The following is a 72,089-nucleotide window of genomic DNA, read 5'->3' on the forward strand; positions in this document are numbered from 1 at the left end:
GATGACATGCATCCTTTGACCTCAATCTTCTATATAGATTACGGGAAAAAGGCTCAAATGCCCTCATCTTCAACTTCTAGTCAAAAATCAAGATTTTTCTTCTCAAAATCATTCATCTTTATCTCTTTTTTTTTTTTTTTTTCTGATAAGTTACACAACTTTATCTTCAATTTATTGTTTTCAACCTAAAACTGACTATTTACTTAAAACCCTAGATTTTTTTAAAATCCAAAATCCAATCATTTTTTAATTTTTTCAAAAATCTTGTGTTTCTTCAAGCTTTTCAACCTCTAAGATAACTTTAATCCATTTAACCTTATTTTCTTCCATTATTTTCTGTAGGACTTCCTTTGTAGAAAATCCTAGATTTTTCTATCCAAAATTTTTATCATATGATACTTCCTCAAAAATTGTATCTTGCCTTAAGATTTGAAGGTTGAAGACTTGAAGTAACTAAAATCTTAAGAGAGATGATGGGGATTAAAATTTTGTATCAAAAGATGTTGGAGATGAATGATTTTGAGAAGAAAAATCTGAATTTTAAACTAGAGATAGAAGATAAGGGCATTTGAATATTTTCTCCTTAGTCTATTTTGAAGACTGAGATCAGGGGATGCATGTCATCAATTTCAAATTATAGGGGTGTATCTCTAATATTCAACAAAATATAAGGGCCATGTCTTAATCACTCTAATATTTATTAAGCGATTCTATCAAGGACCTCACTGCCTCGTTGATCTCATTCAAAGTGGCCTCACTGCCCTCGTCGTTGTCAACATCATTATCATCATGATCACCATCACCATCGAAAAATGACATCAATACCTCATCATCATCAAAAAGTGACCTCAATGCCCTCGTCACCATCATTTTCATTATCATCACCGTACCCTCATTTTCATCTTCATCCTTGCCATTATCATCTTATCAAAGTGATTGAAGAGGACTGGTTTTGAGAAGGAAAAAACATAGTTTAGGTTATTGATTTATTTAGTTTAGCTATAGAAGCTGAGTGTGGTCAAGGGGTATGACATCAGTGTGAAGAAATGGGGAAAGAAAAAAAATGAATATTTTTAGATCATTACCCGTTAACCCATACGAGAAGACCAAGGTCATGGTGTATGTCATTAGTTTGAAACCAGAGGATAATAAATTAAATCGAAGATGTTTAATTAGGTCATTTTTCATTATTCTATAAGAGAAGACTAAGGTCCAGGGGTATGTTATCAGTTTGAAACAGCAAGGAGGTTATCTCAAAAGACAATGGTTGTGTGGCCTTAAGTAAGGGCAAGCATTCTAAAGGCCACACGGCCATTGTCTCCTCACGTGGATGTGCATAAAACCATAGATTTTTCTTCAGAAACACAACTGCAATTCCATAAATATGTGCAGTTGTATATCCTGAGAAAAATTTATGATTCTATGCACAGTTATATGAGAGGAGTTTGTCAGAGGTGGGAGCCAATTTATCATTATTATTATTATTATTATTATTTTATTCTCTACAAAGACTTTAAATATAACCTCATAACTCTCTCAAATAACTCTCTCAAATTTATGGTTTGACTTAGGTAATTTTCGAGCTACTCAACTGAGCTGATGAGTTGAATCGGTGATTTTTCAAGGTGACTTGGTGAATTAGTTCCACTGTGTTTGAAAGCTTGGTCACTTCAAAATCCAATCGAGTGACTCATATTTCTTATGTCTTGAGACTCTATTTCTTGATTGTTTTGCACTTTGAACGATTGTTTTTGGCAAAATAGTTTGTCTGGTAATTAAAGAAGCAAGATCAACGAAATAAGATACTATTTCTAGATTTTAAAATCAAATTTAAGAAATATAATAATACTTTAAAAACTATTAAAATGGGTTCAAAAAGTGATTGTAAAGACTTGGAAAGATGGCTAAATACTTGTCTTATTCTCTAAATGAAAAATTCGATTTCATAAGCAAGGACCACTTAGCTCAGTGGTAAGATTTTGTGGAGGTTGTTCCCAAGGTCTTAGGTAAAAATCCCTTGAACCCCTTCATATGTTAGTCTGAGTCTTCTTTTATCCTGTCAACCTCTCCAAAAAAAATTGATTTCATCTAAAATGCATATACGTATATATATAGATCCCGTTTGTAAGTCAGTGTTAAGGAGCTAACATAGAGTCAATGCTTTTGTCCTATATGGATTAGAAATTTTGGAATGGGCTATTATTTGTGAGGATGATCTCTATAGTGAGGAGATCATTCTCACAAAAAATCAGTCCAATCTAAAATTTTTAACCGCATCAAAGTCGATTTAGAATTGTGGATCATTAATTTTTTTATTATTAATTTGTAAATCATTTTTAATGGAGTTAGAATTTTCAGATTGGATTAATTTTTGGTGAAAACGATCTCCTCACCACATAGATCATTCTTACAAAAAACAGTCTAATTTAAAACTTTTAAATCATATAAGACAATTTTTAATTCTTGAATGTTAACTCTCGAACGCCACCCTATACTTATCATGGGTATCCCCACTCTTCAAGTGAGACTAATCCCAATGTCACATGCACCATCCCCTCGAAAAGTCCTACGTGCAACTGATTGAGTCGAGGGTCAATTAGATCTTGGAGGGTGGCTAAAGAAATTCATTGTTTCGTGGGGTTTCAAATTCTTGGCGAACTCTTTCTAAGAAACTTATCAAGAGTCGATTTGCCACTTGGCGAATCCCTTGGGATTCATCCAAAATGCATATACTTTCCTAAGAAATTAGTAAATGACGATCAAAAGAAGTTTAGATTTTGCCACATCATATAACACTCACTTGCAGTAAAGATGGGGGAATCAAAAGCTAAAAAAACGAAAAAAAAAATAAAAAAATACCCTTAACAAACAAGGCCTTAAAAAGACAAACAACACCGCCAAACAAATAGTGAAAATAGGGATGTGTACTGTCTGTCTGTCTTGAAATCTCAACACGTGTGAATCTGTTGTCACTCACTTAAAAATTAAATTATTAATGATGACGTTTTTTAGTCTTTCTCCTTATTTCTTAGCTGTAGATGCTCTGTCAAATGTCATCATGCTATGATGACTAAATCATAACTTGCGGCTTGAACAGGATCCACGTGGCATCTTATTTATTCAGATAATTTTCATAAAATAATTACAAACCCTCTCAAATGGTCAAAATATACCTTTTAAGAAGTAATACATTTTTTTTAAAGGTTGAGACTAGAGAGTGCTCATCCTTTAAAGAAGTCGTTATAATCAAGAGTGTTGATTTGGATTTTTTTTTTAATATAAGGGACTGTTTGAATACACATGAAAAATGATTAGAAATTAAAATTTTATTAAAAAATATATTTATATTTTTCATGAAAAATAACTTTTCTCTAACATTTTTTCCTCCTCATGATTCTTCTTTTATATATATATATATATATATATATATATATATATATATATGGGAAGGGATCACCAGACAAATATTGGGACAAAGATCCATACAAATGATTGTGTCGGTCGGATCAGCACATATCCAACGGTAGAGATCTGTTAAAAACTATGAGGAATAATTTCATTTATAACTTTTAGATATTCGCAATTACATCCCCATGTCTTAAAAATCTCAAATCGCTCACTCATCTTCTTCACTCTTAATAGAACTTGTCTTCCTCACTAACCCTAACCTGTGATTTGCAGCTCCACTCACCAGAGTCTCTGTCCTAGTTGACGATAAGAACTCAAGCCACGACGACGACTATGACGACCTAAAACCCCACATCTATCTTTGTCATAGTCTTCTCCTAATCCTTTTTCTCTCTATTGAGACGAAGACGATGACTCATTACCGTTCCAATCTCTTCTCCATTTTCTCTCTCTCTCTCTGAGAAAAAACGTTATCCATTCGCCATTAATAACGAACAATACTAGTTCTGTTCTTCGTCATTGGTACGGCCTTTCGTTTTACAAACCCTCTCTATTTTATCTTCTTCATATCCTTCTTTATATATCGTAATTTATTTAGCTTAATTTATTCATTTTGATTGGGCCTTCTTTTGTGTTTATGGTGTCATTTCTACGGGTTTTACGTTATTTTTTTTAGTATTTATTTGTGCGGTTTCATGAAATTTTTATTTTCGAGTATGCTTTTTTTTTTTGTTATGGCTTCTAGGGTGATTTTATTTGTTCTCCTTTTGTTTGAAATAGATGGTTTTTGATTGTAGGAATTATGTGAATTTGATTTCTGATTATGCGTTTTCTGATGCAAAATGGATTTTTGTTATTAGGATTGGAATGAAGGTGGTTCACTTTGGTTCTGATTTAATTGATTCATTTGGAGGATTTTCAAAAATCTGATTTTTAATCTGGTGAAAGATTGGGGGTGAAGAAAAATTATTGGTGGAGTTAAAAATGTGACTAGGAGTGTGAGTGGAGATTATGGAGTTGAGAGCTCATCAGAGGTGATTTCAAGTGGACAGAGTTGCCAATTCGGAGAAGCTCTAGTGGAGTCACGGTCGAGCAAACAATTGGAGAATGATACCCCATCGACTTCACCTCCTTACTGGGACACTGACGATGATGATTGTGGCAAGCTATTCTCCTTAGTTTTTGTTTTTTATTTGCTTTTAGTTTAATCCATATTCCTGCTCATTTGTTGTTCACATTCATCACAAAAACAAAGTAATAAAAGAAGATAAGAAAAGAAGAACTAATGGGGAAAAAGGTGAGAGTAGTGATAGATGTGTTAGTTTTTTCTTGTTCAATGAATTGGTGGGTGTTTAGTAGTTTTTTAGCTTATTGAATATTTAGAAGGATTTTTACATGATGAAAATTGATTCATTAATTTTTCTTGAAAGAGACAAATTTAAAAATAATAATTTATACTACAATCGTTTTTTATTATAATGTGCTTGATAGTGGATATAGAAGGCTGTCAGATGGTTTATGTAATTGTTGAAAAGATGACTGCAACTATCTCAAATTTATCTGCTATTTTATCTTTTGAATTGCTTCTTTGCGCATAATGAGATGCATATCTCCTTGAAAAGAGTTATTAGTTAAGAAGTTTTTTATTTTTATTTTTATTATTGTTGGTTTTAAAAGAGAAAGGCAATGTGTGATCCACAAAAGGAGGAAGTAATATGTCTTACAAAATTAAATAAAATCTTAGTTGCCTAGGCCTACGATGCAAATAACGTCAGAGTTCATAGAGGTGGTTTGTAGGAAGAAGTAGTAGTGGATTGACAAGGAACATGAAAAGTTGTTGTAAAATAAAAGTTGGGACTAGGAAACTTTTACATTTTGCTTTAGAAGGAGTCATTCTGGTGGTTATTTTTTACTGAGTTTTTGTGAGGGATTATTTTTCATCTTTAAACGCAAGTAAGGGTTTGATTTTATAATGATGTAAACTCTAACTACAATCTACATAAAACCACACAATTAAATACTAAAAAAATAACGTAAAACCCACAGAAACGACACCATAAACCCAAGAGAAGGTCCAATTGAAACGAATAAATTACGCTAAATAAATTACGATATATAAAGAAGGATATGAAGAAGATAAAAGAGAGAGGGTTTGTAGAACGAAGGGCCATACCAATGATGAAGAACATAACTAATATTGTTCGTTATTAATGGCGAATGGATGACGTTTTTCCTCAAAGAGAGAGATAGAGAGAGAGAAGAGAGAACTGGAGAAGAGATTGGAACGGTAGTGAGTCGTCATCTTCGTAGCAATAGAGAGGAAGAGGGTTAGGAGAAGAATATGATGAAGATAGATGTGGGGTTTTAGGTCGCTACAAGCGTCGTCGTAGCTTGAGTTCTTATCGTCGACTGGGACAGAGACTACAATGAGTGGAGCTACAAATCACAAGTTAAGGTTAGTGAGGAAGATAAGTTCTGTTAAGAGTGAAGAAGATGAGCTGAGTGATTTGGGATTTTTAAGATGTGGGGAGGTAATTGCAAATATCGAAAAGTTATAAGTGAAATTATTCCTCGTGTTTTTTTAACAAATCTCTACCGTTGGATATGTGCTGATCCGACAGACACAGTCATTTGTATGGATCTTTGTCTGCTGATCCCTTCCCATATATATAGGAAAGAGTTCAGAAGCCTTAAAGAGAGCGAAACATTGTGCCAAATATTTTTGAAAACATGGTTTAAAATCTTCGGAATGGACTGATTTTTTGTGAGGATGATCTCTATGGTGAGGAAATCATTCTCACAAAAAATTAGTCGAATCTAAAACTTCTAAATCCATCAAAAGTGATTTACAAATTTTCGATAAAAAAACGACGGTTCACAATTTTAAAATAATGGGGTTAGAAATTTTAAATTAGGCTAATTTTTGGTGAGGATGATCTCCTCACAATAGAGATCATCCTAAAAAAAAACTAGCTCAATCTGAAAATTCTAACCCACATAGGATAAACGTTTTGGCAAAGTTTTGGCATCCTAAGATTGTCAACCGAATGTCACCCTATATATATTAAAATAAATTGTCTAGGCTATGATTCAAAAAGATAAGCTAATTACATATGCAAACAAATAAATGATGGCCTTCCTTTGTGTGGATTGCTCTAAGCATCTTATTGCCTTTTGTTGTGTAGGAGCATAATAAGAGTAATAGAGATGAAACATAAACAAAGAAAGAGCATATGATTTACGTGATTCGGCAAATTGCCTACATCCATAGAGAATAGGAAGATAAATCATTTATCAACAATAAAGATTATAAGCTCTCAAACCTATGCAACTCTCTAAAAAACAATAGATACCTCACAGAGCAATCAAAAGGGCAAAAACATGAAAAACTTAATCCTTCAGGCCAATCTTCTATGCAAGGAAAGACCCTTTACTTCTGATTTACCTCTTGAAACCCAAAGATGAGTACTATACATATCAAAAATCTCTTGGTAGTTATGGGAAGTGTTATTTTCTCATTAATTATAGCATTAGGCAAGTGTAATTAATTTTTTTTTTTTTTTTTAAACTTTTGTAGGATACAAAGAAAAAGACCAAGGTTCAGTTTGGTACACTAAAATTCATTTGTAACATATTATGATACATAAGATACATTGTATCATATCAATGTATCTCATCTTAAAAGGAAGGGAATGTTGGAGAATAATATACGTAGCAATATCAATTATGATATTTTACATTAAGAAGTTTTAATAAATTAGAATATATATGTTAGGCAAGTTTATTTATCTTGGTTGATATAATCCCTATAAAAATCATATTAGGATTTCATTTAAGAATTCTCAATAAATTCAAATTTCTACATGGTATTAGAGTTCAAGTTCCATTGAGCACATCGATTTTGGTACGTCGTTCTTTGGCGATGGTGCCACTGCCATCGCCGGACCTAAATCCATTTTTTTTAACTATTATTATTATTATTATTATTATTATTATTATTATTATTATTATTATAATTTTCTTCAATAAAATCACATTTCCTTCTATTTCTCTACAAATCTTCCATGTCTATACATTCATTTTTTACGAACTCATTTTTTTTCTTTATAAAAAAAATCTCTCCAACGAGAGTTCTTTCATTTAAATCACACAATTCTAATTTCTTTGTTCTTAGGAGAGATCATGACAGACCTAGTCTCGTAAACCACCGGTTCTGACAAATAAAATAAAAATAACAATGGGATGCATCAATGATGGATTTCACAGATAGATGGTGACCACAAAAAAGTAGAATTAGATTTTTGACGATCTAATAACGTGCCACTTCAAGAGCAATTATTCGGAGAAGTCAATTGCATATTCCTTTTTTAAAAAAACCTTGCAATTACGGGAGGATGTTAGAGAACCAGATGCAACATATTATGATACATAAGACACATTGTATCATATCAATATATCTCATCTCAAAAGGAAGGGAATGTTGGAGAATAATATATGTAGCAATATAATTAGGAAATTCTACACTAGGAAGTTTTAATAAATTAGAATATTTATGTTAGGCTAGTTTACTTATTTTGGTTGATGTAATCCCCTATAAATATCCTATAAGGATTTATGTAATATTCATCTAAGAATTCTCAATAAATTCATATTTCTATAATTCAATGATGCTTTGTTGATGCTTTGCATTGCAAAATTTTGTATGGATCATCAAAAATCAAAATAATGTGAAGTCTCTGATAAATCAAAATAATCAGAAGAGCAATTCAAATGATTTGAACAACCCAGATTTATTGATCTTCGGCGAGATTCATTTAAATAGGGAATATGGTTACACGTAAGTGACATAACTATATAAACTTGATACAGTGCATTTGATGTACCTTAATAAAAATACAACTTAACCACCCTAACTACATTATTCTATGCATATCGATACATCATAATAAATTGTAACATAACTATTACTCAAATAGCTCCTAATCTGATTTTATTAGTAGTCATGATTGGGGCTATAATACTGACAATGCACAGGACTATGAAGGTGAAATAACAAGATGTATCTCGAGGAAATGCTATTGATTCTTGGAGGACTATAATGAGGGAACATCATCATTTTTCAAATGTGGTTACATATGTGAACTTAAATTGAAAATATCACACTTGATATTTCTAAGACAACATGTTAGTTCTTGAATCTTCTTAAGGTTAGAGGTCTATGGAGACAATTCTTAGATCATGGATTGTGACTATATCTGAAGAAAATTTGTGTGTAAGAGATGTATTAATAAACCTTTAACTAGGGTTTCTTAAAAGTTTATACTTAGGACTAATATATATTTTCCAAGAAAATTTAAAAAAAAAAAAGTGGGGGCATGTGGTAAACTCCATGTTTTGCACTTGCTTGATTTGTCAACTTATCATTTTATTAGTAATTTTCAGCGTTACCCGAAGCTTTCACTAGTATTGCTCTAACACCCTTTAGTTTTCCTAAAAATGAGGTTGGATACCATGGTAGGCTTTTTTACTATGTGTTTGGTGCTAGAAATGGTTATGATCTTTCACACCATTTTAGGGCCCACAACCTAGGCTCAACTGTACTTGAGTATGTAAGTTATAAGAGAAATTTGAGGGAACCAAAAAAAGAAAAAAAAAACTCTTAAGTGTCCTAATTTTACTAATAATAGCAAAATCATTCGATTGAAATAAAGACAAGGCATGGTTTCTATTAGAGATCAAGATCAAATAATTTATGGTTTAGGAAGGTTTTATTAGGCACCAACATCTCTAAGATCAAATAATTTTTCTTGTTTTAGGGGTGATGGTGGGTTGGATAAGGGCTTTGATCAAGTTTGGTTAGGTGAGATTATAAAATAATCTCAGTGAGAGACGTGCTTGAGATCCGATTTGTCAAAGTAAGGATTTTAGTTGAAAAAACATTGGTCATTAAATTACTTTGACTGGTGCATACTAAACAAGGGCGGAGCCAGGATTTTCTTGTAGTGAGGGTGGGGTCAAACCGTAGTTAATTTTAAGGGGTTTTGTTAACGTGTACCCTTAGGGCACGCATTAAAGTGCAATAAATAAACTTTGGGAATAAGCATCTGAGGGCATTTTGGTAAAAAAATATAAAGGGCATTTTGGTACAAAATACAATTTCCCAAGTGTATTTATGCACTTTAACGAGGGCACACGTTAACAAGACCCAATTTTAAGGTTGAACAGCGGAAGATGAATGAGTTTGGGGAGAAAATGTTAGAGGTTGAAGAAACATTCATCTAGGTCATTTTTCATTAGTTTGTGAGAGAAGACTCAAGTCAAGGGGTAATACCAATAATTCAAAAACATAAGATATATCAAATATTCACCAAAACACCTACACGTACATGTTCCCCTCAACCTCGATCTGATCTAATAAACAAATGTAAATGACCTCATTAGAACTAAAAACATATTGAATTTGATTTCTTCCCAAAACCAATCATCTTCAATCTCTTGGATAAAATTTTAATCTACTTTGACTTTTAAATCTAGAGAATAAGATAGGATTTTGAAGTAGAAGATGATGAGATTTTGATAGAAAATTTTAGGATTTTATATAAGGGGCAATATTGAAAACAATGGATTAAAAATGAAATTAAATAGAATAAAACTAATTTTATATAGAAGTTGAAATGCTTGAAAATGACTGATTTTAAGAAGAAAAAAAAAGATCTTTTGGTTACAAATTGAAATTGAGGGTATTTAAGTCATTTTTTATTACTCTAGAAAAGAAGAAAAGGTCAAGGAGGATATGTCATCTATCTGAAAACAAAAGTTGTGGTATCTCAAATGGTAAGGTCGAATCATAGTTGAAGTAAGGGTGGGGCACAAACCATAGTTAATGGTAAGGTAAGAGCTTGAATATGAATGACTGATTTCAGGGAGAAAATGTTAGAGGTTGAAGAAATGGGCATTAGGTCATTTCTCCTTTGTTTATGAGAGAAGACTTGAGTCAAGGGACAATACCATCAATTCAAAAACATAGATTATCGCAAATATTCACCAAAACGCCTACATGCCCCCTCAACCTCGGTCTTATCTAATAGAAAAAATGTAAGTGACCTAATTAAAATAAAAAACCTGTCGTGTTTGATCTCTTCCCCAAATCAATCATCTTCAATCTTTTGGGTAAAATTTTAATCTACTTTGATTTTCAATTTTAGAGTACAAGATAAGATTTTGAAGTAGAAGATGATGAGATTTTTTATAGAAAATTCTAGAATTTTATATAAGGGATTAAGGAAATATTGAAAACAATAGATTAAAAATGATAAAGAAGTTGAAGTATTTGAAGATGACTGATTTGTTTTTATTTAGCCTAGAAAAGAAGTAGCTTTGGCACTGATAGTAAGTAAAGCCACAAGTGTAAGAGACATATACTTTTACTCAGACACAATTTTGATTAATGTCCATGAATCCATTCGTGATGGGAATTAATATTTCTTATTTGAAACAATTGTGAGATTGCTGGATTTTATGTTAAATATAGTGATTGTTGTTTGTATTCTTACATTTTTTTTTTTTTGAGTTATTATTAAGAACCATCATCGGAAAAATAGTTCATTTTCTTCTTTCCTAGAAAAGATATTGTGAGTAATCGAAAGAAGATATTGACTGTTGATTGAGTTATAACCTTTGAACAAATCAAGATCTTATTAAGAGATGAACTTGATTATAGATCTTATCTCCATGTATTATTAGATGTAATCTATGAGGAATTTTTTAGATCTCCAACTCCTCGAGATGCGTGTTACAATAAATGATCAAATCTTCATCAAGATAAGTGTTACAAAGAATGATTAACTCTTCAATGAGATGCATATTATAATAGATGAATAATTCCAATCATCTTTTTTCGATGAAGCTTCTAACCTCCGATCGTAGTATGGTGTCGTCTTAACCTGAAAAGGCATAGGTGGGATATTGGCTAAGGTGCCTCCGATGATCAAGTTAGTGCTCGATATGAATTATAGAGAAAAAATAAAAGAATAATTATAGGAGAATTATGTGTGGCTTGTGCCTCATCGTTTGAGTGAGATAAGTTTCCTTATATATGGGTTAGACTCATTGAAGGAGTTAGTAAACTCAGTTTAAACATCTCTCCCATGTTGTCCTACATTTATGGTTGTTAATGCCCATGATTTATTGATGATAATGAAGACCCACTCCTTATGGTTCTTGTAACCTATATGAAGAGTGACCTTAAACATGTAATCGACTTGACTCGATGGCTATTAAGTTCTCGAGTTAACTTAGTCAAAATATGTAGCTATGGTTCCTTCAGGCACTTCATATAGTTTGTGCAACTTGGGTAGCTTGTTGAGGGATTATCTCCCTTATTTCTTCATGAGTTTTTCCTTAGTTCCGTGGCCGAAACACCTAGTGAGTACACTCGAAAGAAGGGTCAGTTAAGGGGGCCGTAGTCATATTTGACTTAGTGGGTATGTTTGAATGTGGGGTTGGCCTAGGGGGCGAACCACCTAGTGATCATGTTTGGACGGGGGGTCGGCCAAGGAGACCGAACCACCTAGTGAGCATGTTTAGATGAGGGGTCGGCCAAATAGGTCGAACCACCTGGTGAAGCAAGTTTGGTTGAGGGGTCGGCCAAGGAGGCTAAATCTCTTAGTAAACACATTTGGATGAAGGTTTGGAAAATTTCATCAAAAGTTAGAATATCACTTTTGATGAGTACCATATGACCTTAGTAAGTTATCTCTCAAGGATGTTCTTGATGATTTTTATCAAAACTTAATTTTGCACATAAAATATATGAGACATTTGCAATTTTGAAATTTCTTTTCATGTCATTCCTTGTGTTTTAAATCTTATTTCAATGTGAGATAAATAAAAAGTCATTATTATATGTAGAACTATGTACATCACAATATTTTTAAAGATGATAAATGATTAATTGGATTCTGAAATTTCAAGCTCTAGTTGAAGTAGTTTTGAGACTAATGACTTTAGTTTCAATGAAAGTTAAGTCCTTTCATATTAGAATTTACACTATTAAAGAATTAGAAAATTTATATTCCAATACCAACTTTTTTTTTACGAGTCTTGGCATTGCAACTCAAAATAACTCCAGGAGTAATTTATTTAAAAAAAACACTCAAAGTAGCATTGTGTGTGCAAAAAACCATTGATTTACATGCATCGTATAGAACTTATGTCTCGAGAAAAATTATTTATAAAAAATTACGTAATAGACCTTGTGGGAGGGGTTCTTTTTCGAATAGTTCCTAACTTTTGGGCCATAGCTTGATGGTCCATTTGGTAAAAAAGAATTATAACTAAGCTCTTGCTATAATGTTTTTGAAATATTCAAACTACTATTTTTCTCATCCTCTTCACATATAATTTCGAACAAGGATGCGATTATTTCTAATGAATTTTTTTTTTATATCAGGAATGATAAACTCATAGTTTTTAACATTTAGATGTATTTTTTCAATTTATTTTGACGATTTTGAATATTAAAAATAAACAACTAAATTTAAACTTTATTTTTTTTAAAATCATCATCATTTGCATTAAGTATTAACATAAATCATGGTTTTAAGGATTAGATGACGGTTTTTAAAAAACTATCATTATTATGAGACAGTTTCTTGAAAAACTGTCATTGTTTATACAATGGATGGTGATTTAATTAAAAACCATCATTTTTTGTATTCTTGTTATCTTTTATAAATTTGATGATTTGTTTTACAAAAACCATCATGATATTAGTTTAAATCTATGACAATTTCAAATAAAATCAGACATATTTAGTATTAAATTATATAGATAATTGTTCAAAAAATCGTCATCTTATTCTTGGAAAACGATGTTGCCCTTATAGATGTTAGTTTTTTGGGCAACAATAAACATCATCAAAGACAAAAGATGGCGGTTAAAATCGTTGGATTTTGTGTTAAATAAAGTGATTGTAGTTTGTATTCTTACTTTATTTTTTGTTAAGTTATTATCGAGAACCATCCTCGGGAAAATAGTTCATTTTCTCGTTTCCTAGAAAAGGTTGTAAGTTATTGAAAGAAGATATTGACCGTTGATTGAGTTATGATCTTGAACAAATCAAGATCTTATTAAATGATGAACTTGATCGTAGATCTTATCTACATGTATTATCGGATGTAATCTACTGAGTGATCAAAAGAGTTAATTATACATGATCAAAGGTTGAAGGTTGAGAATTGAAACCTATAATGGTTGATTTTGAAGATCAAGAATGGATGGTGGACATTAAATTAAAACGTACGGTTCTTAAATGACATATTTCTAGTAAAACTTTTTGAATTATTATTATTTTTTTCTTTTATTCAATAATTATAATTTTATTCATTGGTACATGCATTTTGAGAAAAGTATCAAAACCTTTTATGAAAAGATATCATTTTTCTATAATAAAAAGACATTGATCTTACCCACATTTTTTCATTGTGATCAAAACCTTTTGATTACTATTTTCAAAATACTCAAGTTTTTTATATTTTATTTTTTTATTTTTTTATTATAGATTTTATTATTTCTTTGTGTGAAAATTCATACCAGTTGAATCTTGGGGTTGATATAAGATTTCATCGACAATTTTTTTTTTGTTTTTTGCTAATCGAGGGTTGATATAAGATTTCATCGACAATTTTTTTTTGTTTTTTGCTAACCGAGTGTCTGGGCTAGTTTGTGCGCACCACGACTAATCTCGGGGAGGACTACCACATCAACTTACCGTCATGGTCCCCCAATTAAATCATAAGAAAAATCCAAGTGGGAAGTCGAACCTGTGATGTATGCCTAACCCACACTTCACGTGCTCGCCCTTACCACTTAAGCAATCCATGGGTGGGTTTCGTTGACTATTTTCAAAAAGTAATATTTATAATATACGTCCGAGCTACTAAAATTTTCCTAAATATTTAGCTCCGCGATTGAATTTCATGAAAAGTTAGAAAATCACTTTTGATGAGTACCATATGAATTCACTGTGTCATCTCGCAAGGATATTTTTTATGATTTTTACCAAAACTTAATCTTTGACGAGACTTGTACAATTTAGAAATGTCTTTTCATGTCGTTCCTGGTGTTTTAAATCTGATTTCAATGTGAGATAAAAACAAATCATTATCATATGTGGAACAATGTACATCACAATATTTTTAAAGTGAAAAATGATTAATTGGATTTTTGAAATTTCAAGCTCTAGTTGAAGTAGTTTGAGACTAATGACTTTAGTTTCAATGAAAGTTAAGTCCTTTCATATCAAAACTTACATTATTAAAGAATTAGAAAATTTATATTCCAATACCAACTACTTTTATGAGTTTTGCTATAGCAACTCGAAATAACACTAGAATAATTTATTTATAAAAACAAAAAAAAACACTCGAAGTAGCATTGTGTGTGCAAAAAACCATTGATTTTCATTCATCATATAAACTTGTATCTCGAGAAAAATTATTTATGAAAATTTTCTTAATAGATCTTGTGGGAGGGGTTTTTTCCTAAATAATTCCTAACTTTTGGGCCATAACTTGATAATCCATTTGGTATAAAAAAAAAAATTCTTAACTAAGCTCTTGTTATAATGTTTTTGAAATATCCAAACTACTATTTTTCTTATCATCTTCGCAAATAATTTACAACAAGGATGGGATTATTTCTAACGAATATTTTTTACCGTGAATGATAAATGGAGAATGATATACCCTTAATTTGGAATATTTTGATGATTTAGAACAAAAAAATGAAGAGCAAAATTCTAATTCTAATATTTTAAAAAATTGCACCATAACTTTTGATTCTAGTGTCTATTCGCAACTTTGATGTATACATTTTTAGTATTTCGAGAAGATTTATCCAGTGTTGTAGTAAAAAAAAAAAAATGAAAAAAATCTGGATCAAATTAAAGTGTTGAATTCACCACTTTTTATTGTCGAATTTAACATTGTATTGTCAAGCTTAATATTTTCTAAAAATTTCGAATTCAAGCAATTGCGGCAGATATACTTCAAAATGAAGCACTTAGTAGCTATAACAACAATTCGATTGTATCCAAATTTTATATTCTTCCTCGATCTCTCTCATAATTACAATGAGTCCTTCAATCCAATAGTGGTTCTCATGCTAAAAAGTGTTTCAGGGAGATAAATGACCATTTGTTAACTTGTTGAAATAGTGTTTTTTTTTATTAGAAACATAAGTGCATGAATTTGATATTTGGTATTGTACTTATTCACTAGACTTTCAGTAAAACAATGACTATTGCTGCCCGGGTTATAAGGAAAAGACTCTATCAACAGATGACAGAGCTAACTTGGACAGCTTGAAGGACAGGTTTTGATCCGTGTGCCGAGTCTGATCTTTTCTTTCGTGTGATGGATGAAACTAAGTTTCCCATTGAAAATGAGTGTGACAAGTGCGCCGATCCAGCCGGTATCGAGAGCTCTAATGATCATGGCGATGAAGCAAACTAGGTAACCTTAAGAGACCTTGAGAAACTTGAAGTCGTCAAGGGTCAATGCAATATGAGGATCGGTGTAATTGAGGCCCTTCTAGTCCCTATCTTGATAGGCATGACCTTGGCTGATCCCTGAATGAGAATGGCTTGTCAGTTTACGTCCTTCATGCAATTGGAATTCTTCTCTAGCTTTTAAGTCGAGGCGTTCGCTTCCTTTTGAGTTATGAACCGGTGGCTCCTGTGTCCAGCCTAGCTCGAGTAACTTGACAAACTCAATAATTCGAAACGCCATGTTTCAAATTTATAATCTTACCCTCATAAATTTTAATAATTATAATTATTCACTTCAAAATTAAGTTTTAATTTTGTTAATATTTATTTTTAATATTATTTTATCTATAAAACTCCTAAAAAAATAGTTTAGATTTATTATTTGCCTTACAAGATCTAAAAGAGTCGTGCTGGGGTGACATTGGATTTATTATAATTTTTACATTTCTGACGTGAAGGTGCACACATAACTGTAAATGTTGTTTTCTTGCGATACGTGTAAATACATTTACGATTATGTGTGCACCTTCACGTTAGAAATGTAAAAAATCGTAGTATATCCGATGTCACTCCAGCATTAATGGATCTAAAAAATATCAAATAATATTTCATTTTGATAAAATCCACCAATATAAACTATTTTAACAAATAATAATCCTAATTTCAGTGAGTAACATAAAATTTCTCCAACTCGATCATCGAATGATGTTTTAGCAAATTACACCTTTTTTTTTTACATTTAATTTCTAGCTTCTCAATTATAGATTTTTTTAGTCGTACAAACTAACAACATTATCAAATAGGCCCCCAAAAAGATGGAACATCTACATGAACAAAAAATAATTGTTTGATGTTATTTAAATATTTGTTGTGGCAATTATTGTGTACCAATATTTTTTTGGGGAATGAGCACACATAATAGTGTGTGGGACCCACGTGTGATTGCTGTCCCTTAACGAGCCAACATGACACGCTCGCCCTTCGCACGCCTTACGAAGCTCTCCCTTCTCTGTACATCAATGATGCGTGAGCTTTCACATAGCTATTAGTAGAATTAGCATCACCTAGGAACTGTGCTATGGTACTTAAGTTGGTGCCTTAGTTTATTTATTATTTTTTAAACCATCAGCATTTTTAAAGTAAGATATAAAATTATTAAAAGCAATGAATCTATAGAATTATATAATATTTGTTAATATGCATCAAAGCTTTAGATGTTTAAAAAAAAAAGAAAAAAAAACTAATTTCTAGAGATTTTCAACATTTTTCCAAATTGCTAATACATGTCACCTTGAGATACATGATGTATTCAATAAAATGGACTAACTATAGGTCCGAGATCATTGAATTAAAAAAAAATATAATTTCAAGTCCAAAACCCAAAATTAAAGTTAAATACAATGTCAGAGCTAGAATCGAAAGTTATGTATGTATGTCTCGATGTTAGACTTGGTGAGTACCAAACCTGGCACCAAGGTAGAATTCGACATGGGTTGAAGCTATCATTGGTTTCAAGTTGACTCTGCTCACTTGTGCTGCAGTCACGTAATGTGGACAATCGATGTTTGAGTAGAGTTGAAATCATGAATCTAACCCATGATCTCAATATGAGAGCATTTTTGAGAATTTTGGAAATCCTATGACTCAATTTGATTTGAGAAATGGTTGTATGGTATTTTGGAATTATCGAAGAAAATCTCGAAATACCCACTCTTATAAAGATGATTATCTAAATCCTTCAGAATGTCAGACTTTAGCTTCCGTATGTAAACATCCCAATTTCTCACCACAATAAGACCTTACAAGCCCTTCATCTCCTCAATTTCTCACCACTCCAATTCCAAATTCAGAAACGTCCTAAGACCCACCAATCTTCAAACAACCATTTTAGCCTCACCACTAGCCAATGTCTTAACCTAACCTAACCCTAATCCCATGCAACTCAACTCCCCTAGACTCAAACACTCATCAAAACACAAGCCCAACCCAATTAATCCTAAAGCCTATACCCTTACTTATATCCATACACATGATCAACACCAATCAAGATTTATGCAACCCTTGATTATCAAGGGGGAACACTTGTCACTACCACCTTTCACCTTTCACAATTTTCTAACCAACCCCATCATCACCCTCAAAAAGTAAACCAACCCACACCCATGTCATAGTTTACCCCCATCATTTCATCAAAAAGTAACCAACCCACACCCTTGCTCTCTAATCAACTCACCTAACACACGTACTCATACCTTTGGGATACTTATCACCACATCCTTCACCCTGTCAAAACCTAACCATCTAATCCTTTACACAACTCATTATCTTAACTAAACACCACACCCCTTAACCCCACCTAATACTCAACCCATATGGGTTGAAGAATCCAACACATTTGGGTTAATAGTGACTCATTCCCACCACCTTACACAAATACCCTTCTCTAACCTCCAAATAACACCTCTCTCATACCTATACCTCATGTTATTATCTTCTTTGACTTCTAACCCTAAAAATAATCCAAAAATCTTATAAATACCCTTTCTTACCTTTCAAAAGGTGACTAATGCTATCAAGTCCTAAAAGATTTAAAATTCTAAACTCCTCTCTATTCAACTCTCTTCTTCCCTCATTACATCTTTTCTTCTAAAATAAAGGCATATAACTCTACTAAGGACTTAAGAAGAAAAAAAAAGAAGTAGAAGGAAGACTCAAGCCTTAAGGTGGATTGGACATAATGTTGCACCACCCTTTCTTTCCTCTCCATCCCTTTCTTTTACCTTTCCTCTTCACTCTTCTTTTTTTTATTTTTAAAAAGCCCTTAAGATGTAGTACTCCCCATCCCCTACCTCCAGTGGATAGGACTTTGGTTCGATCAAAAGTATAAGGATTGTAATCATTTTAGAAAAGAAAACTATTTTAAACCCTTAAACATAATATGTTTTAAGGTAATCGATCCATGGACCCTTCTCAACCCATGATAATTGCCCCACAACCATTAGTTGATACTTTCCCAAAATTAGGTTCTTAAGGCAAGGTATTGAGGAAGATCATCTCTGTCAATGAGATGATCCTTATGATCCAAACCAATATCAAATCCCTTTTTAGGATAAAAGTTGTTGATTATTCGACTCTTTTCTTTATTTATTTATTTCGCTTTATCCAAAAATGACCAAACCTTTCAAGGTTACCATCATTTGATGGAGAGATAGAGAGAGGTGCTTAACACCTTTCCATCTCTCTAATCGAACCACTTACTTAGATCTTAGATAGACCAACACGTCGAATCTGTACGAGAGTCACTACGATGTTAAAGCAATACTTTTTTTTTTTTTTTTTCTAAAAATACTTTTCGGATGACCATTCATACCTTTTTACAAAAAAGAAATGATGGCCACTCCAGATCCTTATAGAGTTGATATTCGGATTTAAAAATCACGTATCTACACCATAGATTCCAATAAATCACGTAAAACAATATCACATTGTTCAAGTGTATTTGGTCTCTTTCTCTACAAGGATGGTATAAATTAAACATGGATTGAGCTTGCTCTCAAGAACAAGTGCTGTTCATAGAAGACTTATTAAAGATCATCTTGGAGGTCCATGCTGGGCATTTTCAATTTTTACCAAAATATTCAAATCAAGGGCATAATAGTAAATTCATCAAATTATTTAATCATGCATTAGATAACTATTTTCATAATAAAAAAAAATTATAATAAAATACAATGGTTGTTTTCTCCCAATGTTTATCTCTCATAAAGAATGGGTCAGATTCAATCTTGCATGCATCTCAAAAGAAATTCAATTTTATTCTCTTCTATCCTCTCAGTCCAAGAATATCCATCAATTTTATTGCCTTTTTTTCTTTCACCCATTTTTAATTATATCCCTTTTTAATTTATTATATTTACTCTTATACCCTTTTCTAACAATACCCCTAACCATATAATTACGAAATTGGGTATACCATTCATTTTTCGGATTAAAAGAAAGCATAGTTAATTAAATAATTTCCACAAAATAAATTACTATTTCAGTAATTTCCCATTTCTAATATTAAAGTAGGGAGAACGTCTCCCTGAGGCTGACGAGTTTAGTTTCCTTTTAAAAGGGGAGATTAATTAACTAAATAATAGGTAGCTAACCATTAAGATGGTCATTTTATATTAATCAGAATTTTAGTCCGACAGTCTACAATCTTATTTAATATAAAATTAATTTTTTTAAATAGTCATAATTATTATAATTTTTTTTTTAAAGAAAAAGAAATCTAAGTAAATACAGTACCGTACACATTCTTTCTTAGTGTGGTCCTGCCACCTATTTCTGTCGTCCCCCTCCATCACTCGAGCTTAAATTTGATGTGGGATACTATTTTGGGGATAAAGCCACCAATCAGGTTGTGGGCCCAAATGTCTGTAAGGTCCTTTGACCTATATGGCACTTTGGGAATGTTAGATAAATGGGAGTTTTAATAGGATATCAAGATAAACAGTCCCAATCAAAGTATGGTAGATAAAAAGATGGTTATTTTTGAAACACCGAATCAGAATCCACAAACATTAAAATCGAGGAAAATTGTCGAATATATAATTGGAATTTGGAAAAAAATTTGGTATGGTGCAGCCAGCACGGAAAAAATTGTTTTATCACTCTCAAAACTGACACCTGGCATTCAATTTTTTTGTTTTTTTTTACTACGAATGGATAGTATGAAAGTTTCAATGAGCAGTTAGACATTTGGGAGGGTTTAATATTTATGAAAATGGGCATATTAGGGGGGTGTTAATGGGTACCCATTTAACCAGAATCCAAATTTGGTAACGATGGTTCTAGATCTCTTTTTATTGGACCCGATTAGAATTAGGTCTCTTGAAAACCGATTGATGGAGAGCCAAAATCATTAATAATTGAGAATCGAAATTTTCTAAAGGGGAAAAAAAATTATGATTCCAATTCTGGTTCCATCAATTTAAGAAATGGAATTGGGACTGAGAAAATTTAATAGTTTTGGTCCCGAATCCAGTAGGAACTAAATTTGACCTGAACCATTGACACCCCTATCATATATAGATTTTACAAAGGTAAAAAAACAAAATTATTATTTGATATACCATCACATTTTCTATTTACTTATTTACCCATATTGTGAACCTACATTCAAATGAAGAGCATAAAAGCAAATTCATCAAACTATCCATAGTATATCAAATAACCATTTTTCTAAAATTATAATTATGAAATTAGATATATAAGTGTTTTCATAACTATATATATGAGATCAAATTCAATTTATTATTTAATGAATTTATGTATATCACACCGTATTGAACTTTTACAAGGATTATCTCGGATAATTCATTACTATATATGAGATCAAAATATAAGTACGAGTAATTCAATATACAATGAGATTGTCTAAAATGTTATCAATAGGAGTCCTCAAGTGCGAGTACAAATAAAAAGTAACAACGGAAGGTATAAATGATAATTATTTTATACTTTTTATATATTAAAAGTTGTGCTTGGAGTTGCATATGGATATCATGTTGGACATTCGAGTACACAATGAATCATACTTAACATGATGGTCATTGTAGAGGTAAAATCTCGGATGCTGTCGATTCCTCGAGATTTACCCCTAACAATAGATCTTCATTGTTCTTGATACACTCAAATGAACAAAAATTATATAAAAAATATAATAAAAAAGAAGGGAAAGAGAGAGAAGACAAGAAGCAAGATTTGTTTACGAGGTTCGTCCAAAAATTAGACTACGTTCCCGGGCTCTGAAGAGCCATTCTACTATTATTCAAGCCCTTAGAAGATTTACAAACCCTAGTCTCCCCTCCTCTTTCTTTTTCCTTAGAACCTTCACTCTCTTCTACCTAATCGTTCCCCTTATATAGATAGAGAAATAAACCCTAAAAGAAAAGTCAAACAAATCAAGATTCTCTACAAAATCTATCCTTATCTAGAAATAGATATTCTCTAGCCAATTAGGATGCTTTCTATTTCTAGATAAGATTACAATCTTAACCAAAAAGCTAATCAAGGATATATCAATGTCTCGAGTTACACATGAATTATTGTGTAATCGATCATTGTCTTATTTACGCCACGTGTCCAATATCGATTTTACCCTTTATAGTTAGTCATATTCTCGTCAATAGAGATTGGTGAGGCTAAGATCTACTTACGAGAATATCACACTACTCTCATGTCTTTACTTTATTTTATAAAAATATTGCTTTCTCCTCTTCCTCTGAGAAAACAACGGTCCATTGGAACCCTGTGGTTACTCAGGACATCTTGGTTATTTGGCCATCATCCTCTCATTACAGAGCTATTATTTTGAACATTAATCATTCAAAACCCTTAAGCCAACTCAGAGCTGTTCTTTTACGCAAGATATATTGGCAACTCATAACCCAGTTATACTAGGGATCCCATTCTACTCTATCTGCATAATCCTGTCCAGTCCACCCAACTATACTAGGAACCCATATATGTTCTGTCTACCTTGCTCTACTATGCATGCACAGTCCTGCTCAATCAACCCAGCTCTGTTTTGCATGCACAATCCTGCTTAGTCCACCCAGCTATACCAGAGACCCAACTCTACCCTGACTACCCTGCTCTGCTCTACATGCACAGTCCACCCAGTTATACTAGAAACCCAACTTTATTCTATCTACCCCTACTTTGCTCTACACCTGCTTAGTCTACTCAACTATACTAAGAACTCAATTATGTTCTGTCTACCCTGCTTTACTTTGCATGTACAGTCTTGCTCAGTCCACCCAACTATACTAGAGACCTCATTCTACTCTGCCTACCTTGTTTTGTTATACATGCATAGTTTTACTCAATCCACCCACATATACTAGGGACCCAACTCTACTCTACATACACAGTCCTGCTCAGTCCACCCAGTTACACTAGGGACCCAACTCTATGTTTTGTCACTCAGGATAAAACAAGGTCATGAAGACCTCTAACGCCCAATGGGGCCCAACTCAGTGCTCTGTCACTCAGGATATAGTGAAGTCATGAAAAACCCTGACCCCTAATGGGGCCCGACTCATTGCTTTACCATTCAGGACAGAGCAAAGTTATGAAAACCTCCGACCCCCAATGGGGTTCAACTTAGTGCTCTGCTACTTAGGACAAATCGAGGTCACGAAGACCCCTGACCCCTAATGGGGCCCAACTCATTGCTTTGCCACTTAAAGCAGAGTGAGGTCATGAAAACCTTCGACCCCCCAAAAGGGCTCAATTCATTGCTCTGCCACATATGACAAAGCGAGGTCATGAAGACCTTTGACCCCGCAAAATGGCCCAATTTATTACTCTGCCACTTAGGATAGAACAAGGCTGTGCCCAACTTTGTGTTTTCCCACTCAGGACAAAGTAAAGTCGCGAAGACCCTACAACCCCAAAAGAGCCAATCTCAATGCTCTACCACTCAAGACAGAGCAAAGTCGTGCCCAATTTTGTGTTCTGCCACTCAGGTCAAAGTAGAGTCGTAAAGACCCTACAATCTCAAAGGAGCCAATCTCAGTGCTTTACCACTCAAGACAGAGCAAAGTCACGCCCAACTCTATGCTTTGCCACTTAGGTTAGAATAGAGTCGCGAAGACCCTACAATCCCAAAAGAGCCAATCTCAATACTTGTAATTTGCAACTTTTAAGCAACCTCAAAAAACAATAGCACATGCGTATAATATAACGTAATTATTAGCCCCTAATTTAGTTATGTGATTTGACGTAGTGTCTTGACTTGATCAAATTCTTGAAGATAAGCTTGACTTAGCGGAATCTTGTGACTCGGGCAAGTTCATGACTTCAATAAAAACACACCTTATTTTCAACCTCCATGTTGTTCACAAACCAATCATTATGAGCAGAAACCGAGCAAGGTTAGATAGATCGAGTCAATTGTTGTGAGTTGGCATTAACCGATTAGAATTGGTGATTTCCCTATAATGTATATCCTTCCAGGAGTATGTCACAATGTCAACCACTCTCACATAAGCCTAACCATATCTAAAGTGGTCTAGGGATAACAACCCCATAAATTTTTACACCTTCTTGTGAGCATCCCCACATGCAATACATGAATTACACATATACTTGACCATATCAATAATATCCCTGACTATATCACCACCCTTAAATACATTTTACTTTTGCCCTTTCTATACATGAAACCTTTCACATAGTCATGTTAGAATACCTTGGTAATATCATTAGCATTACTTTTACCTTTTTACCTTTTTACCTTTTGTATTGATACTTTTTTATTCCTTGCAAACTTTGTTTCGTAATTATGCATGTTTTTTTATTTCGTTTATCTTCCAATGACTATTACCCTAAAACAACACCAACTTATCACCTTGTACAATTAAACCATGACAGAGACTTTAAATTGATCATGACTAACTGTTTGTCACCAGTGTTGTGATACAATTAAATCGTTACCTCTGATTTCTTGATGTGCCACTACTTTTGATCTGATTAAACCTGTACCGATCAAAGGGTTTAACAACCAAATCAGAACCCAATGGGGTGCCCAAAATTTCTCCACCGTTCATCGATTTACCCTACTAGTCAATTTCTTTTAACTATTAAGAACACGCATCATAGTCTCCAATGTAGATTGAGATCATCTTAAAAGTAGTTCTTATTCGATCCCACATTGTGATTTTCGTGAGTGTTCTTCATTCGTTACCACGAATGGAGCTAATTTATAGAGGTAAAATCTTGAATGATGTCAATTTTTAAAAATTTACCCCTAACAATCAATCTTCATTGTTTTTTATACACTCAGATGATCAAAAATCATACAAAAAAATAATCAAAGAGAGAGAAGACAAGAAGCAAGATTTGTTTACGGGATTCGTCCAAAAATCGGACTACGTCCCCAAGTCCCGAAAAACCATTCCACTATTCTTCATGCCATTACAAGATTTACAAACCCTAGCCTCTTCTCCTCTTTCTTTCTTCTCAAAGCTCCTACTCTCTTCTACCTAATCGTTTCCCTTATATAAATAGAGAGACAAACCTTAAAAGAAAAGTCAAACAAATCAAGATTCTTTGTAAAATCTATCCTTATCTATAAATAGATATTCTCTAGTCAATTAGGAGACTTTCTATATCTGGATAAGATTACAATCTTAACCAAATATCTAATCAAGGATATATTAATGCCTCGAGTTACGCATTAATTATCATGTGATCGATTATCATCTTATTTATGCCATGTGTCTAATATCGATTTTACCCTTTATAGTCATTATCATATATGTTTTAATCAATATTTAAAGATATTAGAATTATCAAAAGGAGTTGATTTTAATGAGGATGGTGTCTAAAGGAATTGACAATTCACCGTGTTGTCTGATTGCTTAATATGATATTCACGTGGACCTCACAAGTGGGAGTCAAAAGACAAAGTGAATAATGGATCACAAGCGTTTGTACACATCAAAATTTATAGATTTTCAACTCTAATGTAACAGACTCTTTGTACATAGCCAATTTTACATTCTTACATATTCTCCCATGAGGGCCCTACAAATATAAATATTTTGTAAAAAACACAAGTAGCTCTCATAATAATCTCAATTTCCACTCCTTCAAATCAAGTTAGCTCACAATCCTTAATCCTAATATTTTTCTTCGACCTAAGTCTAAGAAGCTTTAGCTTTTGAATCCATTAGTACAAGATAAAAAGAGAACCCCGTAGGTTGTATGTTTGATGTCCAGTATGATTAATATTTTCTCGGGGTTACCCGCGAGGGCATTTCCTCACTTACTTGTTGTTTGTGATGTGTGGGCATTGCACATGCCTGGGGGAGGGTCCCAAATGCCTTGGTTTTGGCCCTGGCTCATCCAATCCCCCTAGTTCAACGTAAGTCTAGACACTCTCATTATTTAAAAAAAATAAAACAGAAAACAGACAGATAAAGAGTCATTGAGAAAGTTATAAAGACTATAAGGTTCATGGGATGGACTCAATTTGAAGGAAAAACTTGAATCTTTCTTCCCATTTCTCCAAAGGATAATTTATAATGATATTTATAAAGTTGGGAGTTGAGAGAGTTTTCTAAATTTCATGGAGAATTTAAAATTTGTATAAGTTTGTACTTTACTTCATTACCCTTTTCTCCCTAAATTTGTTATATATTATTGTATTCCGTGATTCAATAAAACAAATTTACGAACATATGAATAATGAATAAATTGTTATTTTTCCTAGGGTGATGATATACACTTGAACCACACAAGCAAAAGTACTTATAAAGAGTAATAACAATTTCCACTAACTCATTAGTAGATTACTCTTTGTCCCTAGTCATTAATTGGTCCACAAATATATACTGATGGGTCCACCTAGATATAGAGTTGGGTTATATTAAGATCAGAGAAATAAGACGATAAAAAAACATATTTACAGAATCCTACTGGCATTGAGTTACCAAACTCATTAACTAGATACCTGTGATAGATGTTAGTTCTCTTAGTTGATAAAGTCTTTAGGTGATGATATCAGAGATATAGGTTCAAATCCTATTAGCATCGAGCTATTAAATTTATTAAAAACATGTTTACTGATAAAAAAAAAAGATATCATGTGAACATTATGCGGCAAAACGCAGATGATGACTTTCTAACACCTGTGCTCTCCATAGCCGTGCAACTTGTTACTACAAAAGTTGCAAATAAAGTGCCAACATGTCAATTGTGATGCCTACCACGTCGCGATCTAATAATATATAAATCTACATTAATCTAATAAAAAAATTTAATCTAAACTAATAAGTATCAAAATTTAAGCTAAAGTAATAATTTTAATTTTTTTAATCATGGTCTTTATTGATTACTCATTGAATGGTCGGATTGGCCCCCACTTGATATTGATGTGAATATATAGACCATAGAGAACATAAACCCTTATTGAGAGAGAGAATGACCTTATCTTTTATGTCACAGACACCAACACTGGTCGAAAGTCTATAAATATTTGATGATTTTAGTTTCAATCCAAAACACCCAGAAAAGAAAAAAAAAAGAAGAATCTCTAGGATTTCTCATCTTCTACAAAGAGACAACAAAACAAGTACCACTCGATTTATTAGGTTTTTAAGAAAAAAAATAACGAATTACAGTCGGTGGAAGCAATCAAATCCATGATTGTTAGACAATAACAATCATCTTCATCATCATGTCGGTGATTCTGCTTTTCCCCTTATTTTCTGTCTGAAATTCGTCTCCAAATTTCATAATTTCTGCCCCGGAAGATCGTTACAGTATGTAATTGTTACTCTTTGATTCACTGTTTTAATCATTGTTTATTTTATTTTTGATTTTGTTAAAGTTGTTCTTCTTTGATTTTGTTAAAGTTGCAGAAAAAATGAATCACTGTGTTCCTGATTTTGAAATTGAAGACGACGATTCGTTTCCTACCTCTTCACGTCTAAACAAACCCTCATCGTGAGATTTCGATTTACTTTTCTTTTTATACTAAATTTCTTCTTCAAATTTGCAGAATTTGAGTTTGTCATTTAAATTTGGGAACTTAGCAGTTCTGAGGAGGATCTCATGGAGATAATTTGGCGAAACGGACATGTAGTCATGAACAGTCAGAACCAGAGATCTCTCAAGAAATTTCCACCAAAATCCCCAAACCACGAAGCAGGAGAATCAATGAAGATCAGCCAACCATCTGGTGCGTCCGCATCCGTTGCAGATCCATCAGAGGAAGCACAAAATCGTCTCTTCATGCAAGAAGACGAGATGGCTTCATGGTTACATTATCCTCTCGATGATTCCTTTGAACGAGATTTCTGTGCTGATCTCATCTATCCTGCGCCGTCTGGTAACGTTTCTCACATCAGCCGCCATGAAGATAAGCTCCCAGTTTCATCTCAGCCGCCGATCCCACCACCTAAACGGACAGATTTGGATCCGACAGCCAAGTTGCATAGATTCATGCATTTTCCTCGGCCAAAAACCAGAATCGAATCTCAGCCGTGTTTTTCGGATAAAACGGCTAGGGAATTAACGGTGGTTGATTCGAGTGAGACGCCGGTTGTCGAGTTGGTACCTAGGGTTTCTAACGGAGAGGGAAGTGCAGAACCGGTATCAGGTGGGAATTTGCGGTGCGGGAGTATGGACATTGATGCAGTGCCGGAGCAGGAAACGGATTTGGGTAACTGTGAGATGACGTTAACGTCATCATCAGACGGCGGCTCAGGCGCCAGTGCTAGTGCTAGCGCTGAGCCTTCAACTAAGCCGCCAATAGATTATCGGAAGAGAAAAGCGAGGGAAAAAGACGATCATGATTGCCAAGATGAGGTTCGTGTTTGAGTTTCTGTTCGATATTTTTTAATTAATATTGTGCTTAATTTAAAAAAAAAAAAAAAATCTGTGTTAGTAAATCTAATGTGCGCCAGGGGCATAGATTATCATGAACATATTAACCAAGTTAGGTTTGGGCCATTATTCTGTCCATTTGGTTAAATTTGAAAAAAAAAAAAAAAAAAATTGGGGAAAACATTTAGGGTGGGACTGGGGTAGATAAGTTTTTATGAAAATAATGGACGATTAATTGAAAGTTGTCCAGATGTATATTTGTTTCATTATCATGAACATAGTAATAGATTTGCATTGAGTCGTCTGGAGTAACATTGAAATTGACATCATTTGGGACAATGGTAAGCACATAACCATAGATACTTCTCACTCGTAAAAAGCATCTCTCGTTCTGTAGGCATCCATGTCAGCAATGTCCCAAACGATGTCAATTTTAATGTTACTTCAGCATTTTCCTTCGGCATTTATTCAGTTGGCGTTCAATTTGGGAAATTTTCAAAAATAAAAATGGAACAAAAACTGAGGTTGAGAATGGGATAGATAACCGATGGGTTATATTTGTAGAAAGAAATTAGGTGAAATGTCTATATAACCAATGGTCAAGATTGTTTGTGTAGGTACACAGACACCAAATATAGTAGTGGAATTCTAGCTGTAAGAGGATACGGTTGTCTATTGGAAGGGTATTTTGGGTATTAGAAAAATGTCCTTATGGAACATTAGTCCTACTGCCTTACATTGATATGGCTAATCAGTTGGCAGGAATGTCTTTTGAAATTTGACGGCTCTCCATTCCCCCAAGACCATCCAGAAGTACAGTTTTGAGTTTACCCTTACGCTTTTGGAAGGAGAATGATTTAATGATCCCACCCATAATATTTCGAAAAACACTTTATTTACTAACTTAGTAAGATTTTAACTCTTACTAAGGGTCCTTGAGCTCAAATCGATTACCACATTGGCAATCCAACACCACAGCCCTCTAGATTTCATGGAAAAACTCATATTCCCCCAGAAATTTTTTCAAAAAACAATTGTTTTATTTGTCTTGATCCAAGGTTTTGAAAATGGAGAGTTACTGAACTCCCAAATATAAAATTAAAATTCAGCTGTGAAAAATAATTCTTTCTTTAATTATTTTTTTCAAAGTTCATAGAATTTTGTTCTCTACTATCATATAGCATCAGATCATGTTTTTGGATGCCACAAGGTGAGCTCAAGGACCCTTAGAAATCTTACTAAGTTAGTAAGGCTAGTCTTACTCTCTCTCTCTCTCTCCCCCATCTCCCCCCACCAAAAGAATCATGGACAGTTAATTTTTAACATTTCAATGGGCTGATTTTTTGTGAGGATGATCTTCTCACCATTGAGATCATTCTCACAAAAAATCAGTCCATTCTGGAATTTCTAACCCATATAGGATAAATGGTTTGATGAATAGTCTCATGGATGTTTTTTTGCATATGATGGGGAAAAATGATTCAATCCATCAGCTAGAAATTATTCATCGTACTGACTGTTGGAGATCCACTAAATAATGGGCCAAACATTTTTGGGTCACTACCCTTAAAGTGTAGTTTCTTTGGTTATCTTGTAGCAAGGATTTTCACTAGTCAAGAAGGTTATAGTTTGGAAAGACACTCTACCTGTTTCGTGTAATTTTTTTTTTTTTTGATGATATTGTATGTAAGAATTTTCACTAGCCTAGAAGTTATAGTTTGGAAAGAGACTTGGGGTTCATTTTAGGATGTTATAGCTTGCAGAAACTCTCTTGGAACAAAAACTATAAAAGTGTTGTTCCTGGGATTGTTGTTTGGTAACCATACCTAGGAAGTGTTATTGGAGTCTAGAATATGGCAATTATCATTTAGGGAAAACAGCTTCTGTAACCTAGATATTGGTAAAATGGCCAGAATGCCCCTAAAATAATAAATGAATCTTCTTGTGCCTTATTATACAACTAAATTGTATCCTATATCAAACACTTCAACCAAAACTATAGTTAAACAAGTCTCATTAATACAATAACATAGAAAGCATAATCCACATTATACATTTAACACCAAAAAGTGGTATAATATCCTAGTTTCACCCAAATGATCCCTATTTCATTACAATAAATCTCTAATAACAGAAACTAAAACTAATGTCCCAATTAACTGAATTATATTACACCTAACAGTTCAAGTAGAATCAACTTTTCTTTTCTTCTCTCTTCGTCCTTGCTCTCCATTTTGTCATTGTATCTCATCTTCCCCATATAAATGAGTCTGGTTGTCTTTGAACCTGGGAAAAAAAATGCTAACGGTTAATTACCATACTTATGGGTGACCCGACAATACAAATTTACCTCCCATGATTGTCATCTATAAAAGACTCTCCTCCAGTTTTGTTTTGTTCTTTTATACATTTTCATTATTCTTCAACATAAGCAACGAGGAGATAGAACTTGTACAATTTAAACTACAAATAATTGATACTAATAAGCAAACTCAAAATATTAGGAATTAGTGAAGAGTATGATATACAGTTTAATAAAAACCAACGAAGAATAAGAGCATACAAATCAACATGTCTTCTTAAGCAAATGATAACATAAAACCAATCCTCATTTACAAAGCAAGAAAAATCATCTCTACAAATCAAGGGACCCATCATTTTGTTGTTGGGAAGCTAAGATAGCTTGAGCTATTGAGTTTCTTCTCTTACATCTTCTTTGTATGCAAGAATGTAAAACTATTGTCAGATCTGATGCATCACCTTCACATGTCCCCTATTATTCGATGTAATTTTTACAATCACACTAAGCAGATTCCTTATTGGCTATGAACTCTTGACTGATGAAATTATGACTTACTATACATGTGATGACAATGTCCGACACATCGTATGATGACACTGTCTTTAAAATAGGTCATTGTCCCTTCAACACATCGAAACATCGCTCAATAATGTCCCACAATGAGGAGTGCAAATGATTGAATAACCTTTATGCCTTCTAGTCCACAATCCTCGGCAAAATCTTAAAGGTGGTACAAGCATTCCAATGGAGCTAAGAACTCGTTAATGAGTAATTGCCTTACAGAATAAAACATAAGACAACTAGGTTGGATAACAAGAGTGAATTGATAAAAGACGCATGCATACACGTTGATTGCACATCTACCACGTGGTTTCTCAATCATTCATGTTATGTTCTTACCTTTTCTAAGGCCAAAGAGCTTTTATTCTTTAGTGAACCAAGCTATGCATATATATAATGGATAATGACGAATACTTATCTCTTGAACCTAGATGAGTTGAAGTCCATGATTGGACTTGCATTGACTCTTGTACGTGTAATGTCTCTTGAACTATATATATAGACACACGTGTACAAGAGTTGATGCAAGTCCACTCATGGACTTTCAACTCATCTGAGTTCAAAAAAATCATTATTTGTCATAGTCCATGTAGTAGGATGTCTCAGTAAGAGTACTATAGTCCACATTAAGTTCAAGATATTGCAACACCCACCCTGATCCATTCATCCTAATGATCATGTCTTGGGTTTGTGCATCTACTTTATCTATCTATTGTGTAATCTATCTCAAGTATGGTAATTCTACTATGCGCTTTAAATTACACCTTCCTTGATGTGGATACACCATTACCTACATTTAGCAATTGCAAGTAAAGGTTGTTTAAATTGAAAAACTTGCTAGAACTCTTTTGTTTCTTATTTGTTACTGTATTCATCAATATTCTCTCAACGGTTGTTCGAGTGTTAGCATCAACACTTTGCCATTTAAATTAATAACCTGAAACCTATAAAATAACTTTGTTAGGCATCCACATATCTTAATTACACAGGTTTTTGGTTCTAGTGTGTTCTTTTGACTGAGTAAAGCTATAACCGTCTCCTTCACTTTGGGATATCTTTATAAGTGTATTTTATCCATTTTGTATATTCAAGAAATATTGATAGATTTCTCAAAATGCAGGTTGCTTGAAATTTAATGTGTGTAAATGTATAGCATATTTATCTGCCCTCATTTTATAGAAAATTCTTGATTAAATTGGCATAGTATATATAAAATAACTTTCAATGGATCACTTAATTGAAATTTGAGACTTTAATTCAAAAATTTAAAATTATAATTAATCGTCAGTTGTAATAATTTTTCTTTAATATTTCGAAGTTCATTTCAGACCATGTGAACTTCATTAGCAATCAGCTTGTTTGGTGTATTACCCTAAAATTATTTTATAGGTTTAAGGAATAAGGTCTTTCCCATTTATTAGCATAAGTTCACTTCTAGTTTGAGCTGACTCAACTAATATAGTCTAGACATTAAATATTACAGTCCTGTCATTGGCCAATATGGTTTACTATTATATCATACTCTATTTCTTTCATCTCTTATTTGAGTCACTGTCTAATCCAAGAGCTCACCCATCAAGGACAAGGCCATCTCATATAAGCATCATATCACAACATATATGGGGAACTCAAATTTTTAGAACTCATTTCCCCTTTCCCATACAATTAATTCTTGGATTACGCTAACATGTCAAAGGCAATCTCATACGCAATCCCACACATGCCACTTGTTCAACCTTGTGATGTCCCTTCTCTTGAGGTGATGGATCAGAAAAAAATGATCCTTTTTTTTCTTTCTTCCCCTCTGTTTTGTTTTAAATATTGTATTCCTATAGGAAGAGGAATTCATAAGGACATGGAGTTTGTAACTGCAATAACCATAATTGCAATTTTAGGTATTCTAGTATAATTTTGGAAGTGAACACTCAAGCTAGAATCCTTCCAGACTAATGAAGAGCTTCTATTCTCAAAAGCAGCTGAATGATGCTCACATAGGGCAATTGTGGGTGTTTTTACCCATAAGCATTTCCTTGAACTAAACTAATCCTTTCCCTTTTCTCCTTTTCACAGGAGTACAACTGATTTCATAATCATTATAGTATCAACACAGTTGTACTGGATGATGACCCTATGTTTGTGTATAAAATGAGTAAGAATAATCAGATATTTGTACTGGATGATGACCTAATGTTTGTGAATAAAATGAGTAAGAATAATCAGATAAATTTACTGAACATCTATTCATGCCTAGATTTAATTATATAAAGGATCACATATTTTATTAGTTTATACATAATGATAGGTCATGTCAACATTACCATTTTTCAATGTTTCTTGCATCTCTAGGAATATGCCTAATATACTTTCTTCAATTCATTAATATTAATCAGTAAAATACAATCTATAAAAAGTTCTGGAGGATTCTTTTACATATTGACCATATGGCTTAGTGCACTTCATTCTCTTATGATTGTTGGAAAGTATGAAGGATATATTGAAATATGGTTTTTGTGACCCATGCAAGATGGCCCACAAAATGAATTGCCACAATGATCATAGATTACTCGTATATGGGTAGATATGACTTCTGTGACCCATGCTAGACACCAAATAAACTGCCACAATGATCACAGATTACTTGTGTATTGGTGGTAGATATGAATTTTGTGACCCATGCAAGACACCAAATAAACTGCCACAATGATCATAGATTATCCGTGTATAGGTGGTGGGGGATGATTTCAATTTGATGATGATAGAAACTTGCACCATCATATGTGTTCTAACTTCTCTTTTGTTCACTTCTGTTATTTTTAGGGGCTAAAGGATGCTAAGTTTGAATCTGCAGAAACAAAGAAACAAGTTCGTGGATCAACGTCTGCAAGAAGAACTCGTGCAGCTGAGGTCCACAATCTCTCGGAGAGGGTCTGCTTCTTCTATCCTACCAGTGTTCTCCTGTTAACAAAATTGGGTTTCTCTTCTTTTTAGGACCTGGATGATTTCTTAGAAAAAATTTCCATGGAAAACTTTTCTCCTAAATGTCCTCTCTATGGAAGCTTAGAAAAATTTCGTGAAAAGTATTTTCAGATAAATAAAAATTTCTGTTGTTTGGTTATTTTTATCCACCCGTTAACGTAAATTTTCTTAGCTTCCGTGGAGGGCCATTTGTTTTTCCTTTTTTACTTAAAAATTGTTACATTATATTTTTTTGTGGCAATCTAAAAATGATCAATAATAGTTCTTCACTGTTTGGGTGATGTTTTTAATTGATAACTTTCACAGAAAATTTTTCTGGGTAACCATAGGAGCAGTTACCTTTTTTTATATATAATATGTTCCTTCTGGTGTAGAGACGGCGAGACAGGATAAATGAGAAGATGAAGGCCTTGCAAGAACTCATACCCCGGTGTAACAAGGTCACTATAAATATATCTTTCATGCTTTCCTTATAAAAGATTTGGGGAACATTTTTTTTTTCCTGAATGAAATGTTTTGTATTTTAATCCTTCTCTTTTATGAAATTTCAGTCGGACAAAGCTTCAATGCTGGATGAGGCAATCGTGTACTTGAAATCACTCCAGTTACAAGTCCAAGTATTTTTTTCATTAATCTTTTACTTAATTTATATATACATACACACATTTTTTAATGAGTAGTGATCACATGGTCTTGATTCCATAACTATTGTCTTGTTGCTTAAGTAACAATAATAAATAAGAAATAAGTGGCAAAAGTAAAAAATAGTTGATTCACTCATTTCTCTTAATAATAAACTGCTACCCATGCTTACCATGACTATTTTCATGGCACCGAGACCATTAGACCACCAACCTTTTAAATGATTTACTACTTCATTCATGGTATAAGATGTCAAACAACATAACTAAGAAATGCTTCAACCTGCTTCCCTTCCCTTCCCTTCCTCTCCCCCTCCTTCCTTCCCCCTTAAAACACCCACATAAACACTGAGAAACATTATTGTTCAATTTTGTCAAAGTTTAGCCTAAGAAAAGGTGAGGCACTTATTTGTTTTGTTGAGATAACGGGGTATTCAGAAGAAAGTTAGGGTTAGTACCATTTCTGAAATATGACCGACCTGACCTCGCACTACCTTGGAAAAATATTATCTTGTAGTTTTTGGATAAATTTCCATGCCTTTCTGGGAGACCAACCTCTGGAAATTCGTCCTATTGGATTCCTTACTTCTGTCCCTACTGAACTTTTTAGTATAGAGACAATTTCATCAGTCAATGTCTCTCCTACCAGTCATAGTGGAATAAATGTTACCATACTTCAACCAATCCACTTGGGAACATTTTTTTTCCTAATCAGTTACAACTCTTGGTTAACGCGATGATGTTAAGCTCTCCTGCGGCATTGATTGCTTGAAGAAAAAAAAGGGATCTTTAATTCAATGACATAGGATGATGAGGATGCTATTCTCTCGGGCTTAGAACCATAGCTCAGTTGGTTTGACACAGTGCAAAACAACTTTGAGATCATGGGTTAAAGTCCAACTTTGTTTGTTCTTTTCAGCTTTTCCTGCTTATTACTGATCAATTCATACATATAGGCCTTATATTTATCATCATTTTTACAAATACTACTTCCTTTATTTTACACACGTCACAATTATATAGTTGTAGAAGGATGTTTCACTTCCACGCCAACAAGATGAATGAATCTTTATACTTGGAAATTTAAGCAATTTGGATGTATGCCTGCATAGTTTAAGAAGATATTGAGGGTAACCATTTTCAGCAGATGATGTCCATGGGGTGCAGCATGGTTCCCATGATGTTTCCTGGTGTCCAGCAATACATGTCCCCAATGGGGATGGGAATGGGTATGGGTATGGGAATGGGTATGGATATGGGGTTGAGTCGTCCAATGCTGCGATTCCCCTCTGTATTACCTAGCTCATCCATGGCCAGACCACCCACAACAGCCCATTTTTCTCCAAGGCTTCCAATGCCAGCGTTTCATCTACCGCCTGCTTCTTCAGTTGATCCATCCACAATATCCGTAACCAACCACTCAGATCCAACATTAAGCTCAAATGGTGTTCACTGTCCCAACCCGATGCAGGTCTCGAATTTCGCAGATCCTTATCAACATTACCTCCGCCTCCACCACATGCAAGTACCTCCATGTCCACCTCAGGTGTGTAACTTCTCAACTTCCCTTACAGTCATCACCACTTGTGTGTGTGTGTGTGTGTGTGAAAGAGTTCTGCAGTTACATATACTCAATATTGATGAAGTTATGCCATCATTTGCACAGAATCAAGTAATGGCCCAGCCAAGCACCAGCAAGGGAATTGATAATCTTGAAAATCACAAAGCTGGTTAGTTAAAGGACATCCTATGTCTCCATGCTTTCGTGCTTTGATATTTTTTTTTTCCTTTCTACATAAGTAATAAAATAACGATCTAAATAAAGAAAATAAACACCAATATAAGGTTCTTCAACAGAGCCCGTGGGGAGTTGATTATCATGTTGTTGTCTTCTTGACTTTCCTTTTTGGCGCCATCCATGGTTTAGTTTATATCAACTGTAAATATATACATAGCATAAACCTGTATCATAGCACACATGCAACAAGGGCAAGACTCATGAATGTTAGTGTACCAAAGGGATTATGTGTGACCCGAGATCAAACTTAATATCCATTATCTGAAATCATTTTTTGTCGCATTGCAGGTTGACATGTTGGGCAGTTAGGATGCAAAAAGGTTCTACCTTGCTAAGTTTTGTTGAGAAAAATAGGTAGCATCTTTTTTGAGTATACAGTCACCTTCTACTGACTATACAATATTATGCGGCTAACTTGTAACTATTGGAATTCCCTTTTTCTTTTTTTGTATTTATTTTATAATCTTGTTTCCCTTTCACGTTTGATGTTTACTAGTATGAATATGCTTGATGCTCAATGGCAGATCCCAGAGGAAAAAAAGTCCTAATCTGAGAGATGGTATATATTTGGTTTAAATTGAGAAATTATCGGTTGCTAGTTGCAAGACGATGTGGTTTACAGAATCAAACTCGTGGGATCCTATTCTTTGACTGCCTTTTGTATTTTACATTTTTCATCCCTGTAGCTTTAAATCCCAAAATTTGGAGCTTCAATAGGTCCCACTTTCATGTACTCGTAATCAAAATCAAATTAAAATGTAAGCTATGCATTTTTTTTTTTTTACTTTTCTTCCATTTCCTTTCTCATGATTACATAATCAAACATGGCCTATGTATCCTTAGGTGTGCAATTTTACTTCAGTCTCTTTAATAAACTTTGTTCTTAATGGCTCTTGAAGATTTAGAGGGTTTATTTCTGCAGAGATGCCCATCTTCACCCCCCCCCCCCCCCCCCCCGCCTCAGATACACTCACGCACCCACACTTGCTTCTTTTATTTATAAGGTGTGAGCTAACTTAGTTAAGAATGTGAGTGTCGATGCTATAAACTTAGACTTGGATTCGAAACCTACATTCATACGAGTTATTGATCTCATGAACCACACACATCCACATACTCACATCGTGCATGCATGCACGCTTCTTTTATTTATAAGGTGCAAGCTAACTTGGTAAAGAATGTGGGTGTCGATGCTATAGACTTGGACTTGGATTTGAAACCTACCTTCATCCAAGTTATTGATCTCATGAACCACACGCACCCACACACTCACACCGTGCACCCATACACACATAGGGTTTATTGTAATGTAATTTTTTTAAGAGAGCCGTGCTGGAGGGACTTCGTTTTTCTCCGCATTTCACACTGTGCTGACGAGGAGGTGCAAACATAATCATAGATGCTTTTCACTTGTATCTCGAGGAAATACATCTACGGCCATCACATCAATGCAGTGTGAAACAGTCTGAAAAACAAAGTCCCTCAAGGAATTTCCTTTTTGACAAGTAGATTGTCATGTAATGATGCAATCAATTAAACCATGTCATGATATCATAGCCTTCTCCTTGTTATCAAGCTCAAGGTTCTTCAACAGAGGGCAATGTATTTTAGATTTAAAAAAAAAATAAAAAAACATGTTGTATGTATTCTTTGGCAGGGTTGACATAAAATTATTCTATGGTACAATCTTTCTATAGAAGTTTGGTGCAAGTAGTTGGGAGTTTTATTGGACTTATAAAACAGATATGAAAATTAATTTGTTCTGGTGGGTTTGTCAATTCTAAATAAGGCTTGGATTGGATTGGGCCCAAAACAGATTCAATAAGAAGCACTGAATCAGATCAGGCCCTTATTGGATTAGATTTTTATCAAACGTCAATATTACCATCCCAACCCGACCCCATTAAGTGTCTGGATCAGATTAAATCCAATTGGATGTATAAAATATAAATCGAAACCTTATTGGGTTGGATCCAATCGGAACCCAAATCCTTGATTTTGATCCAAAGTTATCGGAATAAAACAGATTGGATATGGGTTGAACAAATCCATCAATAGCCTTGTAGAGGAGAATCCATTAAAGGCACATGGAGGTTCTTCAAAATCTCCACTTGTCTAGCTCACATGTAGCAAAGTGAGCTACACATCTGTTGGTGAATCAAACATACCAAATATGAATTTGGTGGGGGTGCAAGTGTGTATTAAAAACCAAACTTAATGTCATTGGAGCATCTTAAGGCGGGACTTATTGCAAACCCAGGCAAGAATTTCTCAGAAACTTAAGCTCACTACCATTAGAGTAGTCCTCACCATTACCATGGCCCATAACTGGCCATCAGACAGTTCAAAGTGAAGAACACTTTCAACATGGACAGTTTGCAACACCTGTCTACATGGAACAGCCATCTGCCTTCATTGATCCAGATTGATCAGATCATGTCTACGCGGTACTGTAAACCATGGGAATCGTCTTTCATCACACAATCCCGTGGTCATGTATCAATTCACTGATGCTGACTGGGTTGGGTGGCTAATCACTAACATGATATTGGTATCAATCTCTTGCAACCTACTACATTAGTTTGTGACAATCAATCCCATATTTCATAACATCGAGATTGATTATAAGTTTTTGTAAGAGAAAAGGTTGCGTCGGAATTGCATCACTCAATTTATTGTCTCATCAGAACATTATATATTTACCTAAGGCCTAATCATGTCAATCATCAGCACTTGTCTAGCTCACACATACAACATAGGAACTACACATCTGTTGAGAAATCGAAGGGATTCTGAATCATCTTAATTTTGAAAGATTGGTTGGTTTTTCTATAGTCTTTGATATAATTTTTCCTAGCAAAGTAGAAATCATGATCTCTTCGGTGGACTTATATATTATTGAAATCTTTGATGTAATTAATTAGTACCATTATATGATATGAAACTTAATCTCTTTTAGGTTGTATTAAAAACATATATATCATTTATAAATAGAGAAGGGGACCTTCATATGGCTCACCTTTGAATTTGGTGAGATTAAATCAAATACTTTTGCCTCTAAATTAATGATTAATTTAAGTCCTTTTAAGTGTAGTTTTTTCTTCATCATAAAGAAATTTTATTCATAGATAAAAAAAGTTAGTAATAATATATTGCATGAAGATAAGTACTTGCAGCCATGCAAACTAGATTTTATTTATTAGAAGCTCTCAAATACACACACACACACATATATCTTCTTAAGGATTGGTTCCTCCACCAATGCCGCCACCACCGCTGCCGCTACCAAAACCATAGCCAGAGCCGCTACCACCACCCTGGCCACTGCCACCACCACCTCCTCCTCCTCCTCCCCTACCTGACCCACTACCCGAACCCGATCCACTTCCCTGGCCCGACCCACCTCCACCGCCACCGCCACCGCCACCACCACCACCACCTCCACCTCCCTCACTGGCTGAAGGTGATGGTGATGGTGGGTACTGTCCCTGAGAAGTTGATGGTGGAAGCTGTTTGGTTTGGAGGGAGAGAGCAAAACTAATCAAAAGCAGGAAAGACAAACAGATCATAAGCAAACGAGCCATGCTTGGGCAGTGTAAGTAAGAGGCACAACAATGCCAAGGCCTATTGAACAAGGTGCATATAAATAGTAGTTCTATTTGGGATAATTTTGATCCAGCCCTCCGGGTTTTAATGTATATTTGAGATACCCTTGGGTTTTTCAATCTCATGATATACCACCCTAGACCATGGTCTTCTATGAGTGACTAAAATCTTTTAAGAACAATACAGACCTGTTTCTCATAGAAGACCATAATCATGGTGGCATCTCAACAATAAACCAAAACCTGGAGGGGTATATCAAAATTTTACCCTTCCACTTTGGGTACATGTGAAAAAGTGATAACTAAATAATCTTTTTGGGACATTTCTACCCTTTTCAGTTACTAGTAGTATTAAATAAATAAATAAAGGGCTTCTCACTTCTGTTTGGATTGTGTAAAAATGGATGACTACATAATCTGTTAATGACATTTCTGTCCTTTTCAGTTACCAACAATGTTAGATTAGATAAAATGAAGGGCCTATCAATATCATTGCATGGGGTCCTCTGCCTGTTTTTAGTTTGGTGAAACCTTTCCTTACCGACATAGTAATGTTTTGAACCTTACTATGGGTAGTTTTGCTCAAATGGATTACCACATCAGAAATCCAACACCATAACAGTCCTCTTAGTTTCATCGAAAAACTCATATCCAAGGTTTTGAAAATGGTTGGCTACCAAACTTCCAATATCTCCCAAACTTAAAAATGAAATTCAACAGCAAAAGATAACTTCTTTTTTAAAATTCATAGATGTTTATCCTCTACACTCTTGAAGCATCAGATCATATTTTTGACTGCCAAGAAGTGAACCCAAGGACCTTTGTAAAGGTGAAATCCTTTCTTAGTAAGGCTAGGAGGACTCTTTTGTTTTTTATTTATATAAAATTTGTTAGAAGCAGCTATTATTATTTTTTTCTTATGAAGCTGATTATGCCCCTTTTCACCACCCAATAATGTAGGTAGAACGGTCTAAACAAAAGGTTGGGTAGTTTTCAAGGGGGTTATTTCCGTCCAAAAAGAAATTAAATACCATAAGAAATCAACCATGCACAAAATTTACAAAAAATATTGTTGAATAACGACCCAACCGATTAAATTCGTGAATCCATGATAGGTTTTTGACTTTTTATTTTTTATTTTTGTGTTTTGGGAAATCTTCCCAACTCCAACCTTTGTTTCTCAATCTACATGTCTTCTTCTTATTTTTCATTCCAAAATTTATTAGTGTTTTATACAATCTCCATTTTTTCTTAAAAATTCACATGTCTACTACCTCACACAAAGGTGTTCCCTCACTTGGTGCGTGTGATGTGCCGGTGTTGAACATAGCTAAGAGAGGGTCCCATATGCCTTGGTTTCGGCCCTAGCTCATCCGGTCACCCTAGTCGGATGTAAGTCCAGACATCCTCATTATAATAAAAATAAATAAATAAATAAATAAAGTCAGTCTTGAACCAATTAATTCTATATCCAACTAACTACACTAAGATGTGAAGAGAAATATAGGCAACCAAGAGATAGGACCATAGTGACAAAAATCATGATTAATCAAGATTTAATCCCGATTTTTTCAAAAAATCAAGGATGATTCATTTTTAAAAATTTTAAGTATTATTTTTTCATTTAATGGTGAAAAGTACATATTTTATTTTACATTTTTTATACATTTTAATTTATCTTATTATTTTTCCCACTTTAATGACTTTTGTCAATTTTTTCCCAAAGTTTTCTCTTGCGGAATTATTCCAGAACCCCAACTTTGTCACTATAGATAGGACCGTCAATGAATCGGATTGTACCCAAGATCCAATACGCTTATTTAACTATAAGTTGGACCAAGGATTTGAGTTCCGATTAAGAGTTTAAGACCCGATCTGATCATTTATCGAATCAATTTTGGATCAACCATCTTCTGATCCGATAATGTGTTCAAAAATATAAATGATGTATGCGTTTAAACTTCTACAAATAAAATAATAGATAGATCCAATGTGTTGATAATCTGTCAATATAATATTATATAGGGGTATTTTGGTCTTAAATCAGTTTAACCATAACACGTCAGTAAGAGATGCTGCGTTATTCAAAGTTAGCATACGTTACACTTAACAGTGATGACAGTCCGAGCTTTTAACGTTACCTGAACTTCCGGATTTCTATTATTTCCCCCATAAAGTATTTTGCCACGTGGCAAGGACACTGGTCTGGCTGTCAATGGGTAATGGGTCATTAAAATGGGCCATTATTGACCCGATACTAATAGTGCCTAAATATTTTAGCCCAATATGTTGGACGAACTGCCAGGCCCAATAAAAAATCACCTATGTCAAAGTTTTTGCTCGACCAAGCTTGCTAGGGCTGTCAATGAGCGGGTTTGGACTGGGCTTCGATGAGCCGTAACCCATCCCTAAAAGAGATGGGCTGTTCCTTAGATCAACTCTAAACATCCATTGGGCTCATGTAGGCTAAGTCCAGGGTTTTTTGTTTTTTTATATAAAAAAATAAAACTAAATTTATGCACCTTTCGAACCCATTTCGAGTCATTGATGCTCATTTGAATCAAAATAGGATCCAATCTCCATCCTAGTTGAAAAACGGTTAAAGATATGAATAAATAGCAAGGTGTTGTGGCACAACAATAGATAATAGGGTCACTTGTTTCCTTTGTACTACATTGTCGATCAAAGCCTAGATGAAGGAGGAGTTGTATCAGGTTGGAAACTGATGTAGAAATTTATCACCTTTTGAACATATCTAACCATAATTTTTTAGGACAGTTTCTATGATTTTATGTTCATTATGTTAAATATGATTCATTCAGTCAACAACAAACTTAATTGTTAATCCCATTAATTTTTCCCAAGCATTTTATATATAATTCATCTTATATTTTTGGAGGCTTCATTTTAATTTTTTTTACAACATTAGAAAGCTAGATTTAGAAGATGTGTTGAAGTTGTAAGCTATGTATACATAGTGATTGGGCTCATAATTTTTTGTTTACAAAAAAGTCAATCTGAGATTTCAAAAAATCTAGGATGATCAATTGCATGAAGCCTGTGGAGACAATTTTTTGTTACGAAACACGATGAGAACACATGTCATAAAAGAACGAGAAAATCGATGAGTCAAAGCCTTGACTCAAACCAGTAATTGGGAAAATACCAGGTTCTTCGCCTCGAACCAAACATGTTACAACAACAGAGGAATATAGATCCATCTTTCTGCCATAGAAGCGCAGAGTACAGTTTGAGTTGAGCACCATAGTCATAGTCACCACTTCCTTCGATACTATAGGACAATGGGTTGACTCCCCTATACTGAGATGCAATAATAGTACCAACCAGATTGCTATAAATCAAGATTAGAGTTGAGAATCGCAGGTGTACAACGCAATACCCTATAAAAGATATGGGAATAACAAGGTAGAGTTCGTACCTAATCCCTTAAAGCAAATGTAAGCTTGGAGAGTAAGGTTTGTCAGTACTAAGGATCTATCAGGTCAATGTCCAAATCTCGAACCCATAGTCCACACCTAAACAAGACGACGAATTAAGTGTGATCTGAGCTCTTCCATGAGAAAATCCTCTCATTAAATACGAGATCTTAAGGTACTTATCAAAACGGGAGTGATTGAGACATTCTCTGACCACCTACCCCTAAACAGTGAAATCTCACCAACTCAGCATTAATGAGAATGAAACACTACTAATCAAGCTGAATTAGAAGTATTGATAAGATGTGGAGGCACGAATCCCAAGGGGAATTGACAAACCCCCATCCAACTATCAACTTAAGTAGCATCCAACCAAGATCAACCATGTGGTGACATTTGTCTTGAAGTCTTGGCTATAAAATCTCCACCTAAAAATGGAAAAAAAACCTCTCTTCAACATCATTGTTCATCTTCTTCTCCATTCTTCAACTCTTATTTTCTCTAATTTACACCATTACAAAGTAAATCGTTGGAGGGTCGTTGGCAGGCACCTACCAAGGCCTCAATCCTTATTCTCTATACCTTTTGCTGTACAAAGTCAAATAGGATTTGAAGAGAAACCTCTTGGTCAAGATCACCACATCCATCATCAGCATCAAGATTTATTTCGAGGAATAGAAAGTCAAAAAAACCCTCCACACTTTTGGTGCTGTTCGTACAAAAATTATTTCAAAAATTATCACCCTACAAGCACACAAGAAGTAGACTCTACTAGCCAAGAAATGGATAACACCCCTTCATACTTCATGACCCTTGCAATATGTCCCAATAGACTTGGTTGAGCAATCTGGTTCAATTGAGCCACCTTTTTCTTCCAAACCTTCACACGCAGTTGAGAGAAGTTCAATAGAGTTTGATCAAGCTAGGAGAACATGTACTGAGTTTACAACGTGAGAATACCCAATTAAGGGCCCACCTAGGGGCCTAGATGACTGACCAGTAACATGAGCTTCAATTTACAACTATTCAACAAGGACAGGGAATAGTTTAACCAACCCTTAGAATGGCAGTGATGGTAACACGATCGATAATACGAACAACATTAACTCTAAGAGAACTCTTCCCTACTTTGAGTCACCTGGGGTCAGAGAGAAGACGAGTTGGACAAGATATATAGCAGAAGAACAACACGAAGTGCTAGAATACCGCTTGCATCCCATGAGATGATAACCTGTTGAATATTTTCAAAATAAAAATCAATTTTTGTGATTTGCTTGTTTGATTTTTCTTAAGTTAGATTTTTGATTTTTTGTGTACATAAGATTTAATCCCACATTGCTCGCAAGTGAGATAGTGGTGTACCTTATAAGTAGTCAACATAGTTAGTTGTATTTATATCACACTTTTAAGACTTTGATATGGTGTTTTGAGGTGTGCTTCATGCACATGCACACGCACACATGTGTCATGCGAAAGGACGTTTAGGGTGTATTGGGCGCTTTGAGGCGCACTTTTCACTTCGCACATTCGCGAGGAGCTGGGGAGCCTTAAAGTTTTCGAGATATGAAATCATCCAACAATTGTGGTTGATCCATCATGTATAATGGATTGGATGCGATCTGCACCGCACAATCATGTAAGTATTTAATCAAGAATTGATCGGATATGATGGATCAAAATAGTACATGATCGAGAGCGATCTGGTGCATTGGATCAAGTTAGTACTTGATTAGAATCGAAAAGGTGTGTTGATTCATGATTGGTATTCGATTAGGGATGATCAGATCCATTAGATCAAATGGAAACTGATTAGACGCAATCAGAACCATCAGATCAATAGATTCAACTAATAGGTGTTGATTAAAATACATGAGACACATACCCTTCGATAGGATGCGATCTGGATTGTCAAATCTGATATCTGACATAATCTAACGGCTATTAAACCAAGAGACATTAAATCATGGCTCTTGATCAACATACACAAAAAAAGTCAACTAAAAATCAGATTTCTTCATTGAAAATTTTTGTGTTCTCTTCTTTCTAAGCTTAAGCTCTTTACATCCTCAGCTTCTTATTATTCCCGAGTGTTCTAGACTAAATCGAACAGTACATAATTTGATTTAGTAACTTGAGTGTAAACTTCTCTATATCCTGAAGGCATTTGTGTTTTTGATCCCTTGTGTACTGTGGTTCTAACCAATAGGGGAGAATATTTGTCTAATAAAGATCGAATCAGATTCAAGCCTAGAAGTTATTTTTCTTCATTCATTAAATTACTCTCGATTTTAAAGGTCATAATTTCCAACATAACCCCATGGAGACCAAATCCATTTTGAAGAAATAATGCAAGATCCAGGGCAATGAGGGGACTTATGGCCAAACTAACAACGTGATTGGTCGAGTGAGAATACTATTAAAAGAAAGCAAGTGGTGTTTTCTAAGCTCACCCCCTCAATAACCCAGTCAAAAGGATCTTGGGCATCATTCAACGCATACATTTTTAATGTGGTAGACCTAGTCAGAAATAGAAACCTAAGAGGACTTTTAGACAATGGACAAAGACAAGAGACTGGGGTTGACAGATTGAGTAGTGAAAAAGGAAACAACGGTACCAAGAGCCTTCTCAATCAGTGGAATACTATGAAGAAAACGACCAGCCCACGGACATTATCACAATAATCCATAGAGGGTTGATCGAACTCAAAAAAGGGTCGATAAAATTGGGAATACAAACCCATTGAAGAAGGTAGAGTTTCTTGAAGCAAATCTTCCAAGTAAGCCACCGAGCTCGCCCAACTATGGAATCTTCCAATAATCGATCCTCTAACCAGGTTAGGTTTTAAGATTTTAATCTTGTTACTTGGCCTGCTAGGGTTATCAATGGGTGTGTTTGGGCTTGGCTTAGATAAGCCCTAACCCATCCCTAAATAGATGGATATCAACCCTAAAAATCAATTGAGCTCATGTTGGCCAAGTCCAAGCTTGGATTATTTTGGGTTTGTTTTATTTTTTAAATATATTAAATTTAGGGTTTTAAATAAAATTACGAATCCACATCATAGCATATCAGATAGACAATCAATCAGGATATCACAAAAATAACCAATCATCGACCAACTGTTGAGATTGGCACAAGAAAACACTTTTTATTTTTATCTTATTTTTTATTCTTTTTAAACTGAACAAAACAAAAAAAAAATTCTTTTATACCAAACCCACTTCTTTATAAAATTTATATATAATCAATACTATATAAAATAAAAAAAATACAAAAATATATCTCCTTAAAAAATTGAAACTAAAACTGAAAAAATTAAAACTAAAACTAAAAAATTAACATCTAATTTATAAATCTAAGCAATAGTAGCATAAGGCATAGCTGCAGATACTACCCACAAATATCCATTAAATTCTGCCACTTCACTAACAAGCTCCATCTAATACCTTACGTTCATTATCTAATCTAAGAGCTATAGTTTCATAGGTATAGGATGGAGTTGTTCTTCCATTGTTAAGAGCGACCTAAAATTCTCCTCTGAAGCTCCTATTGATGTTATCTGATGCATCGGTGACTTGCGCAAATAGTTTTGTGATTCCCGTTTTTGAATCTTTTATCCAATATCTTACAACTCAATTTTCATTCGTTTTCATAAACAGAACAAAAGTATTGTCTTTGCTTAATGCAACTCTATTAGTGTATCGATTATTGGACTATATCTCATCAACCTTCTTATATTATCTCCAATTTGGACAACTCTTAAATTTTCCCATATTTGAAATCGAAAACTATTGTCCGTGAAATTTTCCCATATTTGAAATCACATCACTATTCTCCAGATTGATGTCTAGAGAATTGGTAAATCTAAAGGCACAACTTTTACACTCAACACAAGTGGTATTGCCACTCCATAATTTCTTCCTACCCTTACCAATCCTTTGTACGTATCTACTATATATAAATTGCAAGTCACCTTATTAAATTCCAAGCCCAATGCCCCTCCCATATGCTGACTCCAATGTAGGGTCAATGTTACCATCACACATAGTCATATTCCTATTTGGTGAAGTGACAACAAACTCAATTCAACCAGTATTGGGACCTTCTTATTTCATAATGCGTCCTTCATAAATGCTAGTGTAGGGGTGTTGTCTATTACAATTGAAAGCCAAACTTTCTAGTCCATTTCCATATTTCAATGAGGCTGGAAGAAAATTTCTTTGACTAAAGTAACTGAAGAAATCAACAACAAAACAAGAATACAAAATACTACCACGAACTTAAACATCATCTTTTTTACTTTTGAAATTAAAGCTAAACTTTTTTTCTTTTTGCTTTTGAACCTTCATTTTTTTCTTTTATGTTTTTTAACCTCTTTATACTTTAGGTGTGGCACTCTCTCTTATTTTTTATTTTTCTCTTTCGCTTCGGTCAGTCTTCTTTCTTCACATAAATCCTGTTATCCTAATTTCATTATTTTTTTGAAAATCTCAAATTATTTTGGGTCCAAAGGTGACCTTCGATTGGACCAAAAAAACTATTTCATTATTTGTTTTTTTGAAAATCTCGAATTGTTTTGGGTCCAAAGGTGACACTCGATTGATTCAAAAAAACTTAAAAAAAGGAAATTGTAGACACCTCAATTTGAATGGGTCACTACTCGAAAGGGCAAAAAAAAAATAGATTTTTAAATAAAAATTTCCAACGGGCCTCAAAAGCCCAAATCAATTGAAATATGACATTTTGATCGAATCAAGGCCCTTAAGACCCCCTAAGGGTCTAAATGATCCACCAAAAGGACTCGGCCTACCTTACGCTTTTCCAATATTCACCGCTCCGCTTCCAAAATAAAAAAGCCAAATTTTCGATAAAGTTCACCAACGGGCCTAAGAAGTCTGATTTGCCAACGTGGCATTTTGATTAATTCAATAATTTCAAAAATCTCAAAAAAATTAATAAATTAAAAAATGTGAGACCTGGGATGCCTACCCCTTCTCTACTACCACCGCTCCGCCTCCGAATCCGCAAATACCCCAAGCCCAATACACTAAAAACCCACAAACCACTATCCATACCCAATTCATTATCCACCCCACAACCCTAACCCATTAACCACTACCCACATCAACTAATCACTATATTGATAATCAAATATGACATATGTCAATACCCCATCTCACCTCCCTCATCCAACTACCTACCCCATTAATTTTATTTAAACCTCATCTACCCACACATCAACCTATCATCTTTTCTCTCAAATCAAACACATCTACCCACACTCCTAAACTATACCTCCCCTAATCTACTATCATCATTCCCTACAAAATCCACATTTACAACCTAAACCTACACCATCATCTCAAGTCAAACACTTAACCTCTTCTATCAACCTATCTCAACCCTTCATTTCCACCCACTTTAACACATGGCATCATCTCCCTCACCCTCCCAAAATATCATCAACCACCTCTTTAAATCCTCCATTCTTTTAAATCAAATATCATTTAATCACAACCACCATCTTAAGCTTACCTCACCAAACACTCCACCCAAATGGGTTGGATAAGATCCAAATCATTTGGGTCAAAACTCACCCATTTAACCCCCCTTCCCTAAATACTCTCTAATCTCCTCTAAATTACACCAATTTCTTTCTCAAACTTATAACCATTCCATCATTTTTCTTCATTTCACCCAACTTTACCCCTAAAAAAACTCATCAACATCTATAAATATCATCATCCTCTTCCTAAAAAAGGCCCCAACTTTTCACTACAAAAATTCTCCCCTCCCACTCTTACTAAAAAAAATACTACCAATTCTCTCCCCCAAGTCTCACAAAAAATTACTATACTCCACTTACCTCTCTCATCTCTTCTCTACTCCTTCAATTAGACAAAAAAATAACATTTTCTTAAACTACTAAGGACCTTAGAAGACATCAAAGAAGAAGAAGAAAAGAAGATCGAAGATACAAGGTAGGTGCAACAAAATAACCCTTTTTTCTTCTACACCCTCTCCTCCTCCCTCTTTTATTATCCTCTCCTCTCTTCTCAAGGCAAAGGTCTATAAGGATCATCCCCTTCAATGGGATGATCCTATAATCAAGCCAACAATAAATCCATACTTAGGATACACATTATCAATACGTGACACTTCATTTTTATTCTTTTATTTACGATTAAAATGACCGAGTTGAGTTGAGGTTACCACTATTTAGTGGGAAGAAAAGGGTGCCTAACACCTTCCCTTTTCTCCAACCGAGTCACTTACCCCGAATCTCAATGTTCGATTAGTTCCTATCCATCTAGAGTTACTAAAACGTCAAAAATGTCACTTTTTCAAAAAATGCACATCGGGTGACCATTCACACTCACTTATAATATGAATGATGGCGACTCCAAACTATTGTAGATGTGATCGTCGTAATGACAAAATCACGTGTCTATAGAAATGATCAAAAACTATAAAATCAATCAAACAATCGACAAACATGCCAAAAAATAATAATAATAAATAATAAAAACTAGGCTGATTTTACGATGCACTAATATTTTGGGAATTTCAAGTTTGATCCTCAAATTGTCACCAGTAGAGTCGCCACTGAAAGTGGCCTCAATCTATGGGTACGGATTCGATTTTTCTTTTTTGGGGAATCGTTGCTTAGTTTTATAATCTAAGAACTAAATGACTCTAAATAAACAAAAAACATAAAACTACAAAGAAATTATGTGTAAGGAAATCAAGTTACCAGATTATAAGGTGTTAGGCACCAATCTCGCCTGGTGAAAATCGACATCCACTCCTCTCAAATATTTACATTGTAAAAAATGACATAAATTCAAAATAAATAAAAAATAAATCTTACATTTTCTTTTACCCAATCGATTACGACGATCGATTCCCTTAGAAATTGACGGTGAGCGTTCCTCGTGTGAATCTTCTCGCTTTGTTTTTATTTTTATATCTACTTTCGATTTTTAAGATGTGACTTTCTTCTTCTAGATCTAGATTTTTTTTGACTTTTTTGTGATATTTTTTTTAGGATTTTTAAGTGTTTTTAGGTTGAAAATTAGGGCTTGAGGGTTAGGTATTGACTTGGGATTCTTGATTTATGATTTGGGAAGGCTTAGAGAGTTTTTTACCTTTATTTTCTAAGGTTTCTCAAGACCTACGAAATTAAATGGTGGAGGCTCATTTTTAAAGAGATTTATTGATCATATTAGAGTTTGATTAGGACTCTTAGAGATAAGGTCTATCTCCAACTAATCTGTTAAATGGTTTAGATAAAATTTTAATTAGTTTTTAATTAGATTTTATTTTTTAACTTACGTAAAATGATAATTTTTAATTTTGGAGAACCACCAATGGATGGTTCTTTATTAAATTATTTTGAATTTTTTAGGACCCCTAGTAGAGGATTTTTTATTAAATATTAGGTAGGCCCCACTTGAATAAATAGGTCACTACTTAAAATTTAGCTTATAGGCTTAATTAATTAAATTTATTTATTCAAAAATTTTAATTTAATTTATTAATATTTTACTTTAAGTTAATTAATATTTTAATTATTAATTTTAGATTTTCAAATTTTAGGATTAGAAAATTATCTTTTTACCCTCAAATAGGACTTTTGCGTTGGAATATCATTTTTTGACATTTTAGAATGTTTTAGAATCAGTTTTTCATAAGGAATTCAATGAGAGTATTGATTTGTGTTACTTATGAATTTTTGGCGTAAAATAATCGTGGATGCTATGAGGGGCATTTTTGTAAATTTATCAAATTTTATGAAAATTGGCAAAATAATTTATTTGATTTTTGTTTGTTATTTTACATATTCAAAATAGTTTTCTTAAACGTAATGTAGCCTTTAGGGATGTTCTAATATTAGGGTTATTTTGATAATTTGATAATTTGATAATTTGATAATTTTTTAGTAATTTTTCTCGTAAAACTTCTTTTTGTCTCAAAATTATGATTTTTATTTTTTTGGTCATATTTTATTAGCATAGCATGATTTCAAAAGTTTGCTTACTTGATATATCCCATCCAAACTTTGAAAACACATCTAGTAACAAATAAAACTTTAGAATATTCATCAATCATTGAGAACTGTCATAATCGAGTTGAGGAGTTGATTAATAAGGTAAGTATAAAAATGGGGTGTCTGCACTGATTATGATCATATGATTTTACTTAGAGTAATTGGTACTCTAAATAGTAAAGTATTGTGGCACAACAACAGAAGGTGCTTGTTTCCTTTGTACTACATTGTCGATCGAAGCTAAGATGAAGGAAGAGTTGTATGAAGTTGGCAACTGATGTAGAAAATTTTCACTTTTTAATACTAACTCTAACCATAATTTTGAGGACACATACGATTTCTATGGTTTTATGTTCATTCTATTAGGGTGTGATTCATTCATTCAATACCAAACTTGACTATTAGTCCCATTAATCTTTCCCCAACATTTTGGCCTTGCTTAGTACACTACAAATCATTTGGATTTGCAAAAGATTTGCACTCCAAATATTTTGAAATGCAAATGGTTTGTGATGAAAGATTTATTATTGCTTGGTTATCATTGAGAAATCTCTTGCAAATCTTTTTTTCTTTTTGTTGATATTTGCAATAAAAAATTTTGTTCTGATTTCTTGATAAAATATAGTGTGAAAACAATTTTAACTTATTCAACCTTATCAAAGAAATAAATCCAATTACAAAACACCCTCCATACTCTAGGTTAAATATATATATATATATATATATATATATATATATGGGAGGCAATTGGTGTCAAACTGTTTACCATACGTTTTATCCTACAAAAGACAACTGTTCGATCGGTTGCAATCCAACGGATGAAATAACCTAAAACGCTAAAACACGTGCTCCTTCATATCATTTGAAAAATTGATGCGACCTTCCTGCTAGTTCAATAATTGGAAAGACCACCCTACATTTTAACAAAATCCAATATAGAGTTTTCTCTCCAACCTCTTCTTCTATCTCTTTATGTAACTCTCCAACTCTCTCTCTCTCTCTCTCTCATTCTCCCTCTCCTTCCTCTCTCTCTCTCTCTCTCTCTCTATATATATATATATATGGAAATGTTCAGCACCCTAAGTTTTACCACACTTTAACAAACGTTTTTTGTCCTACATGGGTTAGAAGTTTTGGAATGGGCTGATTTTTGGTGAGGATGATCTCTATGATTAGTAGATCATCTTCTCCAAAAATCAGCCCATTCCGAAATGTTTAGCCCCGAAGTTTTGGAGGCAATTGGCGTCAGACTGTTTACCATACGTTTTATCCTATAAAAAAACAACCGTTCAATCGATTGCAATCCAATAGTCTAAAACGCTAAAAACACGTGCTCCTTCATATCGTTTGAAAAATTGATGCTACCTTCCTGCTAGTTCAATAATTGGAAAGACCACCCTACATTTTAACAAAATCCAATATAGAGTTTTCTCTCCAACCTCTTCTTCTATCTCTTTCTGTAACTCTCCAACTCTCTCTCTCTCTCTCATTCTCCCTCTCCTTCCTCTCTCACATGTTGAAACCTAATCACCTAAATCCAATCGAAGAAGCAGTATCACAGCCATAAGAAATCTTGGTAATTCTCACTCTATCTCCTACTCTTGAGATAGTTCGAATCCTAATTTTTCAAATTTATGTAACATGAGGAAAATAATAAAATAAGTTTAGGATCAAAATTCACTCTTCAAATAAATTCAATTTACCTGTTAAAAGAACTAAGAGTTTGTTTTCTACGTCATTTGAATACCAGATGCCAAAATGTGATAGTTTCTATTTTATTGTGAGAGAAAATTCTGAAAATGAATGTTGTTTTAGAGTTTTGAAATGGAATTTAAAAATTAGAGATCCAGTTCGATTTTCATCACTTTAGAATTTTTCAAAGCATTTGTATAACTAAAGTAGATCAGAATCTCAAATGTTCTCAATAATAATACACTGTTGTTAAAGTTCAGACCAACACAGTGATGGAAGAGTACTCCCAGAAGAATAATCTGATCCCTAAAAATGAAAGAAATTTCTAGAAAAAGTATGCTTTACTTTGTATCTCATCCTTATGTTGGGTGGGAGAGCCTCTACTAAAGTAACTCTTTTTCTTTTCTTTTTGTTATCTTGTGCAACATTCAACAATTTATACATGGCAACCTGATCACCAAGGAGCCATTAAAACAAAATTTAATTATCACCAATTAATCTCCAAAATGAGGTCACTATTGTTGTACGTGAAGTGAAGACGAGGTTACGATGGTATTTGGAAAAATAGAACGTAGTTTTATCTTTTGACGAAATCTCTAAGTTGAGATTTAAGAGAATACTGAAGATCTTTACCCAATACACTGTAATATGCCCTGTAGTGGGGGGTGCTGCAATGGAATTTTAATTGTTTCAAATTTTATATTTCATAATTGAGGGTGCTATGCATCATTATTTTCATTGTAAGTTCTTCTTCTAAATCTCCAAGTGATAATTGTTCTTCCTTTTTTATTTTTCTTTCCTGGTCGATATCTCTCATTTGATTCTAGTCAAAATTAAAAAGAATCGATTTAGAGGAAGGGATTTGTTTGTTGGTTTCATTCCATTCTCGTTTTCAAGTTAATTTTGGCTTTCGAGTTCGGAATTTGAAGTGACTTTCTTTATTTGTTGGTTTTAAGTTATATTTTGTTGAGTTGCTGGCTATTACAGGTGGTATCTTTGTAAGAATGAGTGATTTTGTTCTCAAAAGCTCTCAAAGCAGTAATGGCCTTGCTTGATATCTCATTGCCTATTATTTCTTTCTACACTTCCCTTTTATATATTTTCATTATGATTCTTCAATATTAATTTTGTTTTTGTGTTTTTGTAGTTATCCAATTCAACACTTTTATGGTTCTCCAATTGCACTAGGAACTTCATTGCAGGTATTTTTCCCAAATCGATCCGTGGCCCTCTATTCTAATGCTTTTGTCAAAACTTCTTCTCTTATTTTTTCCCTTTTTCATTTGATGTTTGCTAAATATCTCCACTAAATCATATTTATAAATTTAATATGCAATTTCAAGTATGTTTGAGGAGGGGGATTTTTGTAGATTTATGTGTATATGTTATACTAAGTAGTGAGGGTATTTTTAAAATTTGATTAGTTTCCTTAAAGAGTATTTTAGTAATTTTAATATGCATAGGTTGGAGTAAAATAATTTTGCAAATGATATGCGGTCCTTTTTGTGCCCCAAATCATTTACTAAAATTTCTTAAGAATTTAGGTGATCAATGTAAATTGTTCGCAATGGAAATCATTTGCATTATGTAACCAATCACCAATAAAATTGATTTTAGAAAATTATTTACATTTATAAATGATTTACGCCATACCCAGCAAGACTTTTATATAAAATTCATCCCATATTTCCAGATGGTTCGTTTGAAATTTTTTTATGACATTAGAAACCATGATTTAGAAGATGTGTTGAAGTTGTAAGCTATGCATACATGGTGATCAAGTTCAAAGCTTTTTGCTCACAGAAAAGTCAATCCAGGATTCACAGAATTCCGGATGACCAATAATCGCATGAAATATAACGAGTGTAGTTTTGTAAATTGGAGACGCCCCAATACATGCATACTCGTGCGAGTCTATGAAATTCGAAATTGACCTTTTTGTCTACAAAACATTTTTCGATATGCATAATCGTTTAAGTTATTTTGTTCTATAGAGATAATAAAAAATAAAAAAAAAAGACTTTAGGAATGATTTTCATGTAAGTATATAAGAACCATATCAAAATTATTGAGATACATAGAATCATGTAGTTAGGATAGTTTTATTCCAGATCTTCTTGATTTGTGGTGATCTTCATTTTAATAACTTGCAACAAAGATGAGCCCAGATTTGATTTATAAAGAGCTCAGAAGACAGAAGAGTTCATTTTAAAACTTCTAATCTATCATATGAGAATCGAATTTAACCATGAATTGATAGCCTTGGACTCACAAATATTTGAGTCTATTTAGATGCCATGCTGGATTAGCTTGCAAGTTTTCTTATATATTAAGTTATCAAGCTGGGCTGTATGCCCAGCCTAACTCCCAGCCCTAGACACTAATTGGGTCTAGCTTGGCCCAGCTCGATAACGAAACGAACCTGACAATGCTACTCAACCCTGAACCACACCGACCTGGGTCAGTTTGAAAAGGCCTAGATCATTGACAATCCTAGTTGATTTATCACAAAAATTTTGAAATATAAAAACACTATTTTATTTTATCCATAAATTATTTCAAGTACGTTAATAGATCTATCAAAAAGTACTTTCATAATTCAAAACATTTATTTAAGTTGAATTTCCTTTAACAACTCACCCTCAATGATACAAAATTTGGCTTTGGACATAACAAAATGGAGGAACAAGATTAGTTTTACTGACCACAAATCTTTGGGATGCGGCTTTAGTACAATATGTTTTTTTTTTTTTTGTTTATGGTTTTTTTCTATTTTTAGAGGGCATCTCTTGAATGACGTTCTCTTCAATCGCTCTAGTTTGATTCCTTTAATCTTAATAATTTCATGGAGATTTCCCTAAAGATACATTTGTTTTGGGGTGGGTGGGGGGATTTAGCCTAAACTGGTACTTTTGGATCTATCAAAAAAAAAACTTTGCTAATCAAAAATTAAAATTTTATTTTTTCTAAGCCAACACCAGACTAAATTAGTAAAAGAAGGAATACTTTACATAGATTCAGAAGCATATCCCTTACAATTATAATTTTGGAAATCTAAATGAAGATAAACCAATTTGATCTCTAATGAAAATATTGGCTGATTTCTTTCTGGCCAATGTTTTATTTTATTTTTTATTTTTGGGGTTAATAAATCATCTTCAAATGGAGAAAACTCTAATGGATGGGCTGATTAAATATATAATTTTCACCCAGTTTTAATTGGGTAGAACTTTGAAGAGAGACCAGTGACTCTGGTAGCGTACTTGATTGAACATGCATCTCCTTTATAGTGACACTGAAAGAGATGGGCTTTTGACTTGACATTATACATTAATTATTCATTTTAATTATGCCTGAGCTGTTATATTAATTATAGACATTGTTGGCATCACATGGTCATGAATTCCAGTATGGTATTCTCCAACCTAAGCCTTATAAAGAAACCTTTAGGTTTCCAGGAAGAATATTTGATCACAAAATATTTATAAAAATTAATCTTCCCAAAAATTCAAAATTGAAAAGGAAACATTTCAAGAAAAAATGTACATTAAAATAGTTCATTTAAAGGCGTTTTACCAAAAAACTATAGAGAAGGATTGATGATTAATTGTAGTGCTAGTTGGGTTTTTAAAATATTTACCTATTGATACTTTTATAAACTATTAAAACAAAACACGTAAATGATCTTATTTTAGTTGAAAAAAATAGATGACATTGAGGACAAAAAAACATAAGGATTTACGTGGTACGATAGTGTACCTACATTCATGGATCATATCAAGAATAATTGTTATTTTCTTTTAAGTTTTACAACCCGAGAGATCTATACTTAAAGAAACTGAGAGTGGAGAAAAACGTGTTTATCTCACAAAAATAAAAAACCCTTTAGAAAATTAATATTACACAATTTCCTTGTTTTGTAACCCTAAATTATTTTGGTCGGGTCTCTGCTCTCTGGCCCCTAGGAAAGGGGTTGTTGCACCCTTCACCCCCGCTGGCTGACCGGGCAGCAAGACTTCGGCAGGGGAGGCTTTGCCCGCTGCACCCCACAACTCACTGTACCACCAATAAAAGACGAGAGTTACACAACAATTAAACATCACACATAGAGGAGTTGGGAGAATGTATGTCACTCAAGAAATAACATAAATTATAAATTGAGAGAAATTTGACCAAAAAGAAGTATGTAGAGTGGAGATCAACATGAAATATTTTACTCAAGCGATCAGGCGAGCAAAGATCGATTGAAAATGGGGAGAACAACCTATAAAATCCTGGTCAGGAGAGTGAAATTTCTCATCTTTCTAATTATTTGCTTTATAGTACTTCAGTGATTTGTAACAATATTTAGTCATTTTTTTTATTTTATAATAGGACTGGTAGTTACCATACAAAATTTACTATTTTGGAAAATTAAGTTGTTTAGCAAAACAGCTATAAAACCATTAAGATAAATATTTTGAAAACCTGGTTGATCATGCAATTATTTACTAAACTTTCTCTACCATTTTGGTAATTTTTGCTGCATAAAAACCAACTAGTCATTTGGCTCGTGATTGAGCCACCAATTTTTTGAACAATCAATGGTTCTTTCAATTTAAGTCAAACAAATTTTATTACAAAATTTTGCCAGACCACCAGTTCAATCTGATTTCCAGAACTCATTGTAATAGTGCATAGAGCAATGTTTTAAAAATTGGACTGATCATTGACTCATATGATTGACCAGGTCAGTCAAAAGTGGTTCGACCATTGGGTCAAATCACTTGGACCCAAAAATGAATTAGTTCTTACCAAAATCAGGAACTTCAACTTAAAAAACATGATCCAATGCCACAGGATAGATGTAGATTACATGATTTTAAGAACTTTTACAACAACAACGACAAATTAAAAAAAAAAGTCACCATTAGATTTGAATTTGAATTTGAACATTTTAGTAGTCGTCCATTTTCAAAGCATTGATCAAGCCAAAAAATATTATTACTTTTTATTTATAAAGTACGAATTTTAGAGGATTGTAGTGTACTTTTTCCAGCGTGGCAATCCATTTAGACCCATTAATCTTAATTAAAATCTTAATATTTGATATGGACACACTATTTAAATTCATAGATTACGTGGACTTAAGTCTCTTTCATCTGTTGTGTATCCTTTGGGGTCGGTTGTTCATTGGAATCCTGTTAACGAAACCTATAATCAATGGAAAATGACTAACTTGACTTGAGTATCTATTTGCATTCTCATATGATACATTAATTGCAAAAATATAGAACTATTTTCTAACCAAATTTAAAAATTTTGAAGTTTGGTTGGTGGAGTTCTACTCTTAACACTTGTCCATCCCATCCTTTAAATAGGCATTTGAAACTACATCTCACCTTCCAATTTTATTGACTTTGCACAATATGCTTGTGAGAAGGCAGACTACTGACATTCATTCAGTTTTAATTTCTAAGAAATGCATTTGGTGCATAGTATATGGTTTAAAACTCGAACGAGTTGCCTCCAAAAGAGTTAATTCAAGTGACTTATTATACAAACGGGTTACAGTTATATTTTTAGTAGAAGGAAATTTACTTTTTTCTTTCTAAGAAAATATAATTTTAAACTTTTGAATGTTTAAAATATAATTTCTCACTAATAATTCTATATAGTATTTTATTGACTCTCCCGGTCTGGTAGAGTTCCAAACACAGGCATATCTAGGGAGTTCATGAAAAAACAGTTGTACATTTAGTAGTTACTTGTACTATAGTTTATATATATATGAAATGTTTTCAAGTCGGTTTGTCTCCAATTATTTATTTATTCTTCGACTACCCCAGGATTTTCATCTATCAGTAAGCAACTCTTGTTTTAATTTTCTTTATTTTAATAAATGATGATAATCATCCAATGAGGTTACACATCAAAGAAAGATAGATTTGATTTTGAAAGAAAAGCTAACATTTTTCATTGAAACACCAACCATAAACAACACACAAACACAAAACACAAAGAGTTCATATTGTGAGAACATATCAAGGGAGAGGAAGAGCACCAGCCCCTCCTCCTCCTCCTCCTATTCCACCACCAAGACCACCACCGAGTCCTCCACCAACTCCACCACCGAATCCTCCACCAACTCCACCACCAGCACCGATACCCGCAAACTTGGAGAAGCCACCACCAATGCCAGCAAAACCACCAATGCCAGCAACACCACCAACAATAGCACACTTCTTGTCTTTGAGACCAGCTTTGGTAAGCACGTTACTTGGATTATTGGTTTGCACCACCGCATCAGTTGGGACGTTCCTTGCACTTGTGACTTGAACTATCACAAGAACAAGCAAGAACATCACATATAACCTACCCATCTCTCTCTCTCTCTCTCTTTCTCTCTGAGTAGTGCGTGAAGAGTGCATGAGAGTTATCTTCTTATATAGATGGATAAAACGGTGGACAGTTGGGAGTGTTAAAAGAGATGTTAAATGCAAATGTTCAAGGTTACAATCTCGAGGTATTGACTATTAAGTATTCAATTCGACCAGAGGAGAATCATCTAGGGTTGTCATTGGGCCGGACTTTAGCATGGACTAGGAGTACTACTAAGCCCATTTAGGTGTTGCCCTGTGCCGGGCCTGACTCATGTTTGAGGGATGGCCTTGATGTTAGGCCCATCGTGCAAGTTGGAACGGGCTTGGACTAGAGTGTCAATGGGTCAGTTCTTGCTCGATTCTTAAGGTATCTAGAATCAAAACCATAATATTTTTTTTCAGTTTTGGGTCAATGGGTCAGTTCTTGCTCGATTCCCAAGGTAATGACTTACACAAATCATTATAAAAAGAAAAGAAAAAAAAAAATCTAAGAAAATAGCACATTATCAACAAAAGCATTTACAACATGATTATAATATTATTATTATTTTTTAAATTAAAATTTATTTTTTTTAGAAGTAATTAACCTCTAGGAAAAATATCCCATTTTAAATTGGATAATTTAGTAAAACCTGCCTGTGAAATGCAAGATGAGGTCTAATCCTTGGACTTTTGTTGGCTCGATCAAACTGTCAACAAAAACTATTGTCAGATAATAGAGATGGTAAAATGTCAAAGTTACTCTTATGTGTTGAAATTGCGAAAATGTCTTTCAATTAAAAAAACTTAATCTTGTTTCGATCTAATCATTCTAAACACAATAATCTTGAGAGTCCTAATTGTTTTCAACCCAATTTCTTATCGATCTAAACCTAAATATTGTAGTTTTGAAGCTTAATCTTATTGCTTTAAACTCTTTCTCATCACCTTCAACTCAATTTCATCATATTCATCACAATCTCATCCCAAAGGAATTCTTTGACCCAATGCATAGAATTTCCATATGAAAAAAATTGAGAGAAAATATGAAAAAAGAAAAAAATGAAATTAGTAATGCCCCTCTTGTGAAAATTTTAATATTAGTTCTACCCCCCAAACCCAGACACATTAAAGAATATAACAAGTTTTTTTTCAATTGAAACTTAAACCTTGATATCAAAATTGTTAAAAGAGCTCACGTGTTCAAACCTCCACCCATTCCACCAAATATGAGATCTTTAGCTTGATTAATTAAAATCTAATCCAAAATCAAAATTAAATTCAAAGATATTAATGGTAGGGTTTCAACGCAATATATTTAAGGAATAAAACCCTAACACTCATGAGAACAATCCAACAATAACAAATACGGACCGTAACTGGGGTAAATGAGATAATGGTAAAACTTAACTTAATCTCCATCTTCTTCAAGAAGATGAAGTTAGGGTTTTCTTTTAATTCAATGATGTAAAATATTTTCATCTAATGGTTGATATTAGATTAGATTTTTTATTCTTCCAATTAAAATAATGACATTTTGATAATTTAAATGTTATAAGGGTAGTATGAGTATTCAAACAATAGACTGTCAATTGAACAAAGGTTGGTAACAATTTGATTGGGTCAACGAAAGTCCAAGCCTTATCTTGCATTGCAGGGGATAACCATAATTTTGCCTATTTTGCACGGGTTGTTATTAAAAATACCATTTTAAATTTGAATACATTGTTAATATGAAAACTTGAAGAGGTTTATGTAATATCCATTAATTTTATGATGTAGGAAAGCCTTAAGTCATCCATAATTTAAAAAGAAATGACAAAATACATTGGTTATGGGTACTATCAGATAGAACCCAATTGGTTCTTATCAATTTGGTTCCTTTTAGAGATGATTCTAATTGGGTATATATATAATAATAAAAAAAAGGATTCACAAGTGGGGTTTTTAGATTTAGTTCTAGTTTGGGTACCTATTGACACCCCTAGCTTGGATGTAGGGATTTTACCATACGGCCTAATCATTCGATGGGTTGGGTTTGGGCTAGGATTTCGATGCTTGATTAAGAGGGGCTTGATCCGATCTAAACCATTAACAAACTTAGATAAGACTATATACAAGTTAGAAAAAAAAAAAAAAGGCAACACACTATCAGAAAAACAACACGTCTGAGATGGGAAGAGAAATATATGTTTATAGGGACTATGAGATCCCAAAAAATATCGTTTCCATAGTACGCCATGTGGTGCAATACATTGTGCCATTTTGGTCAAAATAGCCTAATCTGGTTGTATGTTTGATTTGAAGTCGAAATCCTGTCCAAACTCCATAAGCTAACTCTTGACTAAGAAGCCACTCCAAGAAAACTCAATCATGATGACAAATCATCATTCAAAACTCTACAATTGGAGTGGTCGTAATGTAAAACCAAGGCAAACTATGGTAGTTAGGGGATACATCTACCAATTGGTGACGTATGAGTTGGGTATGTCAGGGAAGAAGCCAAAGCAAGATGACTTCCAATTATCATGACCTATCAATAAAATTATGATTTTTGCAAGACATAACCAATTAAGACAAAAGAGACTAGTCCATTACAAAAGGAACAAATACTGAATGTGTAGATATAAAAAAAAATTCAACATGAAAGTTTGTTAATCTATTAAAATTGAGATTAACATGATCATTGGATCTTAAATCCAAATACCAACTTAACCTACCCATGGTAATGCATTAGCGATGACAAACATTCAAATATGTTAGATATGTACAAGTCTGCTAATCAGGTTATCTTTTGTGTTTAGCCACCAAACATTCATGGGTCCTTGCATGTATGTGCTTGTCAAAGGATATGGGTAAACTAGCTAACTAATATTAGGGTTATACAAAGATTGGAAGTCTTTTCACGCGACACAAAGAAAGTCAAAAATCAAAAGAGGCAACTGAAATTTGTTTAGATGGAGGGGTCATATTTATTTAGATAGAGGGGCTATGTCAAATACACCTCATCATTCAAATACTAGGGGCCTATTTTTTACAGAAGTCAGCTCCAGCTCCAGAAATTGACTTTTGAAAGAAACAGAAGCCTAGAGCCTGAATGATGAGGTCCAGCAGAAACTTGTTCGTTACCGAAGCACATAAACTATAAATTGATGTTCGTTTAATAGTTTTTTATTGCTGGATTCTGATAAAATGATCAGAATGCCCTTAATGTTGATATTGCACCTAGAATGTACAACAAAAAAAAAAAAGCAAAATACTTTAATAAATATATAATTACACTAAATTTATATTAAAAAAATTATAAAAATAATTATTTTCAATTTAAATAAATTTATAAATTTATAAATTTTATCGAAATTTCGACAGCATCTCCTCTTAAAAATGAACATATGATAAAGAAAATACATGCATAATATACAATCCAACATCTACATAAAAAATGAAGGGTGTTTTGGTAATAAACTAGTGATGATGAATTACTTTTGATCTTGGTAGTAAAGAAGAAGGGTATTTTGATTCCCTTTTGTTTTTTAAGGTTAAGTCTAGTTAGAAATTTGATTAAAAATTAATGGTATTTTGATAAAGATGAAGGGTATTTTAGTAATTTTCTTTTATTTTTTTAAAGTTAAGTTTAGTTGGAAATTTGATTAAAGATGAAAGGTATTTTGATAATTGGAAAAGATGATGAGTATTTTAGTAATTTCTTTTTTGTTTTTTAAAGTTAAGTTTGATGGAAAATTTGATTAAAGATGAAGGGTATTTTGGTAATTCTCTTTTATTTTTTACGATTAAGTTTAGTTGAAAATTTAATTAAAGATGAAGGGTATTAATGAAGGATATTTTGAAATATGAAGGGTATTTTGATAACTATACTTGAACCATTTTATATTTTTGACTTCCCGCAAAAGTCATTTGAAAATGTCCCTCTTAGACGACTTCTTTTAAGAGTCACTCTTGAGCTTCAATTAAAATTCGTACGAATAAAAAAAGTCCAAACGAACATCATTTATCTAATTTTTTTTAACTTAAAAATAGAAAAAAACAGAAAAAATTGACTCCTGAAACCCTAAAGAACAAGACTTAGGTAAATTAAATTATGACTAAACTTTAAAATCTGACTCGACTCGGATATCCAACATGTCGAGTCACTTCAGCAACCTTGAGTCTAAATTAACACGGTACATTTCTGAGTTGATTCGGGTGGGTTTTCAAGTTGACTTTAACTATATAATAATTTTAAAGGAAAGAAATTGGGTCTCATCTTGGAATTATGACACATTGGGAGGATAAGCTGTGATAAATGATGTCTTGGGTTTCTCAAGAAGGAACAAGAACCCATGTCAAGCTTCCTACCCTTTTCATTAATGGAGAGACTGAGAAATAACTATACTTGCAGTATCTCTGGTGAATCTTCGTGCTTTTGTTACTTAACGACCTTACTCCATCAACATCACTCATACAAACCTTTTCCTTAGCTTTCACAGACACTAGGCTGTCATTTGTTAATGCATGAGTCCGGATCGGATCGGATCGGATCCATAACTCGCCTAATCGGATCATACCTTTTTTTATTGGGTCACGGTACAGGCATCCAAATCTGATTCGACAGTTTAGTTGACTTATAAATGTTTTGACTCATGTAAAAAATTTATAAAGACTTACCTCTGACAGACCCAATTATTGCATTTTTATTAATAGAACTCCTCTGGAGTAGTGAGAATGAAACGTATTCTACGAAGTTTGTTACCAACCAAACCTCACTTACTCAAATTTGTTATCGAGCAAATCAGGAGTATGCATCCATATTATAAAATTCAAATTTATGCAGTTAATTTGTTACTTAACACACCTTAGAGTGGATTCTAACCTCATCAATTTGTGGCATCCTAAAACATGATCAGATTCTCGAGTTGAAAGAACAAATTTCTAAGAATTTTGAAAATTAAATAAAAAAATGTATAATTAATTTTTACTGTTGAATTTTAATTTTAAATTTAAGAATTCGATAGCCATCCTTTTCAACACTTATGATAAACCTAAAAAGGAATTTTTTTTTTTTTTTTTTTTTTTTGAATTTTAGTTTTTCTAAGAAATCTACAAATCTATGCGGTTGGGTTGCTAATTTAATAATCCATATGGCCCCAAAGATCTTTAGTAAGATTTAAAACCTTACTATGTTTTTCATGATAGGGTGATTCATAAAATAAGAGAGTTTTTGTAATAAAATTGCAATAGATTGATTTGCACAGTAAATCTCTCAAAAATTTAAGTCGAGTGTAATTTTAAAATGAAAGATTTACCCAGCAAACAGCCCTAGTTGTTGCACTTTTATTACAAAATGTCCCTTGGAGGTCTGACAACTCCATAGGAACTTTGTTTTATGAAGTTTGTTACCCACCAAACATCAATTTATCAAGTTCATTATCAAGCAAACCTTAGAGTGTAGTCCACGTCATAAATTTTAAATTTATGCGGTTAATTTGTTACTTACTTAACATACCTTGGAGTGGATTCTAACCACATCAATTTGTGGAATCCAAAAACATGATCTGATACACAAAATTAAAAATGACAAAATTCTAAAAAATTTAAAAGAAAAATTTTAGTTTTGAATTTTCAACATCTACGGTCAAGCTCAAAAAGATTTTGTTTTTTGAATTTTTTTCTTTCGAATCTAAGTTTTTCCAAGAAATATAGAAGTCTGTTTTGTTGGATAGCTAATTTGATAATCCATGTTGGCCCAATGACCGTTAATAAGATTTGAAATCTTATTTAGATTTTGAGTCTTACTAAGGGCCCATTTGCTCAAATGGACTGCTACAACTTCCAGATAACTCCCAAACTTAAAAATGAAATTCAACGGTGAAAAACAATTCGTTTTTTTACCCTAAAATTCATAGATTACTACTTTCTCTACAACCCTGAAGCATCAGATCATGTGTCCCAAGGACCCTTAGTAAAGGTGAAATCCTGACTAACTTAGTAAGGCTAGATGGACTCTCTTTTTTTTCACCTTTTATTCAAGTAGAGTTTAATAGACTACAGAAAAAAGATGAAATGTAATAAGATGTATATATTGATACATTAATAAAAATCTATACACAAGATTAAGATATGTATTAGACTAGATTGAACTAAGATTAATTAGAGTTTAATTCTAATTAATATAATCTATCTATCTTAATCTTTAGTGAAGATGATTAAATACATCAATATACACCTTATCACATTGCATAATATTTAATTCTCTATTAAATCTTTCTCAGTAGTTATTTTAATTTTACTAATTGGTGGCCTGAGCAGACCCAAGTGCATTATAAATTTTAGGATTTATGCATGGTTTACTTTTTTATCATTATTTAAAAAAAAAATTAAATAAATAATATAATTTTATATCATATTTTATTATTTAATATATTAAAAGGATTCTTGTATAATATAAAATATTAATTAAGGTGTACTTGTCTATAATTTTAGGGGTCATAATTCATTAATTCTATTCCTATTGATGAAAATCGATAATAGTGAGTTTAAATATAGAAGTGCAAGCATTTTTGGTCTACCAATTTTTGGTGGCAGCAAACACATGTTGGGGCTTCTCTCATTATAATACTAAAGATAATTTGATTTAATAAGTTTTCAAATTATATTTTATTTTGTTATTTTTATTTTATTTTTGCTAATAAATTATATTTTATTATATATATATATATATATATATATATATATATATATATATATATATATATATATATATATATATATATATATATTACAAAAGTAAATTTTCATTGGTCTAGGAATTTTTGTTCATTTGATAGTTATTTTGAAAGAACTAGTTAATTTAAAATTTTAGGAAGTATTTTAAAATTTTCAAAATACATTGATTTAGTTTTCTCCAATGACCCATTTCTTAAATGTGTACAGCTAACTCCATCCTTTAAGTGATTAGAAGCAGAATAGTAGGGAAAATGATCCAACTAAACTGGTCATTTTCGATATATAGGCCCAAATGGGTGAGCCAAATTAAGTCCTACCCTAATACTAATAAGCATTTTGAATATTATCCCAAACCTAAATTGGCCAAGCCCTAGCCCTAGCCCAACCCAATAAGGTGTAGTAGGGCTAGCAATAGGTTGGATAATATTTGTTTATCCGACTCATCCTACTCGTATTCGGGTATGGGTACAAAATTTTTATTCGATTAAGGATTTGGGTTAATTTATCTGCAATTGTTTTTATCTGAATATTTTTAGGGTCAAATATGGACATGCATCCTATCCAACCCAAATATCTGTTTATTCGAATTTAATACTGTAAATTTATAATAAAATATATGTATTACCCAAAATTAAGGATTTTCCATCATCTTTACAATGAGGTATATATATATATCCAACTTGGATATCCACTTGAAATTTGGGTACAAGTTGGATACGGATATTCTTTAAAAAGGTAGATAAATAGTCGAATATGACTATCCTTAGCATAAGTAGGTCAAAAAAATCGGATATCGATAATGTATATAGAGTTGGATAAGGATATATGAAAATAGCTTCATCTGATCCACACTCGATCGAGTACCAGCCTTAAGGCGTAGCCCAAGTCCGGAGTTGATAAAGTTGACTACAAAATTTCTTCTCACCTAGTTGTGCCACCTTATCATGGTTTTGAAAATTGTCCAAAACTGAAATGATGAATCGGTCCTCTTAGTATCTTTTGTGAATGAGACAAGACAGCATAATTGAGAGCCCCCTTCTTCTTCTATTTGGCCCATAGAACTTCTTAAAAAATAAAAATAAAAATAAAAATCTTACTTTATATAAGATAATGAGTTATCTCAAAATCATTTGGTGGTGATAGGAGATGAGTGGGGAGCTCAGATTTTAAAATCATAAGTCACAAATTTGTTCCTTAAAAGTTTTTTTAAATCTTGGATAAGACAAAGATGCATCAAGGGATATTTTCAAAAAATACTAGACAACTTATCTCAAATATTGGATGTGACGTGCGATCCACATTGACAATCTTGCCATATAGCCTATGGTTCTCGCCAACTTCTAAGTAATTTAGGTCTCTCACGATTTTTATAAGGAGAATATAGAGATGGATTTAAATCTTGATTTTCGTCTTGTCATGCTACCAAATGATATCGAGAATCATCTTGTTATTATCTTGAACTATGTTTAAAAAGAATTGATTCGATACATTTCTTATGTACCCATAGTGCTATATTGGATTTGAATCAAATTTTGGATCATCCTTATTCGTGGGTTAGCTCAGTTTGAATTCGGGTTCGTGGTTTGCCAATCAAGAATGAACTTGATTCATAGGGGTAGACAAAGATGAGGGTATTTGAAGGTTGAAGTGATGAGTAAGGTAAAGAAAGTTGTTGAACAAGATGAAGATGAGTGTATTTGGTCATTTTCCATTAGTCTATTAATAAAGACTAAGGTTAAAAGGGCATATTATCAACTTAAAAAGTTAGGGAGATATATTAAATATTATCAATATGCAGGAGGATGTCAAACAATTAATGTAAAATGATTATATTCGTTAAGTTTGTTACATCTCACAAACCACGAGTAAATTGTACCGCAAACTAGTTCGGTTCGATACCTTGTTAGCAAACTAGATAACCCTAATCTTAGATGAGTCAAAGGATTATTTTTACAAATATGTGGAACATAAAAAATGATATAAAAGAAAAAGGTGAATCTTGGCCATAGTGCCCATCTCATTCATGAATTATATTAGAGATATTGGTAGTATAGATGCATGATTTTCGAATTCGAAGATCACCTCTACAAGGATTTGGAGTCGTCACCATTCTTTTTATAAAGGGGTGTGAATGGTCACTCGAAAGGTATTTCTTTGAAAAAGTGTCATTTCGGCATCGTAGTGACTTTCATACAGATTAGGACACTGATCCACCTAGAGCTATAAGTAAGGGTTCAGTTAAAGAGAGGGGAATGTGTTAGGCACTTCTTTCTCTCCATCAAATGATGGTAACCTCGAAAGATATGGTCATTTTTGAAATAAAATGAAAATAAAAGAAAATAATGTAATGATTAACAACTTGTACCCTAAGAGAGAGATTTGCTATCGACATAGACTATAAGGATCACCTCATTGAAAAAGATGATCCTTATCAGAATCTTCCCTTGGGAACATACTTTTGAAAAATGTAGGCTAATGGTTGCGGGCCTATTCTCATGGGTTGAGAATGACCCAATCACTGATGGCTTCAAAACTAGTTGATTAGGGGTGTGTGCAAATCGTGTTTAGGGGTTTAAAATGGTTTTATTTGAAAATAGCTACAACTCCTACACTTTCAATCAAATCAAAGTCTGATGTAACAGAGGTAGAGGAGGGTATTCATGGCATCTTATAGCTTTCTAAACAAAATTAAAGAAGTGGAAGGGAGGGAGGTAGAAGAGGGAGATGGAGAATGAGAGAGAGAAATGTGGTAACTTTCCCTAACCCACTTTGAGGTCTTGACTTCTTCTTCTTCCTCTTCTTTCTTTTCTTTTTCTTAAGTTCTTAATAGAATTATGTGAATTTTCTTTCAGATGAGAGAATGTAATCAGAGAGGAGGAAAGTTGAATAGAGAGAGGTTGAGCGTTTTTTTTTAAGAATTCTCTAAAGCTTGAATGCACGAGTCATTGAAAGAGTTGACTTGAGGGAGTGTTTAAGCATGTGCTTTTTAAGAGGGAGATGGGAGATTTTATAGGTGTTAAGGGTTACTTTTAGGGGTAGGATGGGATAAAAATGTGGAGAATGACATGAGATTTATGGGTAAGGTGTGTGAACTTTAAGGTTAGGTGGAAGGTATATGTGGAAAGTGGTGCAAATGTGTTATTTTAGATCTAAATAAGTTGGATCTTTCAATTCAGATGTGTTGAGTGTTAGGTGAGGTTAAGAGGAGTAAGTTTTAATTGAAAAAATGATTATGTAAGGGTGTAGTTGTAGATATTTTAAAAATGTGAAAAAGATAGTAACATGTGTCCAATAGTATAAGGTGAGTGGGTTATGTGAGTTGATTAAGGAAATTGAGGTATGGGGGGTATGGAGAAAACTTATAGAGTGTTTTGAGGAGAATGTGATAGGGTTAGGTTATGACATGGAGTGTGGGTTGTGGTATGAGTTGTGTAGCTTCTAAGGGTGGTGATGAGATTGGGTAAAATGATTTTAGGAGGTAGGTTGTGGTGGTGACAAATGTCCCTCATTTATGACCATTGATTGTATGAATCTTGATTGGTTATGATCATGGACATGAGTATGGGTATGGATTTGGGCTAGAGCAGGGACTTGGGCTTAGGATTGAGTAATGGTTTAAGTCCATTGGGCTTAAAGGTTGGGTTGGACTTGATTAGATTAAGGTTATAATGATAGTGGGGTTTAAATAAGCCTTATTGTGGATCCATAGAACTTTTAAGGGTTTTAGAACCTTTGATTTGATCAAAATGTTGATTTTCGAATATTTGGATTTTTTAGGCCCATTGACGGATTTTGCTAGAAAGATTGATTTTTTTTTGTCTTTTCGAGTAGGGCCTGTTCAAATTGGAGTGTCTATAGTTGTCCCTCTTTGTAGGAGTTGCATGCAAAGAATAGATTGAATCCATATTTGTATAGGTCTGAAAGTTCTTGTTTAAAACAGATTTCAAAATACATCGAGTGGATTGACGATTTTTTATTTTTTGTAAAAAGTGACTACCTAAGCACGGGGTCTGACAAGATGAGCCTTAGAATTCCTCAATCTTATAGCACGAAGCTCGTTTGAATTCTTGGATTTGATGAAAATTTGATGAATTTTGAAATTCGGGTGTTTTTAGTCATGATTCAACAAATCAGAATTAAATGCATCTTAAAAGGATTATTTTTATTTTGAAATTCTTGATTTTTTTTTTAGTTTTGACTTTTTAGGGGTCTTAGGCCCTTTGATTTGATCAAAATGTTGATTTTCAAGGATTGGACTTTTTGAGCCTATTGACGGATTTTGCTAGAAAAAATGATTTTTTTTTATTCTTTCAAGTGGGGGCCATTCTAATTGAGGTGTCTACAAGTAGTAAAACACATGGTGTTGGGGGAATGAAAAATTCATACCCAACCCACCCATGGGTTGCCTAAGTGGTAAGGGCGAGCACGTGAAGTGTGGGTTAAGCGCACATCACGGGTTCGATTCCCCTCTTAGGTTTTCTCATGATTTAATTGGGGGGACCATGATGGTGAGTTGTTGTGGTAGTCCTCCCCAAGATTAGTCGTGGTGCGCTCAAGCTGGCCCGGACACTCGGTTAACAAAAAAAAAAAAAAATTCATACCCAAGTTCAAATGAGATGCAATAGATCTGAGTTAGAGACATCCTTGAAACCTTTCAATTCGACAAGATAATTAACAAATAGATTGAGCCCATAACTAGGACTGTCAATGGACTGAGCTTTTCAAAACTGAAAAACTAGACACTAACCCAACCCATCTAAATATTGGGTTGGGCTTAAGAAATAAAACCTTAGTCCAAGCCTAGTCCACCTACATTTGGGTTTTGTGGGTCGGCCGAGTTAGAGACATCCTTGGAACCTTTTAAGCACCATAGTGAAACTCAACAAGGTAAGGGACAAAAAGACTAAGCCCACGTCTAGGGCTATCAATGGATTGGGCATTTCAAGGCTAAAAAACTAGGCATAAACCCAACCCATTTAAATATTAGGTTAGGCTTAAGAAATAAAACCTTAGTAAAATCCTACTCTACCTACATTCGAGTCATTTTTTAGGTTGGGTCGGGCCAAGCCCATTTTCAAATAATTGTTTTTTGTATCAACAACATACTAAATAATAATAAATTGATTAAAAATAATATTAGATTTTTCAAAAATATTTTAATTCTCATTTCAAATTTACAATCTCTTAATTCTCAAAGAACCTACAAAGTTAAGGGGATCATTATTAGTTTATAAGAAAATTATTATATATTGTATTTTAATATATCTAGCGGGTTGGACCATCCATCGGGCCTACATTCAAAACCAAATACCAGTCCTATAATTAAATGAGCTTAGCCTAGCTCGATCGAGCCAAAACCCAGTTTATTGACAACCCTACCCACGAAACATAACTTATCTTGTTGTATCCTGAGATACAGATGAACCAACTTGAAATGGTTTTAATTCGAGAAAATTATGTAAATCACCTATCAACATAGGCTAACTAGCATAAGTGGTTGACTTGCCCAATCAGGTGTATTAATATGCGTTCTTGGTAGTTGACGATGTCATTCTAACATAGAGTTAGTAACTTATCAATATAGTTAACCTACTTAAGACATGTGTATTAAGTTGCT

At 33.4% G+C, this 72,089-nt stretch overlaps 1 protein-coding gene across 9 annotated transcripts; it reads left to right on the top strand.

Annotated features, from left to right (window-relative positions):
• The first annotated feature begins 26,969 nt into the window (after positions 1 to 26,969).
• On the top strand, positions 26,970 to 37,418 carry PIL5 (phytochrome interacting factor 3-like 5). 9 transcript variants are annotated; one of them, XR_015180890.1, is made up of 10 exons: positions 26,974 to 27,279; positions 27,373 to 27,463; positions 27,553 to 28,327; positions 34,026 to 34,133; positions 34,559 to 34,624; positions 34,736 to 34,801; positions 35,970 to 36,371; positions 36,492 to 36,555; positions 36,912 to 36,977; positions 37,148 to 37,418. XR_015180890.1 is itself a non-coding variant. In XM_086451734.1 (9 exons), the coding sequence occupies exons 2-9, from the start codon at positions 27,384 to 27,386 to the stop codon at positions 36,914 to 36,916; spliced, it is 1,557 nt and encodes a 518-aa protein (XP_086307860.1). In that variant the 5' UTR covers positions 26,970 to 27,279; positions 27,373 to 27,383; the 3' UTR covers positions 36,917 to 37,200. The 9 variants fall into 9 exon arrangements, 8 of the variants coding, with proteins under 8 accessions (XP_086307860.1, XP_086307861.1, XP_086307854.1 ...); XM_086451734.1 differs by having other exon boundaries at positions 26,970 to 27,279; positions 34,035 to 34,133; positions 36,912 to 37,200; XM_086451735.1 differs by having other exon boundaries at positions 26,972 to 27,279; positions 34,035 to 34,133; positions 35,973 to 36,371; positions 36,912 to 37,200.
• Positions 37,419 to 72,089: the final 34,671 nt, after the last annotated feature.

Source organism: Akebia trifoliata, chromosome 8 (genome assembly GCF_017979445.1).
Source record: "Akebia trifoliata isolate Shusen 1 chromosome 8, ASM1797944v1, whole genome shotgun sequence".
Lineage (NCBI taxonomy): Eukaryota > Viridiplantae > Streptophyta > Magnoliopsida > Ranunculales > Lardizabalaceae > Akebia > Akebia trifoliata.

Bases quoted from the DNA above. Each gene is read 5' to 3' on its own strand.
- PIL5 (XM_086451728.1), top strand. From the start codon at position 27,384: ATGAATCACTGTGTTCCTGATTTTGAAATTGAAGACGACGATTCGTTT. The intron at 28,328-34,025 runs GTTCGTGTTTGA...TGTTATTTTTAG, and splicing joins ATCATGATTGCCAAGATGAG to GGGCTAAAGGATGCTAAGTT. The intron at 36,372-36,491 runs GTGTGTAACTTC...TCATTTGCACAG, and splicing joins TACCTCCATGTCCACCTCAG to AATCAAGTAATGGCCCAGCC.